Source organism: Mustela putorius, unplaced genomic scaffold, assembly GCF_011764305.1.
Source record: "Mustela putorius furo isolate JIRA1106 unplaced genomic scaffold, ASM1176430v1.1 tig00003901_pilon_pilon_pilon, whole genome shotgun sequence".
NCBI lineage: Eukaryota > Metazoa > Chordata > Mammalia > Carnivora > Mustelidae > Mustela > Mustela putorius.
Window position 1 is genome coordinate 10817369 of NW_025422049.1, and position 72089 is coordinate 10889457.

The 72089-nt window shown below is 37.9% G+C and overlaps 2 protein-coding genes across 2 annotated transcripts; one reads left to right on the plus strand and one right to left on the minus strand.

Moving 5' to 3' along the window:
• The first annotated feature begins 18426 nt into the window (after window positions 1–18426).
• Window positions 18427–20180, plus strand: CT83 (cancer/testis antigen 83). Its single transcript, XM_004762114.3, has 2 exons — window positions 18427–18769; window positions 19847–20180. Exons 1-2 carry the CDS (start codon window positions 18695–18697, stop codon window positions 20150–20152), a joined length of 381 nt encoding a protein of 126 aa, XP_004762171.1. The 5' UTR covers window positions 18427–18694; the 3' UTR covers window positions 20153–20180.
• On the minus strand, window positions 20173–47155 carry SLC6A14 (solute carrier family 6 member 14). The gene is made up of 14 exons (XM_004762113.3): window positions 46986–47155; window positions 45827–45992; window positions 42473–42604; window positions 41054–41215; window positions 39816–39954; window positions 37978–38110; window positions 35943–36083; window positions 30675–30903; window positions 29146–29271; window positions 27707–27825; window positions 27059–27158; window positions 26687–26796; window positions 23759–23926; window positions 20173–22786 (listed from the first exon to the last, which is right to left on the minus strand). Exons 1-14 carry the CDS (start codon window positions 47031–47033, stop codon window positions 22640–22642), a joined length of 1920 nt encoding a protein of 639 aa, XP_004762170.1. The 5' UTR covers window positions 47034–47155; the 3' UTR covers window positions 20173–22639.
• Between the last annotated feature and the right edge of the window lie 24934 nt (window positions 47156–72089).

A 72089-nucleotide genomic window follows, 5' to 3' on the forward strand; every position in this document is an offset into this window, starting at 1 on the left:
GAATCCAAAGCTAAAACTACAAAGTAGCAGATCAAAGTTTGAGTTTGTAATAATTTAAATTATTCTGTATGACAAAAGACAAGGTTAAACTAGAAGATATGACTGGGAGAAGACATTTCCAATACATATAAACCAAGAATGCACTGGGCATCAAGAATCCATAAAGAACTCCTATAGATTAGTTTTTTTTAAGCAGTTAAAAGGTGGTCAAAGAATATGGGCAAGCAATTTGCAGGGGAGAAATATGAATAGTTAATAAACATACAAAAGGATGCTCAATCTCAATAATGATCAAAGAAATACAAATTTAAATAAATATCTTTCATACCCAACAAACTGATGAAGCTTTAAATGTGATAGCGTAAATTTAAGCAAGGATATAGAAAAACGATTCTTTCAGATGCTGTGCAGTTGGAATGTAGTTATTACAACAATCTTGGAAAGAACTTTATTTACTTACTGGAATTCTACTCAACAGTAAAATAAATGAACAAGGCCAATATGGATATATCTCAAAATAAAATGAATGATAAAACAAGTTACGAAAGAATTCATATATAATAGTAAAATGCTTATAAACTTGAAAATTAAATACCCAGGTATTGAGACAGCAAAAATGAATTAATTTGGAAATAATGTAGGAATTGCTGTCCTGGACATGCAAATTAAGGCAAACCATAGTCAAGTTCAAAGAACTAAGGAGTAGAGCATGCTTTTATAGAGAAAGGATGAAGTTGAGAAGGGTTATTTTGAACAAAATCTCACTAGAGAAAATGAAAAGTTCAGGGTAGTGGTGGTTTCTCATTTGCTAGGTTGTTAAGCAAGGAGAAAAATCATCCTTCCTGCTGATAAAAAGAAAGCTGTGAGGAGTGGTACATGAGTGAGAAACCTTCCTTCATGGTTTCCCAACTCCATTTTGAATTAGGTTTCCTATATTAATTTTCACAACAGTAATATACTGTAAATGGTTTATGGAAACATTTTGCTGTATTAACATAAAATGAGACATAGAGGAAACTAACTTTAAAATGGTTATTTAAAAAATTTTTTTAAAATGGTGGTTATTCCAGGAAAGGAAGGCATATTGGGATAGGCTCAGGTTACAAAGTGGGCCTCAGCTGTATCTATAAGTTTTATTCTTTAAAAAAATCTCAAGCAGATATGGCAAAAATCTTAATATCAGTGAACGTGGATGGTGGATTCTTAGCATCCAGATTATTAGAAAAAACAGAAAACCTCTCCTAATACCACTACCCAGAGGTTACCATGGTTAAGCTTGTAACACATTTCTTAAGAGTTTCTGTGCATCTGCCTTGTGTTCTTATTCTCATGTGTGTGTGTGTCTGTGTGTGTGTGTGTGTGTGTAGTAAATTGGGATCATGGAGTTGTACCTCCTAATTTCTTCATGAAACATCATATAGTAAGCATTTGAGCATTTGATATATAGCTATTTCGCTTCCTTCCAGTTTTCCCCTACTTATATAAACAAGAAATGGCTGTTTCTGATGTGTGTCTCTGGCCCCATCATGGAATAGTTTCTTAGGATTGTTTTCTGATGTGGAATTCCTTGAATATTAATACTTTAAGGCTTTTGATACCTATTTTCTATATTGTCTTTGAGAATATTTGGCCTAATTTAATTCCTATAAGTAAAATCAGTATCCATGCTCATCACAGAGAATTAGTATCTTAAAAATATTACTCAAACATATATATAAATATATTTCATTTTAATTTTCATTTCTTTGATTGCTAATCAGGTTGGGTTTTTTTTGGTTAATTGTTTCTCTTCTTTTTTTTGTCTTTATCATTTTTTTATTAGAATGTTCATCTTTGTTTCAAGTTTTCTAATCTCTTTCCATTGTCTATATACTCCCGTTCTAACACCACATTGGGGTTAAATTGTTTCTTTTCTACATTTTTATATGAGCAAGCATCCTCTCTTTACTTTTGTTGTTCAAAAATTTCTTGGATGTTTCATGTTTTAAAACTTCCAGATGAGTGTTAAAATCATTTTCTCAAGTTTCAAAAATCCCACTGGGATTTTGCTCTGAATTACAATAAACTTACATCTGAATTTTGGAAAAGTTGGCGTGTTTATATTGTTTAGTCTCCCTATCCAGGAACATGTTATTCTTCTACATTTATGTAAATCTTGTATCTCTCCCAGTAAAGTTTTGTCATTTTCTTCAGCCAATTTTTAGTTGGTTGTTTCTGGGTATTTTGTATATTATGTTGCCATTTTAAGTGGTCTTGTTTCCCTTTATATTTTCTAACTAGTTATTATCAATATGTAAGAAAGCTATTTAGTCTGTTCATTTCCTTTGTATTCGAGCATTTGACTAAACTCTCCCATCAGTTCTAAGATTTTTAATGCAGAAACTGTTAGATTTTCTATGCAGAATTTTCTTGCTGCATTGGCTGGAATTTCTCTGTCATAATTGTAAGGATGAAGAATGCTTGTCTTAATTTTGATTATAATGTCCCCAGCATCTCACTATTTCAGATGATGTTGGTTATTGTTTTCATCTCAATTGAACCTTATTCTTTCATGCATAGGCTTTTAATAAATTAATGTTTAGCTTCATTAATCCAGACATGGGTGTTGAAATGTAGCAAATGCCTCTTTTGGCCATATATTGAGATAGTCCAGTAACTCAGTTTTCTTTTGACTTCTGGGTATGATATAGTAAGAGATTTCCTAATGTTGTCAGGCTGACATTCAGGAATAAACTATAATTGGTGATAATATTTTCTTTTCAATACTGGCCATATTTTATTGGTTTAATGTTTTATGTTAGTTTTTTTAATTTTAAGAGAATCAGTCATTAATTTCTATGTGGTATCTTTGATAAGATTTTGTATCAGGGTCAGTTTAGCCTCAAAAAATATGTTCAGGAGCCTTCCTTCTTTCACCACGTGTGATTAAAAAAAAAAAAATACTGGCTAATTATATATTCCATGAAAATCTGAAAAAAGAAGACCATAAATAATCAGTCTGGGAATTTGAATAGAGCTTCTCAATAGAATAAAATCTGCAGGAGTGCCTGGGTGGCTCAGTGGGTTAAGCCGCTGCCTTCGGCTCAGGTCATGATCTCAGGGTCCTGGGATCGAGTCCCACATCCGGCTCTCTGCTCAGCAGGGAGCCTGCTTCCTTCTCTCTCTCTCTGCCTGCCTCTCAGTGTACTTGTAATTTCTCTCTGTCAAATAAATAAATAAAATCTTTAAAAAAAAAAAGAATAAAATCTGCAAGGAGGATTTTCGTCTCTTGCTCTCTACTATATTTCTACTATCTAGAACAATTTCTTACATGGAGTAGGTATTCAATAAATATTTGTTGAATAAAACTAATGGATAATATCACCAGACATCTGTTGTATAGTTCAGGTTTCTTTCTTTTTGAATTATTCAGTATTTTGCTCAATAAAGCTCTTTTAGTGTATCACTTAACACACACATGCACACACAACCCCCCCCAATACTGGTTTATTTCAGACAACCAAAGTATAGGTGCTACTAGAAAGATCATGTATTGTACTTTAATTCCCCACTGATACTAAAAACAATTATCAACATTTTCTAAAGTTTTCCAATATTACAAGTTTTAACAAGGTTGTAAATTATATTTCAAGAAAATTTTCAAGCTAGCATTTTAAAGTTTCAGTGACAGACATAATGAATTGTTAGCTCCAATTTGAGCTCTTCTTAATAAAAAAGCTAAAAGCAATTTCTTTTCCAAGTCCCTTAATACTTTCCAGGACACACTACAGATATAAAGGTCACTTAAAATAAGTTCTAAACGTCACTTAAAGTAAAACCATGTCACTGAAAATAAAATAGCAAATTTAAGCATGATAGCTCAGATTATATATTGCCTATATTACAATACCAGGGGTGATATGGGGGTAGAGGTAAAAAATGTCTCAGGTTGGGATTGATCATAATTGATCAATTGATCACAATTGATCATAATATATGGTTTTTAATCCCTTTCTTTTCAAACAAAGAGAACAAATGTGGTTTGATTTGATAATGTTAACATTAACTTAAAATTAATATGATTAATTTTAAAGAACATAACCTCATCAAAATACTATGGTAATATTTATGCAGTGATTTCTGGATTGTGGTGTCACATAGATCAGTGATCTGTGGTATATTTCACAAATACAACTTACCACTTATTTATTTGACCCTGGGTAATATAATACAATTCCAAATGAAAAGAAACTATGGTTGAACAGTATAGAGCAACCAAAAAATGAAATAAACCTACAATGCCCTCTGTTGATGAAATGTGTGACTACAGAATGCATGATCAAAAAGGAAAAATTCAACATGTTTCTTAATTCATTTTTGTATCAGTTTAAAGTAGTTTCTCTAAAATGTGTCTTAATTTCATAAAATGAATGTTCCGTTTTTATAGCAGTCAGCACAGAAGTATATAAATTAATAGGGGAAAATATCAAAATAAAAATGTTTAATGCAGTAGTTCTAGTCACATGGCCTTGAACAGTTATTGTCTAGTCTGACCTCTTTCCAGGAGAACAATAATAGGGAGGGAAGAACCATTTTTAGAGATTTTCAGGTAGGGCAGAGTGGAAGAGGTAGATGGGCAGTCTTCTGAACAAGGCTGATGGCTATTCTCCCCCCTCATTTTCCCTAGTCTTCAAATATCAGCTAAGTCCTTACAACTGCTGGAATTCACCTGTGGCTTATGGGTGCAAGGATGGCTTGGTACCCGGGAACAAAATCTAAGGCCCCTCTTCCAGAAGGTGTTGAAGAGATAGGCATCCTCTGATAACTTCTCTCTCTCTGCTTTTTAGTAACATAATCATACATTTTGGTTGGGCATATTGGTACCCAGCATAAACACTCTATTTCTTAGCCTCCTTTGCACCTAGATTTGGCCATGTTTCTACATTCTGGCCAGTAAAATGAAAGGGGTAGTAACATATGTGACTTCCAGGAAATGTCTTGAAAAGAGAGGACACATGTCCTTCTTCACCTTCTCCACCAACCTGGTAAGCAAGGACAGTTGGCAACCATCTTGGACCATAAGGCAGAACATGTATGTTGCCATAAAGAAGAACATATATGTTGAAGATGACAAATCAACAGACTATATCACATTTGTGTTCCCAATACATTTATGAATCTCCCCTCCTCATGTTGGACTCCCTGTCTCTTAATCAACTATTTTTTTGTATTAAGTTATTATTTTGCATCTTAGCTACCCCTGAATCTAAACCTAAATGAAAAAAAAAATGAAGTATTGGGTAAAAACTTTCAGAGACTATGACACCATCAAGGATTATGACAAGTTGCTTTATAGTGATTATTCGCACAGCATTTACCATATTACTCAAATAGATTTGCATTAAATTTCCATTGAGTGTGTTAAAAAAGATACATTGTATAAACGTAAGGTAAATTTTATTGTTATAGAATGAAAAATATTATAATATTTTCTGGATACCAATTCCTTACTTCTGTGCTTATGTTGACTCACTTGTTATGGAGAATTTCCTTGATGATTCACGTTGAAGATAGGGTGTCCTTTTACGTGCAAAGGATTATTCTGAGGAAACTCGGATTTCATTCTACACTCATTCTAATCTTCCTTCAAAATCAAATAGAAATGGGCTCACATCTTCCAGACACCAGGAACTACTATACTTTGAGCTTTAGATGGATGACATTGTTACAGAGGTGGTTAAATATGGTAGCATAACCCAAGAGAAGCTCCTAAGCAATGGCAGGACCTCGATAGCACAACCAAAAGGGGCAAACATTTCAATTACAACAATGTCTTAATATCATTTGATATCTTCTCTGTCAATTTCACAACTAGAGAGATGATGATAGGTTGCTTGTCAACGGACCTGAGGGTGAACACTAAAAGATTCAATGTGTATGGTAAACTGCCACCAAGATATCTCCATTTATTCATCTTTTAAAAAAAGATTTCATGCATTTATTTGACAGACAGAGATCACAAGTAGGCAGAGAGGCAGGCAGAGAGAGGAGGAAGCAGGCTCCGTGCTGAGCAGAGAGCCTGATGTGGGGTTCAATCCCAGGACCCTGGGATCATGACCTGAGCCGAAGGCAGAGGCTTTAACCCACTGAGCCAACCAGGCACCCCTATTCATCTTTTCAACACGGGAACAGAAAATTAATACCATAGGCTATCTAACTTGTGATTCTTCTCTACTTGGGGATAAACATATTAAGGAAGTATGATGAGAGGACACAAAATCGAGAGGCCTGGTTCCGAGTTAACTAATTCTGAGAACTGGTTTTTTTTTAAGAATTTTTTTCATTTGAGAGCGAGAAAGAGTGAGCTAGAGAAAGTATGAGTAGAGGAAGGGGCAGAAGGAGAGGAAAACAGACTCCTGTGCTGAGAAGGGGCCCAACACGGGGCTCCATGCTGGAGCTCGATCCCAGAACCCCAGCATCACAACCTGAGCCCAAGGCAGATACTTAACCAACCGAGCCACCCAGGCGCCCCTAATTCTGAGAACTTAAGCAAAGCAATTAAATCACACCAGCTTCCTCTGCCCTAAAATGGTAATTACATTTGTCACACCTATCACACAGGATTATTGGGAGGGATTAAATGAAATCATGTAAATAAAGATAATTTGGAAATCAAAGAAATGATCAACAATTATAAGAACATTACCTTTCTATCCAGATTATTAGAGAGCAAACTCTTTCCATGAATAAACTGACCATGTAACAAAATACACTTACTAACTTCCATCACCATAGAAAGCACTGTCAGTGCTCCCACTGTAATGTAAAAATCACATTTATTCAAATACCAGCCTGGGAAACACTCCCCAAGTTGCCCACAAATATTTCATAATAATATCCAAATGGCTGAGGAATCTGGTATTTTCAAGTTTAATATTGTATGATGTATATATGTCAGAACTTGGGGAAAATTGTAGTAAAATTTATACATGATGTCCTCAGTATCCTTTTTTTCCCCTTGATTCTATCCTACTCCCTACCCTCTCACTATTACAACTCTATTAAACCTATTTTTTCATTTTATCCCCTTCCACAAGCAGAACCCCAGCAAATAACTAAGGTATCCCTGGTATTTAAAAAATTGATGTCATGTACATCTTGGCATAAATTAAAATCTCACGGACTCCTCAGTGGCTCAGTCAGTTAAGCATCTGCCTTCTGCTCATGTCATGATCCCACGGTCATGGGATTGAGTTCCACACCGTGCATCAAGCCTGCTTCTCCCTCTCCCCCTTGTTCATGTCTTCTCTCTCAATCTCTGAAATAAATAAATAATATCTTTTAAAAAATAAATAAAATAAAAAATAAAGTCTCGGGAGGGAGAAGAATTAAGTTTTATCTCTAAAACGTGGAGTAAACTAAAGCTTTCATGATCTCCTCCCCTAAGAATTTCAGCTCATTAGTAGGGGAGTAATCTTCTTCAGTGTAAAAACTGAAGTGGCAAAGGACCAGCCCATAGACTTTAAAAACACATTCTGTAAGCATATGAGATAAGCCTGATTCTGATGGGAAATCAAGGGCAAAACCTACTTTTTCTGTCATATCCCAACAATAGATGGGCCTCTGTAATTCCTGTCTGAACCATGTAATTTACAAAAGAACACTTATAAAACTACCAGCTTAGCTTGTTAAGGACAATCCAATTAGAAGCAGGATATTGCTGCTTGTTTCCTAGTTTTCCCTTATTCTGGGTAATTTGAGATGCCCACCCCCACAACACACACACACACACACACACACACACACACACACACCTGTAACCTCTCACCTCTCAACCATCCTCCTCAACCCCACTTACACAGGTTCCCTCCTAAAGAGCTTAATTTCTCCTGTTGCACCAAGAAGCAGTTATCCAGTTCTTGAAACTCTATCTGAACCCTGGATTTCCATCAATGCCTGTGTCTAATGCCTACCATCACATTTCATAGCAAACATAACTTTTCTGAGATATTTAAAAAATTAATAGTATAATGGGACACCTGGGTGGCTGATTTGGTGGGTGTCTGCCTTCAGCTCAGGCCGGGATCCAGCCCCACTTGGCTCCCCACTCAGTGGGGAGTCTGCTTCGTCCTCTGCCCCTCCCCCCTGCTCGTGCTCTAGCTCTCTCTCTCACTCCATCTCTGTCAAGTAAATAGTCTTTTAAAAAAAAATTAATAGTATGACTAAAACATCAGTAATCTTTCACATTTTGTAAAATTCAGCAAATCAATAATATTTCACATTCCCCAAAGTTTCTGAAAGTCACAATACTTAAGCAATAAGCAAAAGGATGAGACTTCATTGATTTATAAAGGAATAGGTACTTGGGAAAGCATGTGTTCTACACAGTGTCTTCAAGTTGAACTCTTGTTTTTAGAGGCCCAGAGAAGTAATAGTCATTAGTAGAGGGAAAGACCCGGAAGGCACCTTTCTCTCCTGCATATATAAATAGGAAAAAACACTTACAGGAAAATGCAAATTTTTCCTTTTATCTACAGCCATTCGCAAAGACAACAGATTTGTCAGAAACATCACTTCATAGCACAAACCAAGATTTTGGGGGAGAATTAGAGTGGATTTTTATTTGTGCTAACATAAAAGTAAAATCCTTACAAAGGGAGAGAAGAAGTAAAGAAATATAAATATATGATCATTAAAGTAAATAAATTTTCAGCAGAGACCATTGAAACAGTATTTCATAATTGAATAAATGCATTCTTGACCATAACCAAGATTACAAATTTTGAAACATTTGTAGCTAATATTTTGAAAGCACAACAATAAGCAACAATAATTATTAAGAACTTTTTCCCTGAAATAAAGAACTTTTTAAAAAAATGGTTTAATTTATGGCCAGAAACACAGACAGTTTACAAAATATTTCAATAATAAAAAGTAACCTATTTTCTGTATACACATTAAGCTGGTCTTTGAAAAGAAAGAAACTCAAAATCTGATTTTATTTTCTGTGTATTTTAATGTAATTATTTTCCAGTAAAGGATTCATAAACCACCTTTATTTCTAATTCTAACATAGATTTATATGAATGTGTTCATACGTATATAAATATATAGTTATATAATAATGTGAATTTGTCCATCTTGTTTTTTTAAAATATAATTAACTTTATAGGCATATTAAATAAGACAATGTGTAGGGTATGTTATGATCTTAATAAGGCTAATAATTTTTCTGATAAATTACAATATAAATCATACACATTATCTCATATGTATTCATTTCTAACTACTGTACCTAGTCTAAACTCAACCATTTATCTCTACCAGAACCAACCATTAAAACATCCTTCTTTACAGAGAAAACTAGAAGCCAGGAAGTCAAGAACTGCCTGGCCCTTTTTTTCACCATCATACATTTCATATTACTTACAAAATTATCAAGTTACAATAAACATATATATTAAAACTATCCAAAGACTTTATTTATCCTATCAGCTATTAGCTATTATAGAAATAAGGGACAAGAGTAAATGAAAAATCCTGTGTAAGGACCAATGTGTTATATACTTTTCTTACCTAGAAATTGTCCAAATACCCAAAGAATATTTATTAATTAGCTCAATTCAATATGAATTTAAGGACATAAAGTTAACTAAGGACATGGAATGTAGAATCGAAGCCAACACATTAAGACTTTATGATTTTAACATTATAAAAATTCACAAGACTGAGATTTTTAATATACTTATTATTGCAAATTCATTTAGTTCACAAAATTTTACATTTTAGTAATTCAAAACTGTGAGAACAATAATGACTATTTGACTTATAAAAGTAAGGAATTTAAATATTTTAAACCTCCATTAATTAAAGTCTTAAACTATCAAGAATATCATATCTTTATTATTTTTTAAAGATATTTATTTATTTATTTATTTGACAGACAGAGATGACAAGTGGCCAGAGAGGCAGGGGAAGCAGGCTCCCTACTGAGCAGAGAGCCTGATCTGGGGCTCAATCCCAGGACCCTGAGACCATGACCTGAGCTGAAGGCAGAGGCTTTAATCCACTGAGCCACCCAGGCACCCCATATTTTTATTATTTTTACATGATAGTGAAATCAGGGAGACAACAAAAAAATTGTCATTAAACTAAAATTAAGTCACTGTGATTTGTCCAAATTGTCTTCTTATTTGGAATATTACATGAATTATTTTCTGATACAATTCATAAAACTCTTTACTCTTGAAATCATCCCCAAAACAACTGAGTGTCTCATTTTTCTGCTTATTTCGTTAGCTAGCAACCTATGCCAATAGAAAATTTGGCATCTAATGAAGAGGAGATAACAAAATTAAAGGTTAATAATATGTGTAAAATTCATTCCATAATTTATTTTTGTTTTTCTGTTAATTTTTCACAAGTGGAGAGACTCCATACTTTTTTTTTTAAAGAATTATTTATTTATTTATTTACTGACAGAGAGAAACAGTGGGTAGGGGAAGAGGGAGCGAATCTTTCAAGCAGACACCTTGCTGAGCACAGAGCCCGATGTGGGACTTGATCTCATGACCTAGGAGATCATGATCTGAGCTAAAACCAAGAGTTGTACTCTCAAACAATAGAGCCACTCAGGTGCCCCAGGACTCTATAGTCCCAATTATTTATACCAGTTGTCATATTTTATTTACTTATTTATTTATTTATTTATTTATTCCAGTTGCTGTATTTTATTTTTATTTTTTCAAGATTTTATTTATGTATTTGAGAGAAAGTGAGAGAGAGAGCACAGAGGGAGAGGGAGAAGCAGATTCTCCACCAAGCGGGGAGCATGGGTTCAATCCAAGGACCCTGAGATCATAACCTGAGCTGAAGGCAGATGATTAACCCACTGAGCCACACACATACCCTTCCAGTTGTAGTGTTTTAAAAATCAGTTGTTAGTGGGTGATATCAACGAGATGATGGGACAAGAAAGCCCCAGGCCACAGACCCTTTTTACCCCATGGAGATATCAAACAACTACCGATTGACTTAAATAACTTTATAGGAACTCTGTATACCAATGAAAGATCTATAGCAACCATGTGATTGCGCAATCAAGAAAAAAACACATGAAAACTAGTGGGAAATTTTGCAGTCTTCTGCTCACTCTTGTCTTCCTCCCATGGGGGCATGCTTGAAAAATAGCAGCCCAATTCCTGGTTCCATCCATCCGGCAGAAGCAGAGGGAAACTTGTTTACAAGGATTTGGTGTGTCCTTGGGCTGTTGGAGTGACCGGTTTATGTCTTCCATGACTCGAAGCTCAGTTGAGGAACAGCAGAAACTTTTGGATCTCAGTCTGGAAGTCATGTGAGACAACAGAGAGTATCTTGGCATGCAAACATTACAGAGGGGTGCAGACCTGTGGATGTCTGTGAGCCAGAGAGTCTAAGTAGAGGAATACAATAGAAATTCTAAAGTCCCAAGATGCTCAAATGAGACTTTGGGGAAACTGAGACATTTAAAAGCAGCTGGGGAAAAAAATTAGAAATTAAAAAAGTACACACAGAGACTCACAAAAAAACACATCCCCATAGAAGCCCCAGGCTGATCCCAAGGCTCAGGGTCCCTCTAAATAGTGAAGGTCTTCCATGTCAGTCTTTAAAGACTAGAAGAGGTGGGCATTTTCCCAACTGCCTGATTTTCAGCAAGGTATCAAAAAGCATACAAAAAAAAAAAAAAACAAGAAAATGTGGCCCATTCAAAGGAATACAATAAATCTCCAGTAGTCATTTCTAAAGAACATATGCATCAGACTTACTACACAAACATTTTAAAAGATCTATCTTAAGTATGCTCAAAGTGCTAAAGGGAAGCATGGACAAAAACTACAGAAATTCAGGTAAAAGATATATAAACAAAATGAGAATATCAACAAAGATAGAAATAATAAAGTATCAGAGTCTGGAGCTGTAAAATACAATCACCGAACTGAAAAATGTACTAGAAAAATATTCAAAAGAAGACTCAAACAGGGAGAAAAAAAGGTCAGTGAAGTTAAAGACTTTAGAAATAAATGAGTCTGAGGAGTAAAAAGAAAAAAGGACTGATGAAAAGTGAACAGAGACTAAAGGATTCATGATACAGTGGAGTGAAACAATGCACACATTAGGGAAATCCCAGAAGAGGAGGGATAGAGAAAGGCGAAGACACATTATTTGAAGAAATAATGACATAAAATTTCTCAAATTTAAGGTAATATGTGAATATACAAACCCAAGAATCTTAACAATTCCACTTAAGGTTAACCCAAATAGTCCAACACTGACACCATTATAATTAAACCTTTGAAAACCAAAGAAAAAAAATAGTTAAAATAGCAAGAGAAAAGTGACTCATCATGTACAAGGAATCCCCAGTAAGAATATGGGTGGATTTCTCAGAAGAGACCTTGCAGGCCAGGAGGCAGTAATATGATGTATGTAAAGTGCAGAAAGAAATAAACTGCCGTGTAAGAATTCTACATCCAGTAAATACATCTGTCAATAATATGGGAAAAACTAAAACATTTCCAGAAAAAATCAGAAAGAGTTCATTATGAATAGAAATGCTACAGAGGGGCACCTGGGTGGCTCAGTCAGTTAAGTGTCCAACTCTTGACTCTTAATTTCCACTCAGGTCATGCTCTCAGGGTCATGGGATGGAGCCCTATGTCAGGCTCCACACTCAGTGTGGAGTCTGCTTGAGATTGTCTCTCTCCCTCTCTCTTTAAAAATAATATTAATAAATAATGCTAAAAGAAATACTAAAAAGAATCCTTAAAATTGAAATAAAAGTCACTATATAGGGGCACTTGGGTGGCTCAGATGTTTAAGCATCTGTCTACAGCTCAGGTCATGATCCCAGAGTCCCAGGATCAAGCTCCCTGCTCAGCAGAGAGTCTGCTTCTCCCTTTCTCTCTCCCTCTGCCTCTCCCTCCTGATTGTGCTCGCATTCTCTCTCCCTCTCCCTCTCTCTTTCTCTCTCTCTCTCAGACAAATACATAAAATCTTAAGAAAAAGGATGCTAGATAGTAACTCGAAGTCATATGAAAACATAAAGCCTCCTAGTAAAAGCAAATGCCTGGGCAAATGTAAAAAAACAACAAAAAATACTGTATTATAGTGATTTTGGTTTGTAACTCCACTTAACTATTTTCTACAGGATTTAGAAAGACAAAATCTACCCACTATGTAAGTGGGTATCCAATATATAAAAGATATAATTTGTGACATCGATGACATAAAGTGGAAGCAGGAAGCAGAGTTGTAAAAGAGTAAAGTTTATGTATGCAATTGAAGTTAATTTTGTGTCAATTAAGACAGATAATCATAACATTAGGAGGTTATATGGAACCTCCATGGTAACCATAATAAAATATATGTTGACTATACACGAAAGGAAATAGGAAGATAATCAAAATGCATTACTACAAAAAACTGAACTAAAGATAAAGGAGGTAAACAGTCATGGAGAAAAGGAGGGACAAAATTGATAAAATATGTAGAGAAAACAACAACAAAAAATAAAGTGATAAAAGTAAATGCTTCCCCACCAGTAATTACTTCACATCCAAACAGATGAAACACCCCATCAAAAAACATATATTGGCAGAATGGATTAAAAGCAGAATCCAAGCATGATACCTGGTGATTCACAGACCTGTACCCCTGGGGATAAAAATATATGTTTATAAAAAATAAAAAATTATTTAAAAAAAAGCAGAATCCAAGTCTATGTTGTCTAAAACGGAGTACTTTTAGGTATAACATGCAGAGATTGATAGTAAAAAGATGAAAAAAGATATTTCATGCAGTAATCAAAAGGGAATATAAAGTTAAGTTGTTGATTCTTTAAAAAGATTACTATTTATTCATTTGAATGAGCTAGCACAGCAAGCAAGAACACAAGTTGGCAGGGAGGGCCAAAGGGAGAAGCAGGCTCCCCACTGATCACGGAGCCCAATGCGGGGCTGTCCCTGGACCCTGGGACCATGATCTGAGCCAAAGGCAGACGCTTAGCCAACTGAGCCACCCAGGTGCCCCTAAGTTGTTGATTTAAGTCCTTTTTCTAAAAAAAAGAAAGCATTTAAACCTATCAATTTCCTGCCCTGCACTGATTTTGCTGCATTCCATAAGTATTAGTATATTGTATATTCATTTGCATTTGCATCAAGATAGTTTCTAATTTCCTTTCTAATTTCTTCTTTGACCCATTGGTTGTTTAATAGTGTGCTGTTTAATTGCCACAGATTTGTGAATTGACCAGTTTTCCTTCTGCTGTTGATTTCCAGTTTCATCCGTTGTGATTGGAAAAAAGTACTTTGTATGATTCAATATTTTTACATTTATTAAGACTTGTTTTGAGCGCCTGGGTGGCACAGTTGGTTAGGCGTCTGCCTTCAGCTCAGGTCATGCTCCTGTGATCCTGGGATCAAGACCCACATTGGGCTCCCTGCTCTGAGGAAACCCTGCTTCTCCCTCTGCTTCTCCCTCTGCCTCTGCCTCTCTCTCTGTCTCTCATGAATAAATAAATAAAATCTTAAAAAAAAAAGACTTATTTTGTGGCCTTTTGGTCTATCCTGAAGAATGTTTTCATGTGAACTTGAGAGAAACATGCATTCAGCTATTTTTAGAAAAATAACAGAACTATAAGAAAAGGTAGAAGCAACATAGTGTCCATCAATGGATAAATGAGAAAACAAAATGTAGCATATATATACTGAAATATGCTTTTAAAATTTTATTTATTTATTGACAGAAAAAGAGGTAACAAGAGAGGGAACACAAGCAGGGGGAGTGGGAGAGGGAGAGGCAGGCTTCCCACTTAGCAGGGAGTCCAACATGGGGCTGGATTCCAGGACCCTGGGTTCATGACCAGAGCCAAAATCAGGTGCTTAATGACTGAGCCACCCAGGTGCCCTATACTGTAGAGTATTATCTGGCCTGAAAAAGGAATAAAATTCTGACACACGGTACAGTATGGATGAAACTTGAAGACATTATGTTAAGTGAAATAAGCCAGTCACAACATGACAAATATTGTGTCATTCTACTTCTATGAGGTAACTATTCTATCCAAATCTGTAAAAACAGAAAGAAAAATGGTAGTTTCTAGGGGCTGAGTGGAGGGAAGATTCGGCATTTAGTGTTTAAGCATATAGGTTTTCAGTTGGGAAAGATGAAAAAGTTTTGGACATGGGTGGTGGTGATGAGTTGCACAACCATGTGAATGTACTTACAGCCATAGAAGTGTGTCCTTAAAATTGTTAAAATGTTAAATTCTATGTTTTGTATATTATACTACAATAAAAAATAAATGAAAACCTCCGTGGTTAGAAGAGTACTTTAATGTGCTTGATGAGAATATTTTTAAAGGTTTTTAAAGTGTTTTCTCAGATACCAGTAGGGTCAAAATTCAAAACGCTTTTGTTAGAGACAATGTTACTGGGCTGCACTCAATTTTATTTGATGAAACAAGAAAGTTAGATGTCAATATAGCCATAGTAACATTCCAAAGGAAGTGTTGTTACCCAGCCATTAAATATTAAAATCCTTCCATGCTCTATTCTCTCTTTGTATGTCCTACACCGACATGAGGGAATTTCTTCCATATCTAGAGCTTCAATTATCATTTGTATGTAGATGCTTCAAAAATTTATGTCTTCAGGGGCGCCTGGTGGCTCAGTGGGTTGAGCTTCTGCCTTTGGCTCAGGTCATGATCTCGAGGTCCTGGGATCAAGCCCCGCATCAGGCTCTCCGCTCAGCAGCAGGCCTGCTTCCCCCTCCCCTGCTGCCTACTTGTGTGCTATCTCTCTCTGTCAAATAAACAAAATCTTAAAAAAAAATTATGTCTTATCTCCCCAAGCTCAACTATTTCATGTCTCAGTGTCACCTCAAACTCAACATGTCCAACACTAAATTCATGATTAGTAATCCCATACATGGTTATCTCCCATCCATCTAATTGAATAAGCCCTAAAGCCAGGAGCATCATTCTCCTTTATATCCCATATCTTATTAGAAACTCCTGTGCCACCCACCATGTACTTCTTCCTACCACTTATCTCATTAGCACTTTTACATTCATTTCTGTGAGTGTTTGATTAATATCTGTCTCCCACACTACAGTGCACATTCCAGGTGAACAGAGACCTTATTTTCGCTCATAATCATATTATTAGGGTCCGTGATCAAAGGAACGAGACTGATAGAAAGTGAAGGTCAAACAAAGTTTTATTTCGCGCCAAGCATCAAGAATCAAACTGACCGGTCAGGGCTGTCTCTTACAAAAAGGTGACGACGATGATCCCAACAAGGTCACTCCCAAGAAGGCCGCTCCAGAGGAGGCTGCTCCACAGATGAGGCTGCTCCCCCTTCAGAGCCACTCCCAAGAAGAGGCCACTCCCAGGACAAGGCCGCTGCTGGATGAGGTCGCTCCCCGGATAGGGCCGCTCCCAGGAAGAGGCCACTCTGGAGGAGGCCGCTCCAGACAACGAAGAGGCAACGATGACAGCAATGATGACAAGGAGGACAACCCTGATGACACAGACTCTGCTCCCCATAACGCCACGCTGACAAGGCTGCCACCCAGAGGAGGCCACCGCTGCGGACAAGGCTGCTCATGGCTCAGGGTGGCGAGGCATTTTGCAGTGAGGCTGCTGGCGGCTAGGGGCCATTGGCGTCTCAGGACCACTGGCATCTCGGGGCTGCAGACGTGGATACTGCTGACAGCTGGACCGCTATGGTCTTAGGACCGCTGACGTCTAGGGGCTGCAGGTGCAGACAGCTGGCACCCGCTGATGTCCCCGGACCACCGGAGGTGGGACTGCAGGCGGCTGGAGGCCGCGGGCAGCTCGGGGCCTCAGGCAGCTCAGGGCCCTCGGAGGTGGGGGCCGCGGGAGGCTGGAGGCCGCGGGCGGCTCGGGGCCGCTGGAGGCGGGACCGCAGGCGGCTCGAAGCTGTAGGTGGCTCGGGGCCGCCAGAGGCAGGGCCGCCAGAGGCAGGGCCGCAGGCGGCTGGAGGCTGCGGGTGGCTCGGGGCCCCCGGAGGCGGTACCGCAGAAGGCTCGGGGCAGCGGGAGGCAGGACCGCAGGCTGTTCGAGGCCACAGGCAGCTCGGGGCCACCAGCGGCGGTACTGCCGGCAGTGGTTAGAGCTCTTACAAGAGCTGTTACAGCTCTTCCTCTCCCTCGGACTCTTCCTTCTGCTCCCACAGTGGACGGCTCTCCTCCTCTCCTGCTAGCCTCACACGACAACCTTTATGGGGTTGGTTGAGCCGGGCCCCTACACAGGTGGCCAATCGGATCTCCATTAACCCTAATGGATATATGCATGCCCCACCGATTGGACATCTCCACCCGGCCTGCCCCGCCCCTACACCCGGGGTCCACAAGCAAGTTCCTCTGGGAGGGGCAGGCCCTTACAATATCCCCAGAATTTATCACAGTGCCTGTCTTTACAGGAGTATTTAATCCATACTTATTGAATAAATAAATCTTTAAGCTTTGAACTCATAATTAGGAAATAAGTTTGATGTGAAAAATTTGTAAATAATTCCTTTCTTTCCTATCCATATGAAGATGTGAGTCTTTCCCCCAAGCAGTTAGGGGTTGTAGTTTGACATTCATCTTGAGATTACCCTGGTTATTGCTTTTAGTTCTGAGTTTTTAGTTCAGTGTCATCTATGCAGGTTTCTTGAAACATTTCCTGTTGAGTATAACGATTCTTATATCTGTTACTTCTCATTAATATTAATCTAAATTTACTGTTCAATTCCTTGAGTGGAAAATATTAAATACTCAATGCTTACAAGTCAGAAAGTACAGGTAGAGGTCCTGAGGATGGGGAAGAGGGCAAGGGAATGAGGGAGTTTACCTCAGGACCCAACTCTGGGATTTGGGGCTTGTTTTTGCTACTGGTCTCAAATGAGTTTACTTTAGTACCTGATTCTGTTTCTGCATACCTGAAAGTAGACACAGTATTAAAAAATACCTGTAGTACAAAATTATTGTGAGAATTATATGAGAGAATGTCTCTAGAATTACTTTTTAAACTTTACAGTGACACTAATGTACATAATTAGCCCAATGGCGAACGGGGTCAGAGTGAATCCTAAAATAGCAATGGGACTGTGGGAAAGGTTTTCCGCAAAGACTTACGCGGTTTGTGGGTAACTACTTTTCACAGTACATTTCCATCTCGTTTCTGACCTTGTTTTTGAAATGAATAATGGAGTGGTTGCAGCAAAGACAAAGATAATTTAAAAGAGATAAAAAGGAGGGAGGAACAATTTCAAAATCTTGTATTTAACCAATGAATTTGGAGTCTGTATTTCTACCGTGTTTCAGCTTCCTGGACATCCCGACTGCCCCAGGTGTCTCTCAGTGCCCTCCCTGCCTACCGACCTGACAGCACAACCAAGTAGGCAGACATCATGCCACCTGCTTATGGGTTTTACGTCATCAAATTGTGACGCAGCGCCCTCACGTAGGTGCTCCACTGTGACATCACCTGCCCTTTGCAGTATATAAAGCCGGAAGCGGAAGCGTCCTCCAGCTGCACCAGGCAGTGTGGGATGCTTAGCATCGTTGCCCGTGGCTTCCCTAGTCCGGGCGACTAGTGTCCCCCTGCTTCCCAACTGCCAGCCGAGTGCCTCCGTACCCGAGAAGAGAAAAAGAGGTGGAAGAGGAAACATGAATATGCTGTTGCTTCTACTGAGCGGCATTCTGTTTGCTTTTCTGTTTGTCTTCTTGAAAAACCGCTTTCAGGTAAAGCGTGTAGGAGAAGTTGGAATTAGATGAAGTTAGATGGTTCATGGATGGGAGGTGTATGTCTGAGAGAATAGAAAGGTACTAAAATAGTAAAATAAGGGTAAGGGAAGATCATTTCATTCCTCTTCTCTTGCAAGAGCCCCAGATGTTTACCCCCACTCTTTGTTCTTATTGACCAATGACTGGGTAGCTGTGGTCTGCTTGAAAAAACATTGAGTGATGTGGTGTGCTTTTCACCCACTTGAAAAGTAGAGCTGAAAGTGCCTGTTTCCCACCACTTCTATTTTAGGAATCTATACCTTCTCTCTCTTCTCTAGCTTCTACTACAGGCTTTATGTTTGTTTGCCTCTTTTCCCCATGGTTTCAACCATCATTATGACAGGTATTTGGGCTTTCACAAATAATTCAGGTCAGAATGTGGGTTTCCTGGTGATATTGAAAGCTGCAAGTGACTTTGATCTTTAGTGATCCTTTTAGTTAAGGATTAGGGTCCAGGTATAGACCTACTTTTCTGTCCAAGAAATGCAAACCAAAGATAGGACAATTTTGATATTTAAAGGTTACTTTCATATACATTTTTTTCAGTGTTTTGGAAGGGCATATTTCCAGATCAACATTGTTCAACAGATTTTCAATCTCTAATTCTTAGGGGAGGACAATCAGTTTATTTTGGTAACCAAGACTAAGCATGTTATTTAGTAGTACTGTAGACCCTTGAGCAACATAGGTTTGAACTCCATGGGTCTTTACTTTCTCTCTCTCTTTTTTTTGGATACAGTACTTCAAACGTATTTTCTCTTATGATTTTCTTAACATTTTCTTTCCTCTAGCTTACTTTATTGTACAAATACAGTATATAACATATACAAAATATGTGTTAATCAGCTGTTATCTGTAAGGCTTCTGGTCAACACTAGGCTATTAGGGTTAACTTTTGGGAGAGGCAAAAGTTATACATAGGTTTTTATACAGAGAATCGATGTCTTTAACGCCCCCTCCTTGTTCAAAGGTCAATTGTATTTGGAAATTGCTAAATTCAATAAACTACATATGTATAATTTTCTTCCCTTACAGAGCAGCGTTGGTGAAATGTCATCAAATTCGACTTCTCTTGCACTAGTAAGACCAACCTCTTCTACTGGGTCAACTAAGAGCAATACTGATAAGAGTCTTTCAGTCATCAGCCTCTCTCGGGATATCTTAATTAATTCCCCACACATGATAACCATGCAGAAGCGAATACTGGTAAACCTCAGGATCGTGGAATACAAGCTGGCTGAATTGGAACATTTCCTAGTTATCAAGGGCTTAAATGGTGCATTAGTTAACTGGAAATCTGACAGGCTTAGAGAATGTCATAACAGTGAAGGCAATCATTAAAGGCACTTTGAGTGAATTCATTTGATTATACGTGTTTATACCAAATGAATTGTTGAAAAGGGGGGAGGGGATGCCAAGTCAGGTACAAAATCCAGACATTTATCAATTTGCTTTTACTGACATTTAAAGAATCGATTACATATTTTATATACTTACACATTTATATATTTTATATATATATATATATACAAGTTTGATAAGTTTATAAACATGTATAAACATATATATGTGTGTGTATATATATATATATGTTTTACTGGGGAAGGAATGAAAGTACAGTAGAGAAAGAAACAGTTCCTAAGTTTTGCATTAAAAAATAAGCTACAGCAAAAAGAATATAGTTGAGATATGGTGATTTCCATTTCACTCACACGTGAAAAATAGTTTTGGTGTACAACACAATATTGCAGATGTCTTTTTGCATTCAAGTAAATGGGATTTGATGGAACTCTATTATACAGAATACTCTCTTACCACTGTCAAATCTGTAATAAGAGCTATCATTGAGCACCCTAAAATATGCCAGGCACTGTTAAGATCTGGCCTTAGACACTTACGAAGATAGTCACACAAACTCTTCACTCTTTGTAGTCAACTCTTGAAGGGGTTTTCTTCCCCATCACCCTCTCCTCTACCAATTTGATAGAAATGTGCCTAAATCTTCCCTGAATTACAAGAATCACCTATAGAAAAGGGCATACCTTTTTCTATTGGGTGGAAAATTGACACCCCAGATAGCACCAAAATAGAATGATAGAATGCGTGTAATGTAATATGGGTTAAAATGAAGAAAAAGTGTTTCTTAACTCTAGTCAGTCATCTATTTCAAATATTTTATAAAATCCAGTGTAACCGAGGAATTAACAATCTGTTGACGTTCACTAATGGCATTTGACTTACCCTCAGAATCCTCAGAATATCTAACACACAGGTTCATTTTATATATGTGTACATAGCTCACTGAGGTGGTTCCATTATAGGCCTGTTTACCTACCTTCGTGCCCCTTCTCCCCAAAATAAATTACCAGTATAAATTAAATACAAATACATTAATCCCTTACTCCTTTAATCTTTGATCAAAGGGAAGAGGAAAATAAATTTAAAAGGTATCAGAAATTAAGGTTTATTCCTCACTTGCTGAGGACAAAAAGCCAGAAGTAGTAGTATCTGTGGTTCTTAAACATTTTTGAGTCACAGATCTCTTTGGTATTCTTATGAAAACTCAAGACTCTCTCCCTAGAAAAATGCATGTACACATTCACATGGAAAAATATTGTGTATAATGTTGGTTTCATATGTTCTCTGAAGCCCAGGATAAGAGCCTTAAGAACAGCTGAGAAGTTTCTTACATATTTAGGCACTGTTCACTATCCTAGGCTCTGATGTTTAAACCAGTGGTCAATAATATCAACATATAAGCCTATTAATGACACGTTTTCATTATCTTTTTTAAATGAAACTGGGACATAGGATTTTGTAATTTGCCTTCTCTCATACTTGACAAGTTTGACAAGTTTATCTCCTTTAAGTGTGTCAATAAATTATCACCTGTAAGTAGAAACTTACTCAAATAAGACAAAAATCATTTTACCTGATCTATTAATGATATATTACCATCGTAAGATCTTAGATTTGATTGAAAGTCATCTCCTCATTAGTATTTTGTCCCATGTTCTATTTGGAAATCTAGATTTCAGAGAGCACAATTAACAACTCTTAGTTTTGTGAAACAGTAGAAATTAGGTGGGAGACATATTCTTCCAAGTATAACCTAAGGAAGACATTATTTGGGGCAAGAAGTACTCAAAGCTCCAGGATTCCATTTGCTAGATTTATCATTTACTGGCCATAGAATTCTTATTTTCCTGTCTTGTTTCACTATTTGTAAGTAAAGAACAATAACCACTAAGTTCACATAGAAAAAGCAAAATTTTAGATATATTTGGATCAAAAGTATTAAACTACAGTGCTCATATATACAGTACATCTTTTCATCTATTGTATAGCATTTCTAGTTAAATGAGGCCTTCAATTTAAACACTTTTTTGTGTGAAGGTTTTTTTTAAATATACTCGTTTATTTTCCCCAGCTTTATGGAAAAGAAAGATTGTATACTAAGAAAATATAAGCAAATTGTATTTTAAAACTTATATAATAGAAAATATAACAATTTTCTAAATAACTGGCTCAAAATAAAGTATTCGGTGTGTTAGAAAAATAAGGTAATATTTACAAAAGTGTTACTATGACACAGAGACAGCTATATGTGTGTTATACAGATAGATAATCTAAAAAATATAATAATCACATTGTTAAATATTAGTAGATTCACATTATATTACATTCTTAATAAATGGGGGGGAAAGCTTACACTATCTTGAGCATAGTATATACATTTTTCTACTAAGTTAACATAAAAATAAATAAAATTTTCCTCTGTTCTAAAATAATCACATTGTATGACCACATATTTTTAAAAATTGGATTTCATTCTGGTTTTCTGCTGCCACTAACTGTAGGTATTTCATGGTCAGTCTCTTTTTTAGGATCTACCATATCTTTATATCTCTCCCCACGATGTCGTTCCAGGTATGGACCCCAGTTAGAAGCTGGTCTGCAGCAGTTTACAATGCGCTAAAAAGAAAAAAACCTTGTTTCAGACCATAAGTGTTATAATCTGTAAACAAGCAAATACCAAACCATATTATTAAGTTTCTTTGCTAACCAAAATGAAATAGGAACCATAGAAACGTTAAAAAAAAAAGAAGTGTTCATCAGAATTCTTAATAGAGTATACTAAAAAAAAAGATACCCAAATTTAACCGTAACAAGAATTACATGAACTACGAAACCAGAATAACTGATGAATATGTAAATTATTTTAAAAGAAAGTGTATGAGCCTTTAAACAACGGAATCAATCCACATATTTTCACTGAATTGTCTGACATTTCTGTCCTGCCCCTAGAGGGAGGGTTAGGTGAGGATTTAAACAAGTGTATACTTGGGAGGTTTCAAGAACCAAACTAAGGGAGCTCCAGGGTCAAACCATTGATCAGGGTGGGCTTGGGAAATTATCTAAAAATTTGACTCCTGAGAATTTATCCTCGTCATTGTCCTAGTGAGATGTCATAATCAACTCCATCTGCCTACACCTCCATGCAAGAAGGGTCACTCTGGGTCTAGACTGGGTTTGAAATAATTTACCAGTTTTTTTCCAGTCTAAACACACTATGAGCACATGTATCATAACCAGACAATGTATTTGAAGATTATAGATATAAAGCAAAATGTTCATTTGCTTTGCACCATCCTCAGGGACAACTCAGTACAAGTATAAATATAACTTCTACATGCTAAGCACTCTCATAGTGCCTGAGGATGTAGCAGCAAGCAACCTAAGACTCTCCCTGAAGGAGTTTAGAGGCTAGTATGAGACACACAAATAGATACGTGGCATAAAGCTATGCTATGCACATGGTAATGAGATGATTATACCAGGTGTAGAAGTTGCCTAAAGGTTCATAATCCCATATTACCACCATATGAGTAATTTTCACTTTGATAAGGGCTTTCTATAAAGTATAAATAATATAAATGTGCTTACTTGAAAGATATTTCCTTCAGCTTGAATTATTTTTATGACGGCCATAATTGGAATCCAAATAATGCAGAAAATAATCATACACCAGCCTAGAGCAACTCCCCAGTCAGGGTATAGAATTTTGGCATACTCGGGCCTATGAAATTTCACCAGTGACCAGATCAAAATTGCCTGTGAAAGTAAAATATGAAGAGACAATGCTGAAGATTAGACTTTGTTGCCCTAATGATTTCAATTGCACTAATGATTAAGAATTTAATCCCATTCCTTAGAAATAGTCTATCAAAAGCAATTAAAATGGAGATATAGTCAAGCAACTAAGATAATCCAGTAACTAGCCAGAAGATAATACTAAATGAACTGATCTAAATAACTTGCATTTGGCTTTGAATAGATTCTTCCAAAATGAGCACCTCCATATATTTATAAAAGATAGAAATACTGGTCCAACATGTTTTTCAATAAACTACTTTACCATGAAATATTTCAGATTGAAAATAAAATAATATCTGAACAATTTGCACAAATGAACTTTTAACTTTCACTTATAACAGTATGGTTTTATTCTATGCTATAAGCTAGCCAGCATATAAATTCAAGGAAAACATAAAGTACCCTTTAGTGAAAATGCTTTGCTCCTTGCTTAGCAGATGTTTCTATTATTTCCCACTGCACAGAGCACCCCTTACTCCACACCCAAAACACAGACACACTCACACGCTACTGGTGCATATTTGCTAAAGCACACTTCACTTCCAGCCTCTCTTTGAGAGAAAAACAAACTCACTGGGTAAAACAGTGAAATCTGAATCTTAACAAGGAAAAAATTTGTAAGCCAAGGCAAAAAACAAACAAACAAACAAAAAATCTCTTTAAAAAAACCTACTAGTTGGGCGCCTGGGTGGCTCAGTGGGTTAAAGCCTCTGCCTTAGGCTCAGGTCATGATCTCAGTCCTGGGATGGAGCCCCACATCAGGCGCTCTGCTCAGCAGGGAGCCTGCTCCCCCCTCCCCCCACTCTGCCTGCCTCTCTGCCTACTTGTGATCTCTGTCTGTCAAATAAATAATAAAATCTTTTAAAAAGAAACCTACTAGACATGTTGCAGCATTAAAACTAATTATTTAGAAATCTGTAAAGCAAACAAAAGAAAGTAAACAAGAACCAGAGTCATCTAGTAGTTTCTCTAAATTATTAACTGTCTAGGTTTTACTAAAAGTGAGGAAATGGAATGTAAGAATTTTTATCAAATAGATATTCGAGTTTAATTTTAAAATAGATTAATCCTACTTAATTACAGTAATTTAGATGTATTTCCCAGTTACCATAATTTTTTACATAGCTACAAGAGAATGGATGAGGGATGCTGGAGTACCTATGACTTCACATCCTTTTATACAAAATAGATGATAATGTATACCATTTAATATTTAATGCTTTTACATTTGAAATTAAATCCAGTTGTCAAAGCTATATAGTCAATAAAAACTAGCTGGCTAAAACATCTAGTGAGAGCTTCTTAATTGATAAAGGGTTTATTTTATTATGGGGAATTGTCAGAAGAGGAAAACAATCTTTAATACCACTGTCTAAATCATTTAGTTAGAATATGGAGCATCCAAAATATTTTAATTCAGTACATCCAGTCCCAAACTTCTCCCTGCTTGAAGCTGACCTTAAAAAATATGAGAAAAAATAAACTTAACACCCTCTAAAACAACAATAATACTTCAGGTGTGAAGCAAATTCTGGATCAAATTATTTAATGTCCTTTCCTGGGAAAAGCTCTGAGGCATGGAGACAATGAGAACCAAAACACATCCTCTGTGAAGCTTTGTGACTCCCACGCCTCCACCATTGCAGTAATTCTCCATCCTATTAAGTGTTTATTTTATTATTGACTGCCCTGAAGTGTTATTTAACGACATCATGTCTATATGCCGGGTCTCTCTTTCCCTCAGTTCATAAATAGCACCAACTGTTGAATTTAACATAAACTATTGCCTCTGTTGAAAGGGGTGAGTTTCTTTTAGTAATTTCAGATAGCAAATCCCTCCCATAAGGAAAAAAAATAATGCATTAAAATGTGAGTGTTTCTTAGCAATTAGTATATTTATTTATTAAGATTTATTTTATTTATTTATTTGACAGACAGAGATCACAAGTCAGCAAGGGGCAGGCAGAGAGAGAGGAGGAAGCAGGCTCCCCGCAGAGCAGAGAGCCCAATTCGAGGCTCGATCCCAGAACCCTGGGATCATTACCTGAGCTGAAGGCAATGGCTTAATCCACTGAGCCACCCAGGTGCTCCGCAGTTAGTATATTTAGATCACAGGCCTTGAAGATTTAGATCACTGGGCCTTAGCAGAGAACTTAGGAACATTGCAGATAACTCAGCATACTTTTTAGGGAACGGCAGACAAATAATTTATTTTTATTTATTCTACTGATAATTTTTATTTATTTATTTATTTATTTAAAGATTTTATTTAATATTTGACAGAGAGAAATCACAAGTAGTTGGAGAGGCAGGCAGAGAGAGAGAGAGGGAAGCAGGCTCCCTGTGGAGCAGAGAGCCCGATGCGGGACTCGATCCCAGGACCCCGAGATCACGACCTGAGCCGAAGGCAGCGGCTTAACCCACTGAGCCACCCAGGCACCCCTCTACTAATAATTTTTAAGTACGTAAGACCTTTAAGTCTATAGGAGCCTGTTCATTTTCTCAAATTGTAAGTGTTTAAACCTAGAGCCTCAAAGACAATACTGCAAAGGCGCTTTAACTGAGGCAACTTGCAGTCATAAAGCAAAAGTTGGAAGTCATTAATTTATGATACTAGTTTGCCTTATTGTCTTCAATTTGAATTATTCAAGTTTATCTTAGAAATGTTCAAATATATACATATCATTGGTACCAAATTCATGACATACTAATACTTACAATCAGAAGAAGAGGTGTAATGACAAACCAGCAGGCTCTCCACCATAGCCAGAATATCCACCTTTTTGCTCCAATCATCATTTCGATATCTTCAATAAATCTGTTCCCGCCTTAGACCAAAAAAAAAAAAAAAAAAAAGTGTATTCAGTTCTTGCTCATGTTTTCCTCCATTAATCATTGTGGCCCCAAATTATCTTTCTGTCTAAACATTTTCTTATACTATAGCAATGAAGTACACACCTTTAACTACATTTTATTCCTAATCAATTTTTCCAGTAATATTCTACTTTACGACTTTAGTAAACATAATAAAAATAATCACACTAAATTATTTTAATAAGATGTGTAGATAATTCTGTAGTTACTATGTACCATAAATCCAGATGATCCCTATTATTTCCAGTATAGCCGCAATCAAAATGCCCCATCCAGCACAGAAGTGGTCAATCAGATGCACCCAGTAAATTCCAGCCTACAAAAAAAAAAAAAAATTACATCTAAGTATATTTTTAATTATTTTTATGACTGATGAAGTCTTTATATCAAATCTATTCATTTGACCTTAACATGTGCTTCTTGGTTTCACCTGTGCTAAGATGTGAAAAAGGAGTATTTTCAAACGTAAACACAAATGTGGCTTTAAATATCAAAAAGGATGCACCTTTCATCCTATACTGAGTCACTGGGGAAAAAAGCATTGAGAATAGTTGGTCAAAATGATATGCAGTGTCTGTGTGCTGTGTGGTAGTTGCCAAAAAATACAGTATGTGTTTAAAGTCTATAACTTTAATTGTAATTGGGGAATTGTCCATTATTGGGTCTCCTGCCCTCTTCATAGTATACTTAGCTATCGAAATGTACTGCAATGGGGAAAAACTCTGGGCTAAAAATCAGAAAATCCTGAGCGGAGTCAGACTTGGACTTGTCTCTAACATCCTGTTGAACGTTTGTTTTCCTCATTTAGATTATTAAGTACATTGCAACTAATGATTTGTCTATGAAAAAATACTGTAGTAATACCTGAGTTACACAGACGAGACCAAGGAGAAACAAAACCAAGCAGCAACCCAAAGTTATAGGAACTCTCATTTTCTTCATCACTTTGGGAAATAAATCTTGAATTGTTGTCGTAATTGTTTCTTCAGAAGGGGAAAAAAATGACATGTCATAGGTCAACTCATTTGCCAGTAATTTTAATCAAATAATTCAACTTCTATTAATCAAATTTACAAATATATGCTGAAAATATACTCTGGGTCCTATTCCTTTTGTTTGTTTGTTTGTTTTCCCCTAAATGAAGTGCTTTCTGTATTTATTTTTAAGTTTTATTTTATTTAAATTCAATTAACTAGTCTCAGAGGTAGAGTTCAGTGATTCATCAGTTGCCTATCACACCCAGTGCCTACCCCTTGCTTTTAAAAATCCATAGGGTTCTCTCTCGGCAGTCACCAGTTGTTGGTTCAGATAAAAACCAAATGCTGCTCTCTTTCTTTGTTGTTTTTAGTCTGTTTTACAAGGTTTTGATAATAACTACAAGGTAACAGATCCCTGAGGGCTGATGTAGTTTGAAAGAGGATTATGGGAAAGGAAGAATTCTAGGAGAACTTTTTAAAAAGGTGAATATTTGAATAAATGGCATGGAAACAGAAAGGCCTTCTAGGTTTAAGAAATAAATATGTTCATGAAACAAAGTACTGACTGAAAACAGAAGGATGTGGGGGTGAGAGGATTAAGATACAAGCTGAAATTTCCAAGGCTTTGAAAGTCAACTGGAGGAGCCCAGACTTTATACTGTATCTTAGTCAATTATTAAAGTGTGTTATGTAAGACTGATCTGATGAATAATGTTTTGGAACGTCTAGGTGTGTACCATGGGGGAAATTCCCTATATGTACATAGAGCCACGTGCAAAAATAATCATTGCAGTAGCATGTTTCATTTGTCAGAATTGGAAATGACCCAAATGCCCATCATTATGGCAAAAGACTATGAATTAGCTCAATCTATATGAGTATTATATCAACACAGATTCACAATACATGTAAAAAAGGGTCAGAATGATACATGTGTTATGAAACTTCACATTTATGTGACAACATTTATATGTTATTTATGGATACATATATAACAGATACGGACATGGACTGGATAACACACATAAGCCATGGTGACAGTTGCTTCTAGGAAGGAAGAAATGTGAATCGTATTAGGGAGAGAAACAGAGGGGACTTCAATTTCATTTCTGAGGCAAATATAAAATATTAATAAGTGTTTCTTTGTGGTAACTACTGCATGAGTGCTTTGTACTTTTCGGTATTTAAAATCGAGTTAAAAAGAATTTTCAGATTCTAAGAGTAAAAGCTAATGGGGACAACAAGGGTAAGAAAAGGATGTTTTTAAGTAGAGGAAACACGAGTAAAATAGAAGAGGGATATGGTAACACTGGGAGCATTACTTACCAATGGATGCAAACTGAGAGTCGAGACCCAAAGTCAAAAGCATGAAGAAAAATAATATGGACCAAAATGGCCCCCCTGGGAGTTGGGCTAGAGCTTCTGGATAAGCAATGAACGCCAAATCAAAACCTAAGAAAAATGTATGACACTTCACTTAAATTAGTTGCCAAAAAGCTCACACATTTGAACATTTTCAAAATAAGATACTAGAAAAATTACATTTTAATTTGGCGACACAATCCATGAGACACATTCTCAGGCAACTATTTCACTCGCACTTTTTAAAATATTTGACTTGATTGTTCAACGAAGTGATAATGTGAGCATGTGATGTGAATTAAGCTAGTGAGATGAATTTTGTAAATGGTACATTGCTCATATAAGAAATCTTAACTATTTCAATGATTTTGTTTCACCTATTTCATTTTTTTTAGAGACTCATAAAGAGTAACAACTGTCTTAAACTCCAGAAACCTAAATTAAGCCTAGAAATTTTAAGAGAATCACATTATCAAGAAAGCTCTACTTACGGAACTACCTTTTTAGTCTTCAGCTGTCTCTCCAAATGTTCACCCAGAATCACTAGCCGTAGTGCCATTTTAATTCATATATGGACACTTGCAAAATGGTGTATAACAAAACTAGAGGTGGAATCTTATTTTCTATTTCATGCACATTATTGTTAGAGGTGTTTTAATTCTTTTTTCAATCATATTATGTGATACTTTGTTTTTTTAAGTATTTTAAGTTTCTCCAGACTCCCAGAGGACTGACCTAGGAGTCAGAAGAATGACCTTCAGTCTAGGCTCTGTCACTTCCAATGATTTAATCTGTAAGACATGCTGGACACGAACTTATGTAGTCCTAACATTCTGCCATCAAATGATCCTGCCCATGAAAAAAATTTAATGAGGGATTCCTACCACCAAGAGCACGAGAATTCTTTTCCTAAGAATCTTAGCCAGAAAATTAAGCATCCCTAGCTAATGTCTTTAAAGTTAGGAAGTTCATTATTCAGATTCCTTTAAAGCTGAACACAGCTGGACATTCAAGTTTACCTGGGTTTCTATCTATATGATATTAATGTGTTTTAAAAATTCAGACCCAAGGTTGCACTTGTACATGGGGGAATACACACACACACACTCACATATATGCTCTTGTGCTGTCATAGATATATGAATACACATATGTATATACATACATACATACATAAATTAAATGAAAACACATGTAAATGGATCCATGATGCCTGACACTTGTACAGTAAGCAATTCATATTAAGGACTACACAAAATTCAGAAAATTATCTTCTTAAACAATTGTTCCCTAATAGAGCCCTGCTTTCTCCAACCATCTAAAAATTATTACATCATTAAAGTAATCAAATTATATAAGAGGACATGAGAAAGAAAATGCAACACCCTAAACCTTGCTTGAGTGCTTTAAGTAAATTGCCACAAGTTATATAAGTGTTTCTTAAATGAGCTACACGAAATTAATCAAAGTTATTAATGTATAGCACCACATACCTGATTTTACGACTTGAGAGACTTCCTTTCCAGATATATGAGCCATGTGTCCCAATATAGAAAAAATAGCAAATCCAGCGAACACACTAGTGAGGCAGTTTGTCAAACAAACTACAATAGCATCTGAGAAGCAGTTGTTATTGAACTTATTATAAGATGATAGAGCAACTAAGCCACCCCAAGCCACTGAAAGGGAGTAAAATATTTGAGTGGCAGCATCCTTCCAAACCTATAAGAGAAGATAATTTCGTCTTTAAAAACATACACTTTAAATTTTTTACTTCTACAAAAGACTTCATATATACAAATGAATAAATACAAATAACAATGAAATAAGCACCAAAAAACCAAACCCACTGCTCAGCTTAAAAAATGACATGTTCCCAGTCTTTGGAAGCCCCCCAGCGCCCCCTTATGATCAGATAGATCACCCTTCCCCCTCCAGTGCTAACCGCTATCCTGACTCTTGAGTTTTTCATTTCCTCCTTTTCCTTTAGATTTTTACCCTAGAAACATGTAAACCCAAAACAATATGGTATTTAGCTTTTCATAATCTGGAGTTGATAGAAAAGTTTTCTTCATGCATGTAAACCTATATACCTTGCCTCTTTTCATTCAGTATTGTATGAGCATTACTCGTTTTCAGTTTGAACTGTATGAAATTTCAATTTTGTGTCAAAACTGAAAAATATAGACAAATTCACGTGGTTTAGCTAAATATATGTAGTTTGGGACATTTTTTTTTCACTGCCGTGTTGCCCCACTGTATATACCACAGATCATCCTCTATCCTGCTGAGGAACATTGAGGTGGCTCAATATTCTGCTATTAAAAATAATGTAGCTGTAAGTATTCCCGTATGTGTCTCCTCATACCGAGCTGAGGAACTGTGATGATGTCGAAGAGTATACGCATCTTCTCTTTCATGAAATATTGCCACATTATTCTATTGCTTTGGACCCTCACCAGCTAGGTGTGAGAGCTCCCATTCCTTCACATGCTTGCCAATATTAGTCAGAATTAACATTTTCCAGTCTGGTGGCTGTCAAATGAGAGTTTTCATTACCCTAATTACTTACAAGGTTTAGTATGTTTTAATGTCTTTCTATTCCACAGGTTTTTTTTTTCTTTGTAAAATTCCTGCTCACGTTTTTTGCCGATTTTTTGTTTGGGTTATTTGTCTTCTTTAATCTCTAGAAATTCTTTACTTATGCTGGGTTCTAATCCTTTGTCTGTTATATATGTTATTGTTCCTCCTAATTTGTGGCTTACTCTTTTTGCCTCTTAACATTGTGACCTTTGATGAGCCAAAGATTTTATCGTTGTTTTAATGTAACTAAAGGTGCCCATCTTTGCTTTAATGTATTGTCCTTGATTTCTCTGACTTAAAAAGACATCTTTAGCCAAAGATCATAGATACTTTCCTACATTTTCTTCTAAAATATTTAAAGCTTTGTTCATATTATCCTCAATTAACCTGAAAAAATGACACAGTACATATTAAAGTGGAAAGCCCAATTCATTTTCTTTTCTAAATGGAGTATCAGTTGTCTAAGGATAATTGATACTACCAATTACATCACTTGGATGTCAGTTATCTGAAGTAGATAGTCCATCTTTTCCCCATTGATCTGCATTGCCACCTCTGCCACATAGCAAGTTCCAAATGTTCATGAATCTATTTCTGAGACTACTGTTCCACTGGCCTATAAGTCTATATGCTAACACCACATTATTTTAATTCCTATAGCATTATAATATTATTTCATATCTGGTAGGACAAGTCTTCCTTCGTCAGAAACCCCCTTTTTTTCCTTTTTCTCTTTCACGTAAATTTTACAATCCATTCTCGAGATCTAAGGAAAACTGTGCTGTCAATCTGATTAAAATTCTATTGACTCTTCATACCAATTTAGAGATGAGAGATACATATTCATTCTTAACAAGGACAATACTAGGTAATTTTTGAAGAATGATGATATATTTAGATCACTAGTTCCCTCATCATGTTTGTTGGATTAGAGCCTCACGGAGCCAGGCCTCAACTCCTTAAGTGGCCTCTCCCTCACTCCATCTAATCCGAGCCTTTTACTAGTCAGCCTCTTACAGTTTACCCCTCCTGTATCTTTGCCTAAAGGACAATAATCTTAGAAATGAATCTAAGCAAATCCATATTAACAGTGAAATTCTGTTGATATAACAATACGAAAGAGAAAACCTAATTGTGTAGATTTCAAATATATTGCCAAAGATTTGGGCAAAAGTGTTATTTTTTTGTTTGTTTTTTAGTCCATTGAAAAACAGGACTGCTCAGTGAAGAGCAGGCAATATAACATGGCGACAAAGAGCTCTAACTCTGGAGTCAAAAAGAATGACTTACTCTCCTTGACTTCAATTTATCTAACATTTTTAAGCCTGTTTGTTCTTCTGTGAAATGGAGATGATGAAGATGATGATAGTGATGATAAAAGTGTACTAAGAATGATGTGATAATTGAATAAGATAGCATATGTAAAGCAATTAGCATGTTCAATGGTAGCTATTATTATGGAAAATGATCATAAAATGATACTCAATTTCTTTTACGGAAATTAAAAACTATAATTTCCCCCTGGAAAGGTATGTAATCTATTTCCAATTTCAATAGAAATATAAGTTGTGAGAGAGTAAAATTTACTAGGTCTTCAGAATACAGCTTGATATTAGATTATTATTACATTATAATTGCTTTATACTGGCAGGCAACCAGTAGAAAGCAAAGTGGATGGATGGATGGATGGATGGACGGGAAGAAGAAATAGATAGATGTAATTTCACTTATAACAAAATCATTACAAAGAAAATGCTCTTGTTTCTTAGGCACATATTAAGAGATGAACAACATGCTTATGTTGATCTCTCAGCTGCTTTTACTTGATACATTTTGTATTCATATGTGAGTTAGGGGGAGCTGGAAATTGATGTAGCAGGTCTGGGTTCTATCAAAATGCTGCTGCAGACCAATATGTGTACCTAGGTAGCAAATAAAGTGAAGCAAAATTCCAAACATAGTTCTAATCTCCATATCTATCAATCTCATAGCTATATACAAAATTACTAATTTAGAGATTAGAAAATCTTAATTCAAGATGCACAAACTGGATGTGTAAACTTAACTACACGTGAATCTTTCTGGGTGTCAGTGTGATCACTGTAAAATGAAGGCATTAGTGAAATAATCACTGAAGACCAGAAGACACTTCTTACTATAAATTTGTATGATTCTCTGCTCTCCTAAAGATTGTAACAAAGTTCAGATAGCCAAAGAAAAGGAAAAAGTATATATTTATGATCCCATGCTCAGAATATGGATTGTGAGAAATTAAAAAAGATATAGGAAAAAATTCTCATTATCAGCAAACCCAAAGAAGGAATGGGGAAGTACTGTATCAGGGTGAAGAGGAGGGAGGATTAAATTGTATGTTTCCAAGGGAACTTTAGGTTTAGGTCTGATATTTTAAAGGTAACAGAGACATTGAAATAGACCAATTTAAAATAATCGTATAAAGTTTTCAGGAACTACAAAGCTCAGGTGATCTGAGGCTTGGAATAGTCACTTAAAGACTATCAAAGGGGCATTTCACCTGTGCCCAAAGTTAAGAAGTTTAAATAAAATGGAGGTCCACTTCTGGGGAAAATGTTGCATTAATAATAGTAGGGCATAATATAATAGCAATGATTGAAATCACCGTGTGCTCATATTTATATAATAGTATATCATTTTGTAAGTGCATTAATTAATATTTTATCTTGTTTAACAACCTAACAGAGAGAAGATGATGAATCCCAGCTTCCATTTTATTTGTTTCTTATTCATCATGGAAAATGGTCTTCGAGTTGGGAAGATATTAACAAACAAGGTTAAAAGATGTGAGGCCCAAGATAAATGAAGAAATAAACAAATGGCCTGTGGACACATCAAACTACACTAATCTCCAAGACTAAAATAATAAAAGTTCATAGTCTAAAATAATTTATGTCTGTTGTGGTTAATTACTGAGTGAAAATTATTTGGGTATAGGAAACCAATTTTTTGAAAAGAAGTTTTCAAAAAAAAAATGTAAAGGCTGGATTGCCATGACTAAAAACTGATTACCAGAAAAATTCTACAACAAATAATTAAATATCCAGATTCTGGGGTGCCTGGGTAGCTTAGTGGCTTAAGCCTTGGACTCTTGACTTTGGTCAGGTCATGATCTCAGGGTCATAAGATCAAGCCCAGGGTCAGGCTTCATGCTGAATGTGGAATCAGCTTGAGGTTCTCTTACTCCGCTCCTCCCCCTGCATGATCTCTCTCTAAATAAATAAAATCTTAAAAAAAAATAAATATCCAGATTGTAAATATTTAGAAAAAGGCAAATTGCTGGAAATTAGCACCAGTTCCTCAAAGAATCAATATCCATTTTGGATAGCACTGCTAGTTAGGAAAATAATAGTAACATAGTGTTCCTTGACTTTAGCATAAGACCTGGTGTTTTAGTTGGCCAGAAGCATAATGTGTGCCAAGAATGTGATGTGATTACTGACAAAGTGAAACCATTCTTGGGCTGTGCGAATAGAACCATCCTATATAGAGTACACTGAATCTATGTGGTCTCTGCAGTCAAAAGTGTAAAAGATTTTATGTATCTCTAATACACACAGCCATTACCTGGTGATAGACTAAAGTTAAAAGAGGGTTACCCAATTCATATTCACGGCAAGTAACAGTTTCATTTATGGAATGCTTCATTCATTTCAAAGTTGTGGTTTAACTTCCTAACCCATTAAGGACACTTTGATCTTAACTTGGGGATATTAACTTTGGAAGACAATGAAAATATGTCTTAGACCATTAGGCTTTCACCTATAATCTTGAGATCTCTTGAGTTTATCCAAGAAGTCTCACTATACTAGTCATCAACTTGTAGGTCGGTGTCCCAACGTGAAAGGTGCTTTGTCAGATTAACACGCCTCAAATGCTTTTGGTCAAATAGAATCAGTTATATGAATAATATGACTTTTAAAACCTTACTGCTAAAAATGATTATCTCACTTCTAAAAGGAAAGCACTAGTGTCATGTTAAATAGCTCCATGGGACTTCCTGTGGACAGAAACACCAATACATTTAACTGCATTATTCCTTTGCCAACGACAACATGATGACACTCATATGCAACCAAAGATTTTCAGTGTTGGATTTTAAGGTTTACCTCCTCAGATCATTTGAAATCCAAATGAAGTCTTACCTCGGCTTCCCTAAGTTTTGTAAAATTTGACTGTGCTCCAATATAGTAAGAAATGCCTTTCGATGCACCCTCCAGAGTCGCCCCCCGGATTAGAAGGATGAGCAGGACAACATAGGGGAAAATGGCTGTGAAATATACCACCTACAAAGAAAAACAACCAGAGGTGAGTAAGTTAAACTTGTAAGGCCCATTATATAATTGTATATGAACAAAGTCATTAACCAGTTAACATTAGTAGAATAAAGTATTAAAGATTTCATAGGTTCTTGATAAACCTGGCGATACCATTACCCAAACTGGCATCATTTTCTCTTTCTCTTCTCCCCACTCTCTGATGATCCCTTTTCAAAACACTCTGATGTATGAAGCAGTATTTCCTGAGTTCACATTGTAAATACACAGTACATCAGCCATGGTAACTGGGAATTGAGGTAGAGTGCTTTCCTAAATGTGTCTTTATAAATGTCTGAAGGGACTGAATATCACTTCTTGGTAAATTACTGCATTGAGGTGGGAAGGGAAATGATTTTATACCTGCGATAGTTAGTATATATTCAGTCCCCAAGGAGGAGGAACATAATCTCCTAGTAGATGTCCAAATCCCATGAAAGTTGATTAAAGTGAATACCGAACACTTAGAGCAACCATTAAGACAGTTTGATAACACACATTGCAGTGTACTTGGATCCTGGATAACCCACGGTTCCAGATGAGCAGATTGCCCTTGAGGCCGGCTTTTCATTAATGTGGACAATTTCTTTGATCCATAGATGTCCTATGTTTGATAATATGCCCAAGGAGACAATTTAAAGTCATCCAGAGATCAATAAAAATTAATCACCTAGGCAAATGGCCTTTAATGGATTATTTCAATATTAACGTCAAAAAGGAACCACAGGTTTCAAAAATGTGCAACTGAAACATTATTTTGGAAAGTTTCCACTGACTTTGTGAGGCCCACTATATTTCTTTGATCTAAACAGAGTGTCTCCATAATTCAGCATTAACTGAACATGCTAGATATTATATCCAGAATACAAAGATAGCAGCCACAGTTACTCCTGCCTTTCATCTTTAAGGGGACTTCAGTCTAGTAGTTACCCATAAATACTCATTTTCTGGGTAGCGTACAACTGTTCTCAGAGAAAATTTCATGTTGTTCCCTGAAATTGCCATGATTCTCTCAGGAAAGTTTAAAAAATAAAGCAATAAAGGGGGAAAACAGGTTTTCCAGAAGAGGACTTTTCACTGAAAAGAGGGTTCTGAGTCAATTCTGGCCAGCTTAAAGAGAATGACTGCATATTTGAATTTTTTTCCTCTCTCTCATTGAAGGAATCCTGACACTAAACCTATATAACGAGAATCTAGACTTCAAACCAAACACTGCAATATATAATTCCATCCAAGATTTTTATTTGTATAATAGGTGACACAATTTTAAACTAGGTACTCGAGCCTCTGAATGCTGTATTAGTAGCGGGGACCAACTTACAGAAGTACAGCTGACTCCTGAACAACACAGGCTTGAACTGTGTGGGTCCACGTAGACGAGGATTTTTTTTCTTCAGTAAATACAGTCCTGTAAATGTGTGTTCTATGATTTTCTTCATAACATTGCCTTTTCTCTAGCTTACTTTCTTATAAGAATAAGGCAGATTATATATATATATATATATAAACATACTAAAATAGGTGTTAATTGACTTTAGGTTATCAGAAAGTCTTCTGGTCATTGTGGGGGAGTCAAAAGTTATAGCTGGATTTTCAACTGCGGGGGCGGGTTGGCACCCCTCACCCCCACGTTATTCAAGGGTCAGCTATAATTGCACCAAGTTTTTGCTTGTTTTGTTGTGTTTCTACCAGGAGCAGAGATCTTATGTATTTTCCTACAGCTAGGCTGCCTACTTAGAAAGCTTTTCACACATTCAAATGTTCCCATTATAGAAAAAAAACATGCATTTGATTATGCTTGACATTGAACTGCAATGAAATTGGAAAAGAGCTACATCACTACCTAATGTGTTTTTCAAATTACCTTGCCAGAAGACTTGATTCCTTTAAATAGCGCTGCTCCAACTATGAGCCAAGCCAGAAGAAGACAAAGGGCTAAATACCACACAATTGTTCCAGTCTCATCCATTCCACTTGACCGCTGGAGCGCCACCTTACTGAAAACACACAAGCCCTTTTTATGAACACAGAATCGCTTGTCTTCATACATTGAAGTTTGTAATATCTATCAGGAGATGTTTCAGAAGTATTCTATCTTATTAATACATCAATTTCATGTGAATCTTTTATTTTTTTTAAAGATTCTATTTATTTATTTGTGGGGGGAGAGAGCATAAGAACAGGGAGGGGTCAGAGGGAGAAGCAGACTCCCCACTGAGCAGGGAGTCCAACGCAGGGCTCAATCCTGGGACTCCAGCTTCATGACCTGAGCCCAAAACAGTCACTTAACTGACTGAGCCACCCAGATGCCCCCCATGTGAGCCTTTTATTGATGCTATTGTAAGAGGGGCAAAAGCAGTTCAATGAAAAGCTAGGCTCTGAACTTTAGGGTTAACTGTAGCCAATCCAAAATTCCAAACCGTAGAATAGAAGATCTACTAATTCCTTTAGCTATGATTCGCCCCCTAGTATATCAAAGCTCTTTTATGTAAAAATAAAATAATAACCTTAGATCAGATTATTTCTTTTATTTGTTATAGTATTTTTCTCAAGGTAAAAAGATGAAGAAAATATCTAAAATTAAATCATTCATCATTCTTGTAGTTAGCATCAAACCTAAATGATCCCAATTTTATGCCTTTTTCAAAGGCTTTCTGTAAAAATCAATGATTTCTCTTAAGAACGTGCATGAATCTAGGATTTCAGTTCTTAGCTTAATGTTTGGGAACATTTTAAAATCCAGATTTTAGGGGCGCCTGGGTGGCTCAGGTCATGATCCCAGGGTCCTGGGATTGAGCCTCGAATCAGGCTCTCTGCTCAGCAGGGAGCCTGCTCCCCCCCCCACCTTCCTCTCTGTCTACTTGTAATCTCTGTCAAATAAATAAAATATTTTAAAATCCAAATTTTAAAACGGTCCCACAGAGCATGAACATTTAGATGAGGAAAGGCTCGTTACAACAATAATCAAGGTAGTTTGCTAAGAGTAAGATGTAGGTATAAGTCAGGAGAGTAGAGAATGATCAACGGAAGTTAATGCAAATAAATATAAGCCCGAATGTCCACTTTTTCATGGAATGACAATCATTAACAAAATGGATAATGAAGAATTGAAGCTTTATTTTTTCTTTTTTTAAAAGATTTTATTTGACAGAGAAAGAGATCCCAAGTAGGCAGAGAAAGAGGGAGAAAGGAGGCTCCCCACTAAGCAGAGAGCCCAGTGCAGGACTTGATCCCAGGACCCTGAGATCATGACCTGAGCCAAAGGCAGAGGCTTAACCACTGAGCCACCCAGGTGCCCCAGATTGTAGCTTTAAATAACAATTTTGCCCCCAATATTACTCATTACCCAACAGTTTATTATTCAAATTTTCTCATTATATTCTAAAATTTGAGTATTCCTTTCTTCAGAGCAATGCCCTAACTTATGCATGATAAGCACCGAACAAATCATTTCTGACAGTACTGTGCTCATTTGATAAACAATTTATAAATGACAATTGGTTGACTAGAAGCTGATCTTGCAAGTTACCACTACCCCTACAGGCTAGGTAAGCATTTGAGTCCTATCAAGTGTAGTTTGCTCTGATTCTCCTTTTTTTCTACTTATATGAGGTAAGGAATGAGCTGATCCATATTTCATTGTTATTTCCAAAAACTTTTAAACAACACCTGTTTAAGAAGTAGATCATCTAGCATACTTACTTCCAATATTGTTCGCTGGGAAGCTGTCCTGGCTGATAAATTTCACTTCCGTTGATGCAGTTTAAATTGTGGATGTCTGCCCAGCTTTTATTCACTTGGATGATCTCCCCCAGAATTGTACTGACATTACAATGAGTAACTAAATATTATAAAAAAAATACACACACAGACACATACTTAGTTTTAGACAAGTACTTTTCAGGGGAAAAAAGTGTTCATTTAAATATTTATTTATCATTTTAGAGAAAGAGAGAGCATGTGATCGGAGGGGCAGCGTCGAAGAAAGAGAGAGAAGCAGATGCCTCACTGAGTGTGTGGAGTCTGGTGCAGGGCTGGATCCCAGGACCCTGAGATCACGATCTGAGCTCCAATCAAGAGTCAGTTGCTCAACAGACTGATGAGCCACCCAGGCACCCCTCCTGAATGAAAGTTCTAATGATAAAATTATTAAGCCATTTAGATTGTTACTTGGTGATGGCAGAAGAGAAATCTTACAAGTGGAATAAGCCATGCACATTCAGCATCTTAAATCTCTGCTACTAAGCTGGAATGAATAAATATCTGCCCTTTTAAACTGTGGTTATATGTATAGTAATGACCGCTATAAAGTAACAATCATTTCAGACGGGACTTAGTGTTCTAAGGAATTTTTAGTATGTGGACTTATTTAACCTCTGTAGATAAATGACACCTTTAAATTCCTAAGAAGCCTTAAAACTTTATTACTTTATTCTCTGGTATACATAGGCAATCCCAGTGGTAACAGTCTACAACATCAATACTATGTAATTCCAAAGATCAGCCATTTAAGATGTGGATGACACATCCTGAAACACAATAGCACTATCATGGATAGCGCTTATCTCTACCACATCCCCACTTTCTTCCTCCTCTCCTGACTACTCTTGAGAATGGCTTGGCTTTACCAGCGGCCCTCAGAAATAACATATTGCATTAATTGACTTTCAAAGTTATCCATGCTTTATCCTGCTTTCATCAACAACCCATGGCTCACTTTAAACTTTGATCTTTAAGTAATCCGTACACCCAACATGTGGCTCGAACTCACAACCCCGAGATCAAGAGTTGCATGCTCTCCCGACCGACTGAGCCAGCTAGGCGCCTCACCTGTGGCTCACTTAAAATTGCCCCTAAATTTGTTGAAAAATCATGTAACCCTTGAAAAGATAGAATGATTCTCCATTCACAACATTTTTAAATAAATAAATGACGTTTACCTATAGGCGACCTGCTACAGTTCTCGTCTGCCCAATATGAGCAATTTTTCCATGGTAGTTCACTTTGGAAAGAAGCAAACATGTAGTAAAGACTATAGGCAATTATGACATTGTAATAGATCGTCACAAAAATAGATATCAGGACCATCGTAATTCCCACACCTAGAAAAGAGAACAATTGAAATCAAAAACAAACAAGTGCAATTTATTTTGCTAATTCATAAAAAAGATGCATCTCAATTTCCACAAAATCTATTTGAAAATGAGAAAGCAGGTTCAAGCAGCGTCTTTTCTTTTTTTCAGCGGGGGGTAGGGGAGTGGGGAGGAAGGAAGTTTTTTCCCAAATTTAAAATTATTTTGATGACTGGCTTTCTGAAACCATTTTTTTAATTAACTAGAAAATGGTACTAAGATCAAGGGCAGAAGACCTGTAGGGATCCGTCAAGTTCAAGTAATCACCCATGGCCATTACTCTCTTATTATGTCTGAAAGTTCTCGTCAGACTGGGTCCTGTTGTTAAAAAAAAAAAGCAAACACTATTCAAAGCTTGTATCCTATTGACCCACTGACCACTAATTACATCCTCCTCTATAAACCAATATTGTGGCAAGTAGAAGACAAAGGCTCAGAGTTAATGTACAAGATTTCTACAAGCATGTGTAAAGAAAAGTCAATAATTCAGTAACAATCTGAATTTAAGTTTGCCAAGTTTCTTGAATGTTGTGGTTTCAAGATGCAGTTTAGCATACTGAGTACAACCCGTGTGCTCAAGGCTCACTTTTGAGGTGGCTTCCTTAACATTCCCGCACAGTGTTCTATTCGCCTCACTCTCAATTTATTTTTGATGCTTTGTTGAAGACTTTACAAATAGTTGGCAGCCACTAGCTCACACCAAAATGATATTGAATCTTCAGACAGGAAGGCTGTTTGATGTTTAATAACAATCGAGGCACTTTGAAAAACTTCGCCAGTATCCTCTTCTATTAGGGAATAGCCCAGAAAACATGGTGACCTGCCCTTTAACTTTTCTGAATGAGGCATTTTAAAAGATACACAAATGCAAGAAGACAAAAGACTGCACATGGAGGAGGAAAAAAAGCCAGAGCCACAAAGTGAACACACAACTGGACTATAACTGTGTGCCCCGGGACCGTAAAAGGTGAATGTAGGACAGTAACGACACCCTTACAACCCCCCGTGGTATCCTTCCTAACACCTTCTGGATCTTCAGCCCGAGAGAAACAGAAATACGGATTAGCATTTGGTCTTTCATTTCTCCAGCAAACATTCAGAGAAACAACATCTGCCACTTTGCCTTTACCAGGTCCAAATACGAAACCTTTTCCCACCCCCCAGTGAGGACAGTTATAGACACCGAGAGATCGATAGGCACAATAAGAAAAACATTTGAATACCAACCTTGAAATAATGGGAGAATCCTCCAAACTGAAACTGGACCTAAGCTAGCAAATTGTCCCAGTGAACACTCGAGGAAGAACAGAGGTAAACCAGCCAGGGCCAGCATGATTGCATAAGGTATCAAGAAGGCACCTAAAAAATGCAAAACAGAACCAAAGGGCTATTAGGTCCCCAAACGTCGACGGCACATTGATAACCAGCCTAACATTTTGAAAGCATTCTGATATAGTGGAGTCAGAGGCCTAGGTTTAGGCCCCAGATTTACTAGTTTCTGTGAGAAAGTAGTTGCTTCTTGACATCTGGTTTTCTCATCTGTGAAATGGGATTCTAGCATTACCTAGAGAGGTTGCTATGGTTATTAAAAACAATAGCCTGTAAAATAGGAATCCATAGGCGGTGAATGATCACAGACTTTAGAGTCAGATATACCTAGGTTTCTATCCTGACTCCACCATTTACTAGTTATGTGACCTGGGGCAATTTACTTAACCTCTCTGGACGTTGGGTTCCTCCTAAATGGGGAGAGCAAGGCCAACTCTTCAGTCTGTGGTAAGGTTTCAGCTCTAGAGCCTCTGTGAAAACACTTGGCAAAATGGCAGGCACAGAGTATGTGTTCAAAGTTTATTTCCCTCCTTTTTCCTCTCCAAATAATAGTGTGTTTTTGTAAGACTTTGGGTGCAAATGCTAAATGTGATGATTCAGAGCGAAAGTTATTGCTGTGGCTAAGTGGAGTCTTCTCCAAATAGTCATTGTAAGGGTCTTTCCTCAATGTTAGTAAGAAATTTCCTGGCTTCGTTAAAAGATTCTGAAGTTTGGAGATGCATTCAAAGTTAACTTTCTGGGGCGCCTGGGTGGCTCAGTTGGTTAGGTGTCTGACTCTTGATTTCGGCTCAGGTCATGATCTTGGGGTCGTTGGATCAGCGTCAGGATGCACCTTCCGTGTGGGGTCTGCTCGCGATTCTGTCACTCTCTCTCCCTCTGCCCCTCCCCTGCATCAGCACGTGCACGCTTGCACGCTCTCTCTCTCTTTCTCTCTCTTAAGAAGTTAACTTTTGTTTTAAAAGCAAGAACCAATGCTCCTGCATTTAGATTATCCAGATCCCTTTTTGATGTTTTTAAAATTTTATTACTTTACTTTTTTTTCCACCCACTTTTGAGATATAATAAATTGCTCATTCGAACTTTGGCCAGATTGTAGGTAGAAGCAGAGACAGAATATTAAACTTATTGATCAAGTACTCGACAAGTCTTAACAAAGTTTAATAAGAAAAGGGGATCAATGGATTAAAAATGGGCTTTTGGATTACATATATGTCATTGACCTATATGGCACTGTTGTCCTCATGTGTTTTTCATATTATGATATTGTAACATCATACTTGGGAATTACATTTTTCCCAACCCTCAAAATATATTCCATTAAAAATAGTGAGACAATAAAATACTTGTTATGTACAAGTCCCTAGTCACTAGAATGTAAAGACAAATATGTCTTCATAGATGTTGCAATGTACATACCATCATTGCTATGACTAATAGAAGTTTTAGTCTTAGCAATGATAAATATGAAGAAAAGTAATACAGACTATCCCTGTCTACAGCAGTAAGGGAAATGTTTCTAGCCCATTATAAATAGTTGTGTGTGTGTGTGTGTTTTAAAAAAAGGATTATTTTCCTGAGTGGTACTTTTTACGCATGATATTATTGTTTTTATTATCAGCCATAATTGGTAAACTGTGACATAATACCCTGGTCCCAAATTGTTGATACTGCTGTCTCAGACCCTGTGGTTGTATGAAGCTTCTCTTTCATAAACTAATAAAAGAATCTACAGATAAAAATGATTCCAGATTTTAGCCATAGTTATCAAAACCTAAGCAAATTTAAAAATCTGATCTATTGACATGTGGCAAATCTGAATTTCATGTTCCTCTCCTCCATTTGGACAGCAGAGAAAGAAGCAATCAAAAGAGCCTAGATTATGCATTCCCCAAATGATACGATCTTTAAAAAAACTGAGAATTGATGTGAGATATTAATTTTTAGAGGAAAAAGTGAGAGAGATAATAGCATACAATAGATAATAGCATTTGGGGAAAGGGGGCTACATTTCAATTTCTCTATTAAACCTAGTTTAATATAGTTACCAGAAGTTTATGGCCACCACTGGGCTGATGTATGATGACAAGTCACAGGAAATTTCTGAACCTGAATACTAGAGTCTACTCCTTTTCAGACTCCATAGTGAGAAACTATGGAGTCTGAAAATGAGTCTGAATGCTCTTCACTACAGGAGACCTTAGGACTTAGACACCTACAGGCCTGGGATTCCTAACTCATTTTTCCAGTTCAAACTTAGACGCAACCCATGACTAAACCATGTAGGCTCCGGAGAGGGGAATTTATTGCCACCAACACTTAAAGTGTTTGATAAACAGAGCTTCTTTCTTAAGTCTCCACGGGCCAATATGAATGTTCTAAGGCAACCAATTAACAAGGACTACAAGATTGAAACATCACCACAGAAAATCCTATTATACCAAGGAAAATAATTATAGTGGCACAGTTTCACTGGTTCCCAATTATGAAATCTAAGGGCATGTCACCTCTACACTTCTAATAGAACCTGTAATTACAAGTAAATAAAATATGGTGTAAGTGAAAAGTTGTTTCGACACTACTAGAGAATTGGGCAATTCATTTTGTTTCCCTTTGTGTGTCACCTCAGTTACTTTTTTTTCTCCTTGTTCTAATTGAGTCTTCCTTAATGATCTCTGAGGTATAAACAGTATCATTTTGCAGAAATTAACCACCTAGTCTTGAACTAAAGTCTGTTGCACATTCTAGAAGGATCCTTTATATACATGGTCAATCCAATTTGGAATACATGTAACTGAATATTGCAGCTTAAAATACTAATCCTTTACTTTTTTATCATCTTCTTCCACATTTGTATTTCCAAAATGCAATGCCTTACTCTACTTAAACCACCAGTTGTACTTGAGCTTCAAATTAGAATGAAAATCCCCAGCCTCTTGCTTAGATTCAGTCTTAAATTAAGCCAAACACAACTTGAGTCTGAAAAGATTATCACAGGAACATGTATAAATGAAGAAGAGCAAGTCATAATGGAAGACTACATTGGATCCTAAACCAGAGATGCAGAAGTGTTAAAAATACAACTTTTACCAAGTTTATGCCTGAAGATTTTTGCAAAGCCAGCTTCCTAACTTGACCTAGCAACTCATAGTCTAATGACCCAAACTCTCATGCACTTTCCTTCAGTTCTTAAACAGCCTCAGAAGCCACACATCATTTTAACTGGAAGGGAAAGAAGTTGGGGGTAGGGAATACCTCCGCCATTGTTGTAGGTCAGATAGGGGAATCTCCACACATTCCCCAATCCCACTGCATATCCAACCATAGATAGAAGATAATCCGATTTTTTGGACCAGTTACCACGGTCCTGATTCTCATCATTTTCACCAACATGGAAATTCTCAGAGGAAGCCGTCACTTTCTAGGAAAGAGAAAATATCAAGAGTTTGTCTGTCTGCTATTAAAAATCCACAGAAGTGTAATTTTACACACACATGTGGGTGTGCACACAAACATAGATGGGGGGAGAATGAACCCAAAAGCCTTAGCTGAGAGAGACACTTTCCAAAGGTTGAGGAGATTTCTGCTAATGGCTGTTTTTACTTTACAACATTTACCCCTTGAAATGAAAAACAAGACAAAACAAAACCAAAACTCAAAACCTCTTTAGGTGGCTATAATTACTACTTCTTTGGGTGAGATCATCCAAATTTTGGATGGTTACATGTGGTACCCAGCATGAAGGACAAACGAAGGTGGACAAATACGGCTTCAGATAAAGAAGACTTAAAAATGAATTAGGTAAAATCAACACTGTTGAGCCTGCAGGAGATCTTAGAGAAAAAGGCACCTTTGAAAAAAAGGCTTCTACTAAAACAAACAAAGATTTTATAGACTCCTTTTCCTATAGGCTGATAGTTTGGGATGTACCGAGTTAAGGTAAATTTCACTTCTCTCCCTATCCCTGGCTGGAAGCCACAGAATAATATTCAGAGACAAATTCCCCTGTCCCACCAGGTGGAGTAGCTCTCTCTCCACCTCAGAGGGAAGGGGTTCCCTCCCAACCTGTTAGCTGCTCTGGGGTATGGATGTTTCCTCAGGTCAAATAAGGACAATGCATTTTCTCATTTCCCTCCAGCATATGGACACTGTCTGGTGAGGGACAAAAACCAGGATCGTGTGGGCATACCCAAGGCAGAGGTTGAGATGACTGATCCTAAGTCTTCTGGTTACCTCGGTAAGAGTTGTTCTCTTTTCCCTCTACCCTATAGGGACGTCTCAGGCACACTTGAAAGCAATTGAAGAGAAAGGTGGAGAACCGGGAACAGCCACAGAAGGCAAAACCTGAGACGGCCTCCCCTGAAGTGTTCCCTTCCCAGGCCTCCCACCCTTCCCACAGTTTCCAGACCCCTACCTCCTTCCCTCTGCACTTGAAGAAGCTCGGGCACTTCAACTTGTCCATGGTTGACTCACTCCCTCAGCTTGCTCCGTCTCAGCTGGCAGTCTGGCTTAGCTCCACTGGTGGCAGGTGCACACTCCCCAGTCGCTACCTGCCTGAGTGAGCCACCTTGCCCAGGGGTGGGACCATTTATGGAGGAAGCTCTCCCCTCCCCCTTCAGGGCGCCCTGTCGTGTCAATTACCGGAAGGGACCAAAGTGAGGCTCTGGTTTTTCCCCAGGTAAGCTGGCATGTAGCAATCCCCTGTCCCGGCCCCGGGAAAGGGCTGGGCTGTTCAGGAGCTGAGCAGCCTGAGCCCAAGTGACTGACAGCCCTTGACTCAGAGCCCTGCAGGTGCCTTCGCAATCTCGCCTGCCTCCTTTCCCGGGTTCCCTGCTTCCTCCTAACCTTCTCTCTTCATCTGGTCTCTGTCCTGATGCTAAGTGCTGATCTCCACTGGCGCTGGGGGGGGGGGGGAGGCTGGGGCTGGGGGGTGGGGGTGTTGTGAAGGGCATGGTCTGTGGGGTGCGTTCTGTTCCCCCAGATACTCCTGAACAGACCCTATCGTCCTGGGCCCTGGGATTTTCCCAGTTTTGCCCCTCACTCCAAAGCACGTGATCCCCTGGGGCAAACGCAGCTCCCAGAGGGAAAGCTCCCGAATTGGGCACCTTGAAAAGCAGCCACCTGAGATAAGGTTACTCAGCTGGCTCTGCCTGAAAAGAGCAACTTTGAGACGCTGTCCCAGGGACCTTTCTCAGCCTTCAGGGACAGCGTTGCCCTTTACAGAGATTGCTTTGTGTAGTATTTCAAAGAGGGCAAACAAAAACAAATTATCCAGCGGGTTTATGGGAAATTCTAACCCTAACAAAGGACTCCACTTTGCAAGAATAAGGCCTAGAAAGTAAACTATGAGGAAACCTCTCGGCTTGGCCAGGGAGGAGCGAATTACTCTAATGCTGTTTACCAGGGCAGCACCTTTTTCTCAGAAAGCTCAAAGGATTTCATCTGATTCAGGTCAGAGAGGGTGGAATCGGGGCACACAGACGAACCAGCGGAGAGTCAAAACCTGTAGGCTGTGTGCAGCTCCTTTGTTCTCCATCTGACGACGTGAATTTCCCACTTGCAATGGAAATACACCCTGAGAAGTCTGGGGAGGTAAAGCAGAGGAAAACTCATGAGGAAAGTGGAAAGGTGGTCATGAGAAAGCACTAATGAATTTCACCTGGCTTTGTGTTGAACATAGCACAGGCTGGAATGAGTGTGTGCGTGTGTGCGCTTGCGCACGCGCGCATGTGCGCACGCATGCGCATCCATTAGTATTAGATACACACAATTAGGTGTGACCTAAAGGTTAAAATGAAGGAATTATTGGCCTGTCTCAGACCTAGAAGAGAGGAGAGGCGAAGGGACATATAACCCTCTTTGTAAAAGGATGAGCTGAAAAGCGAATCTAATGGCATGTGCCCAATTATCAAATAGAAATTAAAGGGACGCGCCAAGGGGTGCCGCAAACAAATGGTGACCGTGGGACTAGAAAGAAAATAGCAGTCTTAGGGATAAATAGATTATGGGGATATCAAGACAGAGGTAGGGGGGTGTAGAGGAAACAACAAACAATTCTCCCTGCCTGTTACACAGTCGAGAAACGTCTGGCAACTTGGAGAGCTTAGAGCATCAGGGGCATAACATTTAAAATAGAAGATATTTGAGAGAAAATATTGTTTTTTATTTGTTTGAGGGATATTTTCCCATTGTCGTGCATCTCTTGCCATTCTTTGCCTCAAACTCTTAAGCTTGCGTGCTGTTTTTCACCTCTGGGCCTTTGCTCATGCTATTTCTTCTGGAAATTCCCACTCTACTCATTTGGGTAACTACTTAGTCTTAGGTGTCACCTCCTCCAGGTCTTTCCACATGGTTGCACCCCAATTACAGCACACTGGGTTTGGATGCCTGTCCTCTATAGTCCTATGAGCCCCACACTCACGTTACATCGTGTGAAATTATTTGCTTATGATCCTCTAGACTGCCGGTTCTCCAAGGTAGGGCAGGGAAATGGTCCTAATCATTTCTGTATTCCCAACACCCCGAACAAAACCTGACCCACACAGGCACTCAGTAAATGCTTATTAGGAAATTTGACCCAGAGAGGCCATCTAACAACTCTGTGGTCCAGAAAGGGAAAGGACAACTGGTTTACCATCCACCCCCCCCCAAGAGATCATAAAATACCAGGACTGCATTTCCTTCTCTTTGCGTTCTGACTTATTAACTAACAAATTATATAATGGATTTTTTAAAATTTATATAAGACTCAAAAGAAATATACAAGTTGATTGTTTAGGGGCGCCTGGGTAGCTCTGCTGGTTAAGTGTCTACCTTCCACTCAGGTCATGATCTCAGAGTCCTGGGATCAACCCCTTCATGGGACTTCCTGCTCAGTGGAGATCCTGCTTCTTCTCCGCCGCTCCCTCTGCTTGTGCTCACTCTCTGTCTGTCAAATAAATCAATAAAATCTTGGAAAAAAAAACAACAAAAAAAAGTTGGGTGGGCATAAGAGTGAGGGAATGACATAAATCCAGTCACAAGGGTATGAATGAGCAGGATGTGGGAGAATATGAGAAGAGTCTGCTAATTGATAGGCTAATAAGAAATAAGGTTGGAGAGACAAAGTGTGGCCATTTATGTGCCTCGAAATCTAGGCCTTGGTCTAGCAGGCAATAGTGAAATGATTGTTAACTTGGGAATAACACATAGTACACTCTACTTCAGTTGTGCAAAAACACCTCAAAATTATAATTAACGATCTCCATGCACTGAGTTGTGCAATGCTGGACTTTTAACTGTGGGTCAGCTCTTCCAGGACACCCACACCACAGCCATGAATCTGCTTAGCTGTAAAAAAGAAAAAGAAACACGGACGGTAATTTAAAAATTTATTTAGTATGTGGCCAGCAACTAAAGATCATCTTATAACTGTGATTTGGACAGGAAAAAAGTTAAGAACCGATCCAATAGTTATCTCCCACATTCTTTGCCCTTAGTACTAAGAATCCATTTATGTTATTATTTGTGGAAGTCCCTCCGATATTTTTAGTCACAAAAATAAAGGAGACTCATTACCTAAAGCTTTCTTCCAGCTATTTGGATATGAAAAGTTTGCACTAATCAGAAGTCCTTTGAACAATCTCACAAACCCAGTGTCTTACTGAGCAACGGCACAGCTCTGTAGCCTTCTCCCAGAAGAACCCCATTAAATTTCACCAGCTGAAAGACTTAAGAAATGCAACCATACTAGTCTATCAACAGGAAAAAGAAATAAATATGTATTTTTAAAATCCTATCATAGTAAATGTGTGTATGTGAATTATCCTTTCCAGGCCTATCATTTCAGGGGCTCCTGGGTGGAACAGCTGGTTAAGCATATGACTCTTGGTTTCAGCTCATGGGGTCATCTCAGGGTTGTGACATCGATTCCCACATTGGGCTCTGTTCAGTCTACTTAACACTCTCTCTCCCTCCGACCGTCCCAACCATGCTTTCACTCTTTTTCTAAAATAAATAAATAAATAAATAAATAAATCTTTAAAAAAAACATTTAAAGTCTATCATTTCAGACATTGAACACTTGATTAAAAAATTAGACTCTCGGGGCACCTGGGTGGGTCAGTCAGTTGAGTGTCTGCCTTTGGTTCAAGTCATGATCCCAGGGTCCTGGGATTGAGTCCTGCATCGGTCTCCTTGCTCAGTCTGCTTCTCCCTCTCCCTCTGCCCTGCTCATGCTTTCACTCTTTCTCTCTCATACTCTCTCAAATAAATAAATCTTTAAAAAATTTTAAAAATTAGACTCTACCCATAGTCAAAACAAATTAATAAGTAATTAACAAATTATTTCTTTAAAAAAAGATTCTTTCAATTCTAGGAAACAAGACTTGGGAAAGACGGATTTCATAGATGTCCTTTCTGACAGCTGTGGAGGTAATGATTCTCTAGTTGGAACAACTAGTGAAGGGGCAGAAAATACACACTTCTTCTTACAGAATACTGGAGGGTGCCATGCCAGAGAAACTTGAAAGAAAAAGATAGCTCTTGGTGAATAATTTCATGTGGGTGCTTTCTAAACAGGAAAAGTTCATCTGTCAAATTTCATAATTTTTTTAAGTAGACTCCACATTCAACATGGAGCCCGACTCAGGGCTCAAACTCAAAAACCCTGAGATTAAGACCTGAACTGAGGTCAAGAGTTAGTCATCCTACTGACTGAGCCACCAGGCACCCCAAATTTCATAATTTCTATATTCACTATGGCATACCATACACCTTTTCTTAAGTATTAAGTGTAGAAATCATAGGTGTACAGCTTGATGAATTTTCACAAACATGGCACTCCCAGGCATCTAGTTCAAGTTCAAGAAACAATAGTACCAGAACCTCAGAAGACCCCTCCTTAACCTCCTCAAGGTTACCCACGATCTTGAATATTTAACCCCATCAATTTGTTCGGACAGTTTTTGAACTTCATATAAATGGATACTATTGCACATACCCTTTTATGTCCCATTTCTTTGGGCTCAACAATATGTTCTGGAGCTCTAACCGTAGTGTAGCCTAGACCCATAGTTCATCAATAGATGAACTATGGTCATTCTGCATGGTATTCCAATATATGACTGTACCACAATTTATTGATCTATTTTGCTGATGGACATTTGGGCTGCTTTCAGATGGGGGCCATTTTGAAGAGCGTGGCTCTGAACTTTCCTGTAACAGGGTCTTCTGTGTGTATTTCTGTTAGGTGTAGACCTAGTGTGGATATTCTGGGTCACAGGATATAGCTTATTTGTCCTTAGCAGATGTTGCCAAACACTATTCCAAAGTGATTTTCCAATCTGCATTCCCTCTAGCACTACCATATCGACTTTAAAGGCCACGTAGAATAGAATGGTTTTGTGGAAGAAGGAGAAGGAAGATGGAAGGAAGTGGGCACGTGATGGGAAAAGAGGAGAAATACGTCCTGGGCCAGGTACTGTGTTAAGTGAGCAACATTTCAGATCTCATCTGATTCTCAGAGAACCACTTTGAGGTAGAAACACCCATTTTACAACCACAGAAACAGAGGCCCCGAGAAGCTAAATGACTTAAATGACTATTAACTGACAGGTCTGATATTTGAACCCAGACTATCTGACTCTCCAGTTGATTATCCCAAACCACCTTATTGTAAGGACATGAGCACAAAATGTCGGAAAATGCTTTATCTGTGGAATTCCTGCCACAGAGGACTTGGAGAAAGGATGAATTGGAACAATTAGGCATCATTTGATCCTCTGTCCGTTAGAACAGTCCACCGAAACAAAACCTTTAAATCTCATCTTTGGGAAGATTGAAGAAGCTTTTCCATATCGCCTCCCTGAAGGAGAAGTCATGATGTAGATATTATGATTCCCAGCTGAGTCTCACACTATCAGTTTGCAAGGGTCACCATCGAGAGATTCGGATTCAACCGATTCATAGTAAGGCTGCTGTGTAGTGTTCAGTGTTCAGGGTGGGGGCTGGATTTCAGTAGCTAGAGCTTAGAAGCAAAGAAAGATGTGCAATGTTCTTTCTCTAACAACAAACACAGAAGACTTGGAGCCTGTGGGACCAAACCCCATGCAATGCAGCTTTATTTTTTTTTAAACATCTTTAAACAAACGAGTACTTTTTAAAAAGATATTTATTTGAGAGAGAGTGAGTGAGCACGTGAGAGAGAGAGAGAGGCCATGAGTAGGGTGAGGGCAGAGGGAGATGGAGTAGCAGTCCCCCCCCATGAGCAGGGGGCCTGATACAGGGCTGGATCTCAGGACAGTGGGATCATGACCAAGCCTGAAGGCAGATGATTAACCTACTGAGCAACCCAGAAGCCCCTAACCAAACCAATCCTTAATACAAGAGATACCTGAATCAAACCAGGCAATAGAGCTAGTGTGACTTTTTTTGGTATTTATTTATTTATTTATTTATTGCATGTGAATAAACAAATCAAGAATTTTCTCTCCTAGTATATACAAGACCTTTCTTCACTACATCAGCATCATTCTTTCCAGCACCCTGAATCCATTGGCCATGTAGCCACTAGAGGTTCTCTTTAAATTGTTAGCAACAATGAATAAACATTTTAATTTGACCTACTTATCTGATACTATTGTAATGATGCATTAAAGGAAAAAAAAATTTAGGCTTCACTCTTGATACATTGGTATTTCTCCTTTGGAAAGCATTGCTGTAAGGCATGCTAACTCTCAGTTTGCATTTATAATAATAAACTGTATCAAAACTATATCAGAACTAGCTCTTAGGCATTCAGGCCCTTTAGAGATCCAGGTGCCCAGTCTTTTACTTTCCCACCTAAGGAAATCAATCATTCACTTCGTATGAGCCACAGAATCATTGCTTTTGTTAACTTGATAAATATAAGTAAGCATTAAAAAAACATGTCATTGTGGGACCTATCTGAACTCTACGTACTAAAATCCTTTAAGAAGATATACAATCAATTAAAAAATAGTTATGCTAATACTATCTCTCTTCATGTGCAGGATTTTTCAATATTTTATTCTAATTAAGAAAGATCAAATTGGGACTTGTTACATCTTCTAAGGAACGGGAAGAAGAAGTACCATGAGCAGCACAGATCATGTGTATAAAATACAGCATTCATTTTTATCTTGCCTGGCTGAGGTCCTCTAATGTGAAAGTGATGTGTGGTTGGATGTCTAATATATGAGCCATAGAAATCAATTCTTTTCCTCCTTCACCAATACAGTGATGTTCTAGCTTCTTTTGCTAAAAATTGACATCCAGAGGGCTTGGTGAGACTGTCTTCATCTATGGACTTTCTTTTATTGATGAATGTCATAGCAATTAATTTGTCTTTTATGACCATCAAACAACACCATCACTAACAACAATAACGTTACCACCTCCAAGAATAATAATAACCACCACAACAGTAATAATATCAGCTACCCTTTGTTTGAGTAGCTGCCATATGCCATGTACTTCATGTACATTCTCTTCAATCCTTCCAACAACCCGACCAAATAGCTACTATTATTATCCCCATTTTTAGAGATTAATAAACAGGCATAGAGGGGCAAAATAACTTGTCCTGGGGTCATAAGGTTGGAAAATCTAGGGGCAGACATCCAAACCCAGTTCTATTAACAAAATCTCCATCTTACCTCAGCCTTTCTGGATTATTCTATAACTTCTTTCCCTCTTCCCAACATTCCACCCTTCTGCTGTTTACTTCTATTATTTCTTCCTTTACCCCTTATCATAGCTAACCCAATTCTTCATACAAATTATATTCCCATTCTTGGCCGTTTCCCTCTTTTGGTTCGTCCCCTCTCAATCAGTCTCTCTCTAAAACACAAACGTGGGTTAATAAGTATTCATCATCAGTCTGAACAAATAACACCTTAACACCTGCCAGATATCTCACTTCTCCAAGCTGGGGATCTCTTTTGGGAGACTGCTGAAGAGAGAAGGGGTGACTCAGTGTATAAGTCAATTGGATCAGTTCCATAGGTTTCCTACAATCAGAGATCAGTTCATAAGACCAAGACCAAGACCTCTGCCATTACCCGTGGGAGGAAAGGCTTATAAATTATAAAATAGAGTCCAGCACTATAATCTTTTTTCTTATAGTTACGGGAGTACAGCCACCAGTCACTGGTGGTCAGGATTTCAGGCTCCCCAAGACCCAGTGTTATTGGGATACTGTTGTTTTCAGGGTAAAGAGTGGTGACACACCTGTTTTGTAATTACACAACATCAGCTAATTCCTTAGTGGGTTACAACTGACTCATTTGTTTAGATCTTTTGTGTCTAGAAAAGAAGAGAGCTATATGATTAAAACTTAGTGGGAAATATTACTGAAAAGTGCAGGAAAAATGAAAACACTACTTCTTACATACTACCTTTCTGTAAAGTCATTCTACCAATGGGAGTGGCTCATTCCAATGCGGCATACCAAGTGAACTAGGTGCAATGAGTTTTAGTCTTATTTTCCTAAATAGTTAACAGAAAAAACACTTAGGTTGCTGTTGCATAACTTCATGATGCAAAAAAAAAAATCTGTGGGGCTAGAAAAATGGCGACATTTCCTGATGATATAGGTACTAAATCCTATTACCTATTCTTTTTTTTTCTTTTCCTATTACCTATTCTGACTAGCATGTCCTTTAGGAAATAGAAAAAATAATCCTACAGATATCCAGTTTATTGAACGGTGTTGTGTACACATGTAATTTTTTTTATGATTACTGATTTTAATGACGGTGTGTTGAGTCTCCATTTCCTGAACCTTAAAAATACCTCAGGAGTAAAACTGTCACTATAGACGACATGATATTATGTATTAAAAAAAAAAACCCTAGAGACTCTCCCGCCCCGAGAATTGTTGAAACTAAAATAATAATAATAATAATTCAATAAAGGTGCAGGATAAAAAAAAATCAAGATACAAAAATCTGTTACTTTTCTATATAATCATGACAAACTATCAGAAAGAGAAATTAAGAAAAAATTCCTAGCTACAATTGCATCAAAAAGAATAAAATAGGGGCGCCTGGATGGCTCAGTGGGTTAAAGCCTCTGCCTTCAGCTCAGTTCATGATCCCAGGGTCCTGGGATCGAGCCCCACATCAGGCTCTCCACTCGGCAAGGAGACTGCTTCCCTTCCTCTCTCTCTGCCTGCCTCTCTGCCTACTTGTGTTCTCTGTCTGTCAAATAAATAAAAATTTTAAAAAATCTTAAAAATTTTTTTTAAAAAAGAATAAAATACCAAGGGATAAATTTAATCAGGGATATAAAAATTCTATATATTGAACACTATAAGATGTTGATAAAATAAATTGAAGAAAACACACATAAATGAAAAGATATTTCATGTTTATGGATTGGAAGAATGGACATTGTCAAAATGTCCATGCTACCCAAAGCAATCTACAGATTTAATGCAAATCCTATCAAATTTACCATGGCATATTTTCACAGAAATAGAACAAACAGTCCTAAAATTTGAAGGGAAGCACAAGAGACCCTGAACTGCCAAAGTTACCCTGAGAATGAAAAACAAAGCCAGAGGCACCATAATCCCTGATTTCAAACCATATTACAAAGCTATAGTAATCAAAATAGTGTGGTATTGGTATAAAAAAATGCAAAGATCAAAAGAACAGAATACAAAGTCCAGGAATAAACCCATGCATAAATGGTCAATTGATTTACAATGAAGGAGGCAAGAATATACAATGGGGAAAGGGCAGTCCTTTCCATAAATGGTGTTGAGAAAACTGGACAACCACATGCAAAAGAATGAAACTCTTACATCATACACAAAAATTTAGTCAAAATAGATTGAAGGCTTGAATGTAAGATCTGCAACCAGAAAACTCTGAGAAGAAAATATTAGTAAGCTCCTTGATGTCAGTCTTGGTGATGATATTTTAAATATCAAATAACATCAAGAAGCAAAAGAAACAAAAGTAAAAATAAACAAGTAGGATTACATGAGACTATAAAGCTCATGCACAAGGGCGCCTGGGTGGCTCAGTCCATTAAGGGTCTGTCTTCAGCGCAGGTCGTGATCCCAGGTCTTGGGATCGAGTCCCACCTCTCTGAGCAGAGAGCCTGCTTCTTCCTCTCCCTCCGCCTCCTACTCCTCCTGCTTATGCGCTCTCTCCTTCTCTCTGTGTCAAACAAATAAATAAAATCTTTAAAAATGAAATAAAATAAAATAATAAAAAGCTCATGCACAGCAAAGGAAACCATCAACAAAACCAAAAGGGAATTTACCGACTGGAAGAAGATATTTGCAAATTGTACATGTGTTAAGGAGTTAAAATCCAAAATATATAAAGAACTGATACAACTCAATAACCAACCAACCAACTGACAATCCAATTTAAAAGTGGGCAGAATATCTAAATAGACATTTTTCCGTAGAAGACCTACAGATGGCCAACAGACACATGATTAGATGCTAAGCATGACTAATCAGGAAAATGCAAATCAAAATCACAAGATACCGCCTCACACCTGTTAGAATGGCTATCCTCAAAAAGATCAGAAGTAAGTGTTGGAGAGGATGTGGAGAAAAGTGAACTCTGTGTACTATTGGTGGAAATGTAAATTTGTGCCTCTTTGGAAAACAGTATGGAGTTTACTCAAAAAATAAAAATAAAAACAGAACTACCATATGATCCAGCAATTTCACTCCTGGATATTTATCCAAAGAGATGGAAAACACTAACTCAAAAAGATCTGTACCCCCATGTTCATTGTGGCATTACTAGTAATAGCCAAGCTTTGGAATCAATGTGAGTGTTCATTGACAGATAAATGGATAAAGAAAATGTAGTATTGGAGGGCCTGGGTGGGCCAGTCATTTAAGTTTCTGACTCTTGTTCTCAGCTTAGGCCATCATCTCAGGGTTGTGAGATCGAGCCCCGTGTCAGGTTCCATACTCAGCACAGAGTCTGCGTGAGATTCTTTCTCCCTATATAAGACCTCATGAACTCATTTATACGTGGGATCTGAAAAGCTCACAGATACAGAGAATAGATTGGTGGCTGCTAGAAGTGGGGGATAGAGAGGCTAGGCAAAAGGGGTGAAGGGGATCAAGAGGTACAAATGTCCAGTTACACAATTAATAATTCATGAGGACATAATACATAGCACAGTGAATATAGTTAATCATACTGCATTGCATATTTGAACATTGCTAAAGGAATAAATCTTAAAAGTTCTTATTACAGGAAAAAAATCTATTTAAACTATGTATGTTGACATACTAACTAGCCTTAGTGTTGTCATCACTTGGGAATATATACAAATATCGAGTTGTTCAACTGTACGCCTGAAACTCGTATCTTATATACTAATTATACCTCAAAGAAAAAAAAAACAGGGGCACCTGGGTAGCTCAATTGGTTAAGCTGCTGATTTCAGCTCAGGTCATGATCTCGGGGTCCTGGGACCGAACCCTGCATTGGGCTCCCTGCTCCACGAGGAGCCTGCTTCTCCCACTCCCTCTGCCTGCCACTCCCCTTGCTTGTGCTTTCCCTCTCTATGTCAAATAAATTTTTAAAAAATCTTAACAACAACAACAACAAAAAAAAACAAGTGAAGGACATATGAGGAAAAGCTCTCCAACACCTCAAGCATTGCTTTCTGATCACCTTCAGGTATGAAAAAGTCCAAAGTGTTCCAACCCATTTTCAAACCCCAATTCACTGCCTGTTTCCTCTTCACCTTCTTTCTCTCCTTAGTAACAGCCAGACTTCGGCGTAAGGGACTTGGAGCGGTAAGAAAATACAAGTGGCTCTTATTCCTCCCCTCTCTTTGCAGAGTCCCTTTCTCCTCTGCAGCACTGGAGGTGGGAAGAGCTTCTGGGATAATCTGCATTCAGCCGTCATCGCTTCCTTGACGATGAATGTCTGGCCATCCCTGCCCTCTTCCAGGGGGTATCCAAACCCCAGGTGCGTATGACATCTTCTGGAACCGTATGGTTGTGTGGTGGTCCTTGCACTCTCCTCTGACCTCCAGTTGCCACCTCTTCTAAGGCAACATCTGCAGTATGCTTTGGAGCCTCTGACTATGGGGAAACCTTCACCCAGTGGCAGCCCTCTTGGGTAGTATCCTGGTGAGATGACTCCAGCCCACCTGCTTTTGGAGGCATTGGCTTGACCAGTAGGAAACCCATACACACTTTCTATGTCAAACTGAGAGTTCAGGCTACTCCTGACAGCTCCTTCTCTTTGCCCTGCCTTCTCTCTTTGATTATTTTCTCCTGCTACTCAAAGAAGCGGAAGGGACAGATCAAATGGTCCACTAGATAAGTGGAGGTTAAAGGAAAAAAGATGACAGGCAGGTGTCCTCTTTTTGCCATACTTGCAATTTCTGGGCAGTAATTCTCTTGGAGTCTTCTCCACCCTACCCTGTCATTGGAACACGTCTCCTCTTCCCCTTTAAGAAGAAAGAGGACCTGTGGTAGTAATCATTTCACAATATCTACAAATATTAAATCATATTGCACACGAAATAAACATAGTGTTATATTTCAATTATATCTCGATGAAAAAGAAATCTATCTTTTTAAAGATCTAATTTATTTGACAGAGAGAGAGAGAGAATGGGGGGCGGTGAGGGGCAGAGGGAGAAGCAGGTTTCTTGCTGAGCACTTGAGCCCGATGAGGGACTCAATCCCAGGGCCCTGGGATCATGACCTGAGGCAAAGGCAGAGGCTTCACCGATTGAGCCACCCAGGCACCCCAGTGAAAAAGAAATCTATAGAAAGTGAGGAAAACGATAATACTTTACACATAGAGCTTTTTACATCTAACTCCTCATATGATTCTCCTAACAATGCTATGAAATAGGTAGCAAATATATCATTCATTGTCTCCATTTGACGAAAGAATCTAAAACACAAGAAGCATATGGTTCCCTCAAGATGTATTTTCGAAGGTCCCTGCGTGAGTGAGAGATCCAGGAACAAACCCTGGTTCCCTGATTCCCAGGCCCGTAGCACGGGCGGGAGCCAGACTCTAACACCAACCTCAGGGGCTCGGCCTTATAGTTGCAGCTGGACTGACAAGGAGACCCTGAGGACCTCTTCCACGAATTCTCCCCGGGCAGGGTTGGTCCAACACAGAGCAGCCTTATTCAGAACCTCATCCCACCAATGAAAGCCAAGTTCCGGTAAAGGCGGGGTTATTTGGTGCATACCCTCTGCTAGGGGCTCATTATGCATGGCTTACCCACAGCCCCCCTTTCTGGAGGGCAGTAAGGAGTGGAAGAAAATGAAGAATCAATTGCATATACAGATTTGAGCACTTGGATGAGAGGAGTCGCTGGAGACAGTTTCGCAGGGGACTTAGGATAAGCCTTGACTGCAAGGATTAGAGCTTATGTGACAAGATAACTGTAATCGGACAAAAATGAACACAAAGCAGCTCAAATACAAGTCTGACTCCGGCAAAAGATTTTGCATTGGGGAGGGAGATTCCACGGCTCCATTCCATGGAATTACCAGACTGCAAAATTCACAGAGGGACCTTGTCTTGTTCACCAGGGTATCTTCCCAGTGTTTTGAAGGAAGCCTGGAACACAATGGGCTCAACTCAGTAGTTATTGCTCGTTGAGCCCAAGCATGGAGATCCTTGAACCTGGATTCTGTGCTGTAGGGAAGAAGGAGCCTTCAGAGTTAGCATCAAGAACAAAACCACCTGAGCATTTTCCAAAGTACCTTTAGAATTATTTTGAGGCTTATTTTGTATCCAGACTTCATCACCCCACACCCTTTTCCTACCCAAGGATATCTCAAAGTAAATGCGAGCAAACCAGCAGTCTCCTCCCATGAAATAAGGCCAAAGAATGACCCAAGTCATGTTCAATCTTATTTCTTTGGCTGTCATCAGCATAGAATTTATGATAATATTTGCGTTATTTCTTGTGGGTTGAAGATCCAGGCTCACATTTATCTGCATAGTGGATAGCACGCTACATCTGTATAAACTTCTGAAAAGCGATGTGGAAACGTGTCAAAAATTTGAAGAATGTCCATAACCCTTGACCTGGTATTTCTTCATTCTAGCAATGGAGCTTAAGGAAATGAAGATACAAACAAAAATTTAGCATAATCAAACACAACTAATAACACCCAGAGTAACTAAGCATTCATGAATGTTTAAGTAAATTTTATGTTATTCAACCAAGAAAATTTCTGTTGTAGAATAATGACATAAAAATATGAATATATACCCAGAGAGATTGGAAAAAGTCTGGAAAAAATTAGCTAAAATAGTAGAAGGAGATTCCTCGAGGCAGTGAGAGGATTAATAATTATTAATATTATTAATTAATTCTCATGCATATTTTTATAATCAAAGAAAAGCTACTACTTTCTGAGTTTATTTCATAATCTATCTTTGCTTTTTATCTTCTCATACCTACTGCAGAGGCAAAAAAAAAAAAAAGAAAAAGAAAAAGGGAAGTAACAATAAATTCAATGCAACTTTGGAACATACCAATAGGTACTTAAGGACTATACCTGGGTACCCGAATCCCGTTCCCAGAGTTATCCTGCAGATTCCTCCCTTCCCCTCATGTTTCTGCCCCAGGATGTCCATCCATGCAAGCAACAACAGGAATTTTTTTTACAAAAGAAGAACAAAAACGTAAACAAAAACTACAGGTCAATTCAGATGGTCCTCTGTTTTCTGATGTCCCAGGATGCGGAGAGAGTGGTATGTGTCACTCCGAGCCCAAGAAGCTTTTTGAATTCTAGCCTAAACCTCCATCCTTCTGCTTCCTGTCCTTAAAGTTGGTCTAAACATTTTTAAAAAGGAAGTAAATTGAAGTTTTGGCAATGTTTTCTCTAATTCCTCCCAACTTCGTGGTAATGAGTATTAGGAAATAGGGCTACTATAGCCCAAATAGGCAGTTCCCTGCTGGCTAACTTTCTGCTGACATCATCAGAGTAATACCTGGGCAGCAGTGGGGAGGCTGGCTCTTCTCTGAACTTCATGTCCCATGTCCCCCAGTCTTTCCTCTTTCCTTCTCCATTGCTTTCATCCTCAGCCCCAGGTCTACTGCCCACACACGCTCAGTCAGCCAATGGCCAGAGCGTGGCAATTTCAGGGGATAAACCATACATAGATTAGGTAAATTGCAGGTACACAGGCTTATTATTTAAATTAGCAAAGCACAGCTTACTTGTTAATTAGGCCTTAAAGAGGCTGTTGTTCTAGATTTTTCTCCAAGGCTTGGACAGCTCGCACATTTGGCCATCTTCTTCCCTGACAGACCAGCAGGCCGACCCCTCAGGGATGGGTAAAACCACGCCTTCTTCAGGATCTCCAAAATGGGACAGCATATAGTATTTATTTTACCTGCTGATTATAAAAGTAGTATTTTTGTTCAAAAAATCATGAAATAAGACAAGTATAAAGGAAAACAAAAGTTATCTGTAGTACCTCCATCCAGGAATAACCACTATTACTCCATCATATGCCTTATACATAGATATATTTGTATATATGTACATATAAACAAAATCAGATCAGTTTGATATTATACAAAAAAGTTTTAGGTCCCATGTGCTGCACCTAGTATTACATTTTGAGCATGTTTTATGTGAACATCTCTTAAATGACTCCATAGTGTCCTATCACCTGGACATGGCAATTTACTCGACCTGTTCTGTTTTTGTTTTTGTTTTTTCACTTGACCTGTTCTTGATTATTTATAATTTTTCAAGTTTTTGTTGTTATAAATGATGTTTGGATAGGCATCCACATCAATAAATTGTTAAGGATTATTTCCTCAAGATAGATTTTTTTTAGACTTCTAGATTCCTAGAGGTGTGATTAGAAATCAGAAGGAATGATTGTTTCAAGCTTCAAGACGTATTTCTAAATTATCATCCAAAACTGTGCTGATTCACATTATCCCCAGAAGTATATCAGAGAACCTTGGTACTTCTTGGTACATGAAAACATTGGGTCAGTATTTCCAGTATAGTTCGGGAACTCTGACCCAGTCCCAGATACACAAGGGTCTTAACTTATTTATTTGCATCCCACATTTACTGCAATTTACTACCTAAAAACAGAAAGATTTTCTATGGATCTCCATACCTTTTAATAGATAATGACTTTTTGATATGGCCATGAAGTACAGTTAGTGGTTTTGTTATCTGCTATCTCTTAGTCACATTTTTCTGCAAATTCCATTTACCTCTGAACTCTCACCAGAATGTAGTAAAAACTACAGGAACAACGTCCATGCGAAAATCTTTACCAGCTGCCAGCGTGTTCTCAGAAGGCCAGAAGAGTTCACCAAATAAACTTAAAATGCAATTCCCTAATATTCTGTGTATTAAGGTCCATTCACTTCAGTCAGTTCCTGTAAAAGTTATGTGGGAGAAAACGAACATTTCTTTGAGTGGTAACATTTGCCAGGGAGTGTGTTTCTCATCTCCCATGCATTATCTCATTTAGACATCACAAGGCTCTTAGGGTACGTTCACAGTAGGCTGTTTTACTGATAAGAAAACTGAGGCTTTGAGAAGCTCATTGACTCTCCTCCAACCACTAGGAAATGGCAGAATCACTGATGACACCCTGGTCCATTTCACACCATGGCTGGGGCTCTCTGCACTTCACCACACGATGTTCTGAGAGGTTAAGTTGAAACCGAGGTATCACCTCTTATGCTCAGTAACCTTCATCCTCCCCCTAATATCTCATACTACGTTTGGTTCCACTTCCAGGCAGAACCTTCTACCATGAACTATTGCGACCACAGGAATATTCTGAAGATGAATCAATAAGCGATTGCAGGGCAGATTAGCAGTCTGAACATGGTCATTCGACAGCACAACACAGCTATGCCAAGTACATGTCGTTAGAGCCACTGTACAAGGAAATGACTTATACCCAGTGGCTCCAATTTTAATGTTATCTAATTAGTCTATCTGTAGATGTTCACGTTCTTATTTTATACTGCTGGGAAAGGATATGTATCGTCAGACACCCTTACTGTAACTCTTGCTGACGTCTGAAAGTTCCACACAAATATCTGGGGATAGAATTTGAGTCTCTGTATGCCAAGGATTGAGTTACTAAACACGAGATCGTAACTAATCCAATGTATGAATCAACTTCTTTCAGAGCATCTCCCTCCCTCCTCTTCCCTTAAAAGGAATGGCTGGCTTTGCAAAGGTCTGTTTCTTGTTTCTTTGAGTAAATGATTAACCACTCGCATGAGAATCCTATAAACCTTTGGGAAACAGTCTTTGAGACAATTCTTTTTGTCCACTGGAGCCATGTTGAATACATTCAAGCTGTTGGAATTTACAAGATAGCAGCCTAGTCACAGAACCGGTATTGTCCCAGATAAGCTCATGCAACAAGCCTTGTAAGGTGATTTGCGATTTATCGCTCTCCAAGTCGGAGTTTCTCAACCTCAACACTGTTGACAATTGGGGCCAGATGATTCTCGTCTGTTGGGAGGCATTTCTGCTCATTAAAGCATGTGCAGCAGCATCCCTGGCCTCTACCTGGTAGATGCCAGAAGCAAGCCCCCAACCCATGTCATAACCATCAAAGATTTCTTTAGACGCTGTAAAGGGGGAGGAGAGCCGTGGACAGAATCTCCCGTAGCTGAGAACTACTGCTCTCAGGAAAGTGTTTGTAACTTCTTTGCAGTGAGGTTGACTCTGGGCTTCTAGTTTCCACTCGAAGCTTGCGGTTAGGGTAAAGAAGAGAGAAATGGCTTTTGAGAGGAAGATCTCTGAGCTCGGCAGAGGCAGCTAAGATGGTAGGGGATGTATGAATAAATACAATATTAACCTCTCCCCTACTGGATCGTTTGAAAAGAAGAATCAAGAAAGGTATTGTTTGAACGATGAGATAGCACATATTTACATGAAATAGACTGGAATAGTTAAGAATTTTGTGTGTAGACTGAAATAGATCTTTCTGCGAATTCCAGCCCTGACACTTCATGGCTAAGTGACTTTGGACAGTTTCTTTCAGTTTCCTCATTTGTAAAATGGGGACAATACTAGAGCATTTGTTTCACTGGGTTGTTGTGATGATTCAATAATAGAATGTACATAAAGGGCTCATCAGGGCAAAGGAAGAAAAGCACCTCAAAAAGGTAACTCCCTTTATGTAAACAGCAAAGAAAAACTCTTGGAAAGTTGTTTAGCTAGTTTTTTCCCACCTTGATGTTTTTGATTTTAGAAACACAAAAGATAATGTGGAACTATATCTATTTGTATGAGCTAATCCTTAAAAACTTTCCTGAACAACTTTGCTAATAATAGTACCGTCTAAATGGAATTTAACTTTCCTATTTGTAATAGGAAAGCGATTCCCTGAATTTTAAATTCATGCATGGTTATCAAAAATTAGGCTAGGACAATGGTGGGAACCACTGTAGCTGCCCACAGAATCTGACTCTCATATGCACCCATGCACCCGGAACTAGAGAGCTCCAGCCACTCTGGAACCATTACAAGGATTATTCAAATCTTGTAAGAGACAGACTAGCTGGATTTTGGCCAATAAAATCATGTTAGACCTGTTTGGTTCATGGGTGACTGAATTGGCCTATGACAAAACATACAATTAGGAAGCCAAAACTTTGACCTTTTCTGTATCACTAGGAAAAATCCACCACCTGAACCAAAAACATGGAGGCCAGAGCTCAGGTATCTCCCCCCTTAAATCACAGTAGATTTAATATTGAAGGTTCAATAACAGAGTAGGCCATTATGCACTTGAAAGGTAGATAAGGAAGGATGTTGATTTCCCTGTGCATCGAGATTGAGCAGTCAAAGTTTTCTTTCTTCAAGGCACCAAGTCTAAGATCCCTGGAGGGCCATAAGAAAAATGGGGAAAATGTTCCAGTTTTGTCCCAGCCTCTCTAAATTGCCCTTATGTTTCAGCGTTGATATTAACTCAGCCAAGTACGTCGGTGCTTCGAGAAGGAGTAGTGTCGTACTGACAGAGTTTATCTACAGTGAGCCTTCGACCACGGGCTCCTGCACAGACCTTGAAACCAAGCAGCTCTTGCTGATTGATGTAATGACTACAACTAAGGAGAATCTGAGATATTTCTCTAGCATTTGCCTCTCTTGCCAGCTTGGCTTAAATCCACTTCAAGGCATAGTATAGATTTCTTTGGTTTGTTCCAGATTTGGACTAAGCCCTCACGATGCCCATATGTTTCTTTCTACATTACTCCCACCTCCAAGAAATAAAAGTCCAAAGCATAAGACTGAAATCATCAATGATCCCACCCACCAGTAATGTAGTGTTTTGGTACATAAATAATTTCAAACACTTTCCTACGGAGATGTGAACTTTAGAATGATTTGATAATTATCTAGCTAAATTCCAGTGACCAGATGAAACAAGGTCCTCTACTCTTCTGCCATCTTGCATGAAACCAGAGGTGTGTATTTTAAACAAAGGATCACTTGATATATTTTTTAACAAGTGTTTTTCCTTACCTAACGTCTTACATGTGAATAGGTATATACATATATATGTACACATAATAGAAGTACTATATATATATACAACATACTTATAAAGAAATGAACAAATTTTAAGTATAGAGTTGGACGATTTTTCACAAAGTGAACATGCCCCATGTAATCATCATTCAGGTCAAGAAATAAAATATTACTGGGTTCCCTGGGCTTTGTGTTTTCTTCCAGACGTACTGGCTATGCCAAAAGCAAAACCCTATCCTGACTTCGTTCACCTTCAAATGACACTTTATGTTTCTGAACTTCAAATGGAATGGTAGTTATGCAGTTGTTTTTGTGTCTAGCTTCCTTTGTCTCTCGTTATATTTATAAGATTCATCCAAGTGGCTGCATATGACAGTAATCACGCTCCCTTATTATGGTACAGAAGTCCATTGTGTGAATATACAAGGCATTTATTCATTCTATACTTGATGACCACAGGGATGTTTCCAGTGCTTGGCTATTATGAACACTACTGCTAAGAATCTTCTTGTACGTGTCTTTGGTACCTTTATGGTCACATTTCTCTTATATCTAATTAAATGCAGAATTGCTAGATTATAGGCTACCATAGGTTTAGTAGAGAATGTCAAACCATTTTCCAAAGAGGTTGTGTCAGTTTGCAATCCCACCAGCAGGTCATGGGCATCCCAATTGCTTTATATCCTCACGAAAACTTGTTATTACCTATCATTTCCATTTTAGCCACTCAAGTGAATATGCTTTTATGTCACAATCTGTTTAACCCTTTTGCCTATTGGGTTGTTTATCTCTACTGATGTGTAGAACTTCTTTAGACATTCTGGTTACACAGTCTTGTTTGGTTGTATGTATTGTTAACATCTTCTGCTTATCTGCAGCTTGTTTTTTCACTATCAATAAAGCTTTTGAGTAACACGTGTTTTTTTTTTAATATCCAATTTTATAGCATTGTCTTTTAGTAATTGTGTTTTTTTGTTTTATTTAAGAAATCTTTGTCCGAAGACAATAAGATATTCTCTTGTGTGTTTCTTCTGGAAGATTTATCATTTTATCTTTCACATTTAAATCGATAATCCATCTAGAATTGATGTTATGTGTGGTGTAATACTGGGGGAGATTTCCTTTTTTCCTATTTGCTTCCCAGCAGACCATGAATCCAGCACCATTTATTGAAAAGGTCATCTTTCCCTGCCATGCTACAGGGCAACCAAATAATCCTGTATGTGTAGGTTGGTTTCTGAACTCCCTGTCCATTGTTTTAGTTCTCTCATTTTATGCCAATATCATACTATATTAATTATTGTAAATTTATCTTAAGTCTTGTTATCAGACACGGATGTCCTCCATCTTTACTCTTCCTGTCTTGATTATTCTTGGCCCTTTCCATTTCCATAGGAACTTTAAAATAAGCATGTTGAGTGCCTGGGTGGCTCAGTGGGTTAAAGCCTCTGCCTTCAGCTCAGGTCATGATATCCTGGTCCTGAGATCGAGCACTGCATCTGGCTCCCTGCTCAGCAGGAAGCCTGCTTCGGCCTCTGTCCTTTCCTCTACTCATTCTCTCTCTCTCTCAAATAAATAAATAAAATCCTTAAAAATAAATAAATAAAATAAAATGTGCATGTCAATTTCCACAAAACACCTGCTATAGTTATACTTGAGACTAACTGTAGAACTTATGGATCAGTTATAAAAATTTATATTTTTATAATAGTGTGTAATTCTATAAATGCATGGTATATACATACCTCAATGTACTTAGGTCTTTTTATTATCCCACAGTAATTTTTTATAGTTTACTATGTATTGACCTGGTGTATATTTCATTTGATATTTTCTAGGTATTTAATATTTTTATGGTATTTTAATATGCCTTTTAAAAATTTCATCTTCTATAATTATTTCAGACATGGAAATGCAATTTTACATTTGATCTTGTGGCCAAAAACATTAATAATTTACTTAGTCATTGCAATAGCTTGCTTATAGATTCTTTTGCATTTTCTACACACACAGTCTTTCATCCGTGAATAATGAGATTTATTTTTTCCTTTCTAATCCTTAAACTACTTTTTCCTTGTCTTCTTGCATTTGCTAAGACTTCTGGTACAATAATAAATGAGTATTTTTGTCTCATCCCCAATCTTGCTGTGTATTGAGGGGGAGAGCCTGTCATATTTTATCATTAGACATGTCTCCTATAGGCTTTTGATAAACACTTCTTATCAGATGAGTGAAATTTCTCACCTCTTCCTAGTTTACTACAAGTTTTTTTAAAGATTTTATTTATTTACTTGAGAAATAGAGAGCTCATGGAAGAGAGCAGTAGTGGAGGGAAAGGCAGAGGAAGAGGGAGAAGCAGACTCCCCACTGAGCAAGGAGCCTGATGTGGGGCTTGATCCCAGGACCCCAAGATCATGACCTGAGCCTAAAGCAGACGCTTAACCAACTGAGCCACACAGGCACCCCACGTTTTTTTTTTTTTTTTAATTTTGAATGAACTTTTCACAGATGTGTTTTTATGCATCTACTGAGATAAAATGTGAATTTCTCCTTGATTCTGTTAAAGTAAATTACATTCACTGATTGGTATTTCTGAAACAACTTAACCCATCTGAGACATATTACCTCTTGTAATATAACACTGAATTTTATTTGATAGTATGTTAGGATCTTCCATTACACGAAATTTTAACATGTTGCAATTATCTAACCGTCTCAATAAATATGGGTCTATTATATCAATTTTCATGATTGAATTCATTCCCATATTGATCCACAATCATGAAGTTGTTTTCAAAATGTTGGCATCATAAACAGCATTGCACTGAATACCCTTGGGCATACATATTTCACTTGTATCTGTTTCCCAAAGTACTAAGTAACATTGTCTTTTTGGTTTCACTTGAACTCAACAGTAGCTTTGTAAGTATCAACTGCCAGGAATCAGAATCCAGATTTCCTGGTTCCAGAAGCTCCCCAATATTGAGTTTGCTCCTAATAGCTCTGGCTGAAGACTGATATCTACTCAAAGGACATAGGGCCTAGGAAGTGAAAAATCTAAACACTGCAGTGCTAAAATTAAAGACAACCTGGGAAAATACTTTATGGAACAATCGAATGTGGTTTCAGGAAAACCGAAATTGATCATCAGAAAAGCAAGGCAAATGAAGTCAGAAACACTGGATTCATATACCAATTACCAGCTATGTAATCTCAGGCAAATTAGTCCTTGCTATAACCCTGAGTTTCTTCACCAATAAAGTAGAAATATATTAACATTAGAGGATTGTTAAGAGGAGAAAATGAGCAGCCCGTACTACTGCATTTTTATAGAGCTGACATTCAGCGAATGACAGTTCCTTTAGTTTCTCTGTAGTTAAGAGACTGCTAAGAAGAAGAAGAAGAAGAAGAAGAAGAAGAAGAAGAAGAAGACGACAACAGAAAAAAAAAAGAATTGAGAAAGGATTTTCTAGTTTTTCTTTGGGGAGGCTCAAAGAAAAAGAATGTCCTTTCCTACATCAAGATCTTCCCTTTAGCTTTAATACATGTAAACACATAGAAGTACTCATCCTTGAAAACTGCTTGGAGTAAAAAGGATCTATACGATTAATGACATCGTTTATTTGCATGGTCACCAAAATGTCCATGTAAATATCTTCTCCATATGACTTTGTATCTTGTCATGTGAGGTTAAAAAGCCAGCCTAAAGTCCTAATTTAGAGATGACTAATTAGGATCAAAGTAGGTGCTTCTTAGTTATGAAATGATTGAGTCACACTCTCAGTCTACACCTTTTGGTCTGAGGGCGGTGGCATAAAATTAGCAGAAAGCGCTTGGGGTATGATGCATTGGTTAGTTATTGAAACTTACTGGCACTGATGCCAGGGAGAACTTACCCTTAATGGCAACCATAAGTCTGTAGGACAATGTCTTGTGTGCTCATCTCTTTGTGTTTCCATTTTCCTGGTCCTGGTTTTTCCTTTGGCGCTACAAAACTTAGTGTAAATTTTATTTATGTGACAGTCTTTCTCAACTATTTAAAGTCAGTGTTCATTTTTCAGTCTGCTTTTCAATCAATATCATTATGTAAATCCAATTTACAGAAGAACAACCATCTTCAAACACAGGTAGAACCTACTTTCAAGTATTAATTCATGATATCTGGTCCTATAAGATGAAACCACTCCCACCTTTATCAAATAATCCAAATCAATATTCCTGTAAAATAAGCAGCCAGTTAAAAAAAAAATTTAAAAAGTCAGGTGGCTCCTGGGTGGCTCAGTGGGTTAAGCCTCTGCCTTCAGCTCAGGTCATGATCTCAGGGTCCTGGGATCAAGCCTGACGTCGGGGTCTCTGCTCACCTAGGGAGTCTGCTTCTCCCTCTATTCTCTCTCTCTCAAAAAAAAAAAAATCTTAAAAAACATGGTAAAAATCAACCTTTGCTAATCTTTTTGTATAGCATCAACATTTGAATGTCTACAATTCTTAAATTTCTTAATAAGTGCTGACTCATCAAAATGTTGGGTTGATGATTAAAGGAAAGGAAAGGAGACATTGTAAGTATCTTCCCTTTTCTTTTTGTTTATTTTTGCTACAGAGCAAAGAGCCTTCCAGGATGTAGGAAAACTACCATTGATGCCGGAAATGGCTCTAAATGGCTTTGGAAATGGCGCTTCTCAAAGCCAAAAATGTTAGCACTCTAAGAGAACTTTCAGATCACTGGTTCAACCCTCTTATTTTACAGATGAGGAAACCTCATTACAGAAGGGAGAAATTATTTGTTTTAAGGTCTTTAAACCAACTTACTGCTGTTTGCCTGTTTTTTTTTTTTTTTTTAAGTTCTTGTTGAAATTCCGGACAGTTAGCCTAGTGTCATATGAATTGCAGGTGTACAATAGAGTGATTCAGTACTTTCATACATCACACAGTGCTCATCACAGCAAGTGCCTTCTACTCCCCATCACGGATTCCACCCATCCCCCCACCCAACCTTCCTCCTGCAACTCTGAGTCCACTCTCTAGAGTCAAGAGTCTGTTTGTTGGCCTGCTTCCCTCTTTTCTTTCCCCTTGCTCATCTATTTTGTTTCTTAAATTTCACACATGAGTGAAATCACACGGCACCTGTCTCCCTCTGGCTGACCAGCTTCACCCTGCATAATACTCCCCGGCTCCACGCATGTTGCAGCAAATGGCAAGATGTCATTCCTCTCCATGGCTGAGTGATATTCCACAATATATATACACTGCATCTTCTCCATCCATTCATTGGTCGATGGACACCTGAGCTGCCTTCACAATCCGACCACTGTAGACACTGTTGCCATAAACCTCGGGATGCATGGATCCCCCTGAATTAGCATTTTTGCTAGAACATGGGGAAGTTTCATTTTTAAGTTTCTGAGGAAGCTCTGTACCATTCTCCAGGGTGGTTGTTCCGATCTGCACTCCCACCAACAGTGCAAGAGGCTCCCCCTCTCCACATCCTCACCAACACCTGCTGCCTCCTGCCACCTTTCATTATTGTTTTTTGCCATTCTGACAAGTGTGAGGCTTAACTACTCTCTGTTGAAGGGAAAAGAAGAACTGTTGTGAGATCCATAAAAATTGGAGGGTTTTATATCTCAGCAAACACACACATGCCTGACTTGACTTGGCCAGTCCAGCTTTGGGTGACAAATATATAGTGGACATGTTTCCTAGGAAACATGACCAAAGAGACCATATTTACCATACTGAGCAAATAAAGTAGCTCGGACTTAAAGACTTCTGTGCTCAGAACTGCAGGAAAGACAATGTGTGAACTTGAAAATCATCAGTTAGGCCTGACTACAATGTTAACTCGGACATACTTCTCATTGCAAGGCTGCTTGGGCTATGAAAAAACACCTCCCCAAAGAATAAATAATTTATAGGTGTGTTGGTTCTTCGCCTTTGGTCTCACCTTCCCAAATCCATTAAAACCCTTCTCTGCCCTTTGGGGTTGCACCAGCAGTGGCCATGTTC

Excerpts from the sequence above, each read along its gene's own strand:
- SLC6A14 (XM_004762113.3), bottom strand. The coding sequence starts at position 47,033 with ATGGACAAGTTGAAGTGCCCGAGCTTCTTCAAGTGCAGAGGGAAGGAG. Across the intron at positions 29,272-30,674 it reads CTCTCAAGTCGTAAAATCAG|GTTTTGATTTGGCGTTCATT; the intron begins GTATGTGGTGCT and ends CATTTTTCTTAG. Across the intron at positions 27,826-29,145 it reads CTCTCAGTTTGCATCCATTG|AAACAATTACGACAACAATT; the intron begins GTAAGTAATGCT and ends CCCCTTCTGAAG.
- CT83 (XM_004762114.3), top strand. The coding sequence starts at position 18,695 with ATGAATATGCTGTTGCTTCTACTGAGCGGCATTCTGTTTGCTTTTCTG. Across the intron at positions 18,770-19,846 it reads TCTTGAAAAACCGCTTTCAG|AGCAGCGTTGGTGAAATGTC; the intron begins GTAAAGCGTGTA and ends CTTCCCTTACAG.